At 41.6% G+C, this 60,948-nt stretch overlaps 4 protein-coding genes across 4 annotated transcripts in view; 2 read left to right on the top strand and 2 right to left on the bottom strand.

The window, feature by feature from the left end:
• Window positions 1–1,316: 1,316 nt before the first annotated feature.
• On the bottom strand, window positions 1,317–14,927 carry LOC126398834 (jun dimerization protein 2-like). Its single transcript, XM_050058445.1, has 5 exons — window positions 14,784–14,927; window positions 13,393–13,445; window positions 4,301–4,518; window positions 2,510–2,614; window positions 1,317–2,247 (listed from the first exon to the last, which is right to left on the bottom strand). The coding sequence occupies exons 3-5, from the start codon at window positions 4,493–4,495 to the stop codon at window positions 2,056–2,058; spliced, it is 492 nt and encodes a 163-aa protein (XP_049914402.1). The 5' UTR covers window positions 4,496–4,518; window positions 13,393–13,445; window positions 14,784–14,927; the 3' UTR covers window positions 1,317–2,055.
• Window positions 14,928–31,015: 16,088 nt separating this feature from the next.
• Window positions 31,016–34,477, bottom strand: si:ch211-153j24.3 (protein c-Fos). The gene is made up of 4 exons (XM_050058124.1): window positions 34,112–34,477; window positions 33,313–33,531; window positions 32,579–32,686; window positions 31,016–32,373 (listed from the first exon to the last, which is right to left on the bottom strand). Exons 1-4 carry the CDS (start codon window positions 34,238–34,240, stop codon window positions 31,666–31,668), a joined length of 1,164 nt encoding a protein of 387 aa, XP_049914081.1. The 5' UTR covers window positions 34,241–34,477; the 3' UTR covers window positions 31,016–31,665.
• Window positions 34,478–39,274: 4,797 nt separating this feature from the next.
• fosab (v-fos FBJ murine osteosarcoma viral oncogene homolog Ab) lies at window positions 39,275–41,718 on the top strand. Its single transcript, XM_050058125.1, has 4 exons — window positions 39,275–39,555; window positions 39,947–40,165; window positions 40,271–40,378; window positions 40,496–41,718. The coding sequence occupies exons 1-4, from the start codon at window positions 39,424–39,426 to the stop codon at window positions 41,168–41,170; spliced, it is 1,134 nt and encodes a 377-aa protein (XP_049914082.1). The 5' UTR covers window positions 39,275–39,423; the 3' UTR covers window positions 41,171–41,718.
• A 12,240-nt stretch (window positions 41,719–53,958) lies between these two features.
• tmed10 (transmembrane p24 trafficking protein 10) overlaps window positions 53,959–60,948 on the top strand; it is a 7,274-nt gene continuing 284 nt past the window's right edge. The window contains exons 1-5 of the mRNA XM_050058107.1: window positions 53,959–54,204; window positions 55,519–55,639; window positions 56,383–56,456; window positions 58,284–58,410; window positions 59,794–60,948. The exon at window positions 59,794–60,948 is cut by the window's right edge and continues 284 nt beyond it. Of these exons, the coding sequence (XP_049914064.1) occupies window positions 54,028–54,204; window positions 55,519–55,639; window positions 56,383–56,456; window positions 58,284–58,410; window positions 59,794–59,915 (621 nt within the window). The 5' untranslated portion in view covers window positions 53,959–54,027 and the 3' untranslated portion in view covers window positions 59,916–60,948. The remainder of the gene's footprint in view (window positions 54,205–55,518; window positions 55,640–56,382; window positions 56,457–58,283; window positions 58,411–59,793) is intronic.

Genomic DNA, 60,948 nt, shown 5'->3' with positions numbered 1-60,948 from the left:
GTGTTAAGCTAATGTATATTTGGTTGGGTTATTTGAGAGATTATTAACTACTTAAGTTAATGTGTAAGTTAATTATAATTATTTTAAATGGCCAGTGGCAAAAGTAATCAGACAGTCCTACTGGTGAATTGCTTAAAAATGTTTGGTTTTAAAACTGAGCAGATTTCCTATTACATGTTCAAAAAGTTTTGTTTTCCTCTTTTAAGATTATGTTTGTGGGCATTTATGCCTGTATTGATAGGACGGTTTTAGATAGGAAAAGAGGGAGAAAGAGGGGATGATGTGTAGCAAAGGGGCGATAGATGCCCCTGTGCTGCTGCTAAGGACTCAAGCTCAATGGAGTGCACACTCTACCAGGTGCACTAGAGGGCGCCCTGGTTGCTTCATTTTTTTGTAACAATACATGTACCAACCAATCCAGTAATGAGGCTGGTTGGCACAAATGGACAATTTGACTTTAATCATGAATCACCCAATTTTAGAAAACATTTGTGTACATTAAAACATATTTATTTATAGCTGAGATCATAAACTTTGTTTTGCAGCTTGTTGGAATATTATAATAAATTGCGCCACAGAAATAGGGGATAGAGGGAAGTGTGCCAGCCAACCCCAGTCTCCTCTATTGTATAACAGAAACTAAAAACAATGCTACTCAGGGTTCTTTTAAAAAAGTTCTTTAAAGAAATAAAGATTTAAATATGTGAGGGGGTTAAAGAGAGTGAAATCAAAACCCAAGTTATGAGTCAACAATTATTTTAACAACTAGGGTGCATTAAGGTAGTCTTGAATAAACTAGCAAAAGCTTAAAATAAACTGTAATATTTGGTAACCACTGAGGGGCAACAACAATTGGAGCTGTATGTGGTGAAGTTTACAAATGCGGGGCATTTCTCCTGCTGAGCCCTGAACAAAAGGAGCCGTAATAATCATGGCGCATGAACAACTTTTGCTGAGTTTTGAGAATGAAAGTAAAACCCTTATTTTTGGCAATGTGCCTCAGCTAAAAAAACATGATTTCACAACGTCTTGTCACTTGATAGTTGATAGTCATGACCATGAGGAACTGGGAGAAACTTGAGATATTGCACGTCTGATGGAGTTTTTAAAAAAAGTAGGACATGGTCTTTGTTGTAGTTAGAAAATAAAATTTAATCTATTCAGGGTAACAGAGTCATACGTAGCAGATACAGGTCCAGAACAGACATTGAAATACTGCTCAGCTGAAAAAGGTTTCTGCTTGTTTTCACAGCTGTTTGACAGCGCAACATGACAGACGCAGACTGGAAAGATTGAAAAGACAAAATCACATCAAGTGATTGACAAGCATTTCATATATGTTTATGTATACAAAGCAGTATAAAACAAGTACAATAATGGACAGGCAAGTCCAAAAAACGAGGGTGTAAACATTTTGTGTATATGTGCTCTTCATGACGCCAGCGTCACCACAAATCGGATCAACCGGTATCTGCCATCGTCGAGGCAGGGTATAGAAATCAACATTACAAAAACAAAAACAAAAAAAAACCTCTACTCCGTCTGGTGTACTTGTATTGAGTATTGTATTCTAAAAACTCTACACCTGTATATTTCAGCTAGGATACAAAGGAAAACTGCAGAACACTAAGCCTTTGTGGGCGTCTGCATCGAAACAATGCCACACAATCTACTCAGGGCTTTTGTAACAGAGCACCATATTGATATTAGTGTGTTTCCTCAGCGTTGTTTCCAGTCGTACTCTACTGTTTCCATTGGTCCCTTTATGTAGAGATGGTTGAAGTAACAACTAGGCACAGCGGGTGTCAACAACAACACTTAATGCGGAGATGAATCTGGGTATTTCCAGTCTTCCAATGGACAGAGCCAGCTCATGTAGCAGTACTAAGGAAGCCCTACAACCTCAGGTCTTTGGGCAGAGTCTCCATAAAGTCTTCAGCTTGGAGCTCAAGTGCTTGTTTAGAAATGTATTGGCAGTTGTGTTTTCACTTAAATGGCTGCCATGGTGGTGCTAGTTTGGGCGTCAGGGACTCCACGTCCCTGGTTTCCTGGTTTTCATTTGGCGTCGGTGGACAGCTGCTCCAGCAGGGGGTTGGCCTCGCTCTCGGGTGTTTTGACGCTGTCGGTCCTCACGATGCAGGTGGGCCGGTGGAGATTGAGCATCACCATTAGCTGCTGCCTCTCCAGACGGAGCTCCTCGATCTGGGCCTTCAGGTCTGAGTTCACCATCTCCAGACGCTCCGATTCCTGGACGGAGATGTTGAATTAGATACCACTGGACAGATACATTGTTCAGAGTACTTTAAGTCATTAATCTTGTCAGTTTTTATGACTTCTGAAAACCCTGACTTTAACTTGTGCAGCTGCAGTGATGTATTAGCCTGATTGCGTTGGGGTTGTATGATTTAAATCAGCTGTTCAGGTTGACTGAAGTCAGGCTATTCTTGGCCAACACTCTGAGCTGCTTTGCCTCAGCTCATCAGTATGCAACGCTGTGTCATGAACTCACCCTTTGAAGGAAGTCAGTCCGTTCCTTCTTTTTGTTTCGGCATCTGGCTGCTGCTACCTTGTTTTTCTCTCGTCTCCGTTTCCTCCTTTCCTCGTCTTCATCCATCTGCAAACACAATGAGGTGTTAATATGAGGAACAGGAATTGTATGGGTTTACTTTATATGAAAAAAGGCAAGATAGTTACTTTCAAAATTACATAAATCTACAACCAACAGAGTGCTGCTGGAGTCCTTAAGCATGGACATGAGTTAGCGTTTTGCATGTGTGGTTTCCTCATCTTGAAGTCAGGGTTTTTTAATGGGTTTTTGGTTTGATGCCTTAAATAAGGTCTGTCGTTAACACAAGCTTACGAGACTTTCACGGTTTGTCCTGCGACGTAAAATACGCCAGTAAATACCCTAATGTGACTTTTGAAGCTTTTAGCCTACTTAAGAAAGGCAGCTGCTAACCAGTGGCTCACTGAGACTTAAGAATGTCATTACAACAAACAAGGCTTTACAGCCTCTCTTTATGGTGGCGACATTAAGACATGCAACTTAAGTGTTGGTTGTTTAGAGCCTAATGTTAGCTTTTTACTTCTGGCAATTGCATTTAGGATTTAAGAATGATAAAAGTGCTGTTAATTTGTGAACATTATCTTGCTGAACAAACATGTAAGTATCATAAACTTGTTTGCCACTGAGCTTTATCCTGCAGTAATCAAGAATCCAATGGAAAAATGCCACTGGCGTTTTGTCGAAGGAATCAGGGCAATGTTATCAAAGAAAATGTCACCCCTGCAGCACTCTGTAGTAGTGATTCCCTAGATGAGGAAAAAACTACGTTGTGCAACCTCTACAGTAATTCTTGCTGTAAGCACTAGAGGGGGCAAAAGTCAACTCAAGTATTATCAATTTCATTCCCTTATACTGTATACACTATGACTTTATTCTACTTTTTACATTCACGTAGAATAATTTCATTGCTCAATCCTAAAATTTAAAATCACAGGGCCCCATAACCAACCACAACCACATTCATGATTTATAGTTGGAGAGATAGTATTTTATATCATCAAGCTTTATGTCAGGACACTTAAATGTAATTTTCATTGTGAAAACACTGTTACAGAGCAACTGGCACCAGAATATGAAATCATTTTTAGTAATCTAAACAGCTTCATTTCTTTTCTTTCCATCACTTGAGGTTAAGAACATAAATCAGAATGCAGTGCGTGTGATACTGAAGTGAATCATTTGGTTCTTTACTGACAAACGTTAGCTGGAGACTGATGTCATTTTTAAAGAAAATGTTAAAGACCTGCCTTGATATAAGTAGGGCTGGGTATTATAACAGTATTATATTATATATTGATATGAGACTAGATATCGGCTTAGAATTTGGATATTGTAATGTAGTAAGTGTTGTCTTTTCTTGGATTTAAAGGCTGAATTACAGTAAAGTGATGTAACTGCATGAATTTACCAGACTGTTCCAGCTGTTTCATTGTTTGCTTTTCCGCACTTAGTCATTATATCCACATTACTGATGACTGTTCAAATGTTTCATTGTGTAAATACTTTATGAAAGCATCAAAAGTCAAGCCTACAATTTTGTTGCAATATTAATATCAAAGTATAAGGTCAAAAAAATGGTGATATCTGATTTTCTCCGAATCGCCCAGCCCTACATAGAAAGCTTAGAAACATCCTGAATCTAACACCCTTCTTCTTGTTTCTGCCCTCTGACTCCATGTAAATCAATCTCACACCCTCCTCCAACACTGTTTCCTCTTTTCTCTTCCTCCTCACCTCTGTCTTGATGGCCAGCGGCCTCTTCCCCAGCCTCCCCAGGAAATGCAGCGGGGACAGCATAGTACCCAGCTGGCGGAAGTCGGCCAGCTTGAGCTGGTCAGTGAGTGTGGTGGCCGAGATGCCCGCCAGCGGGCCCAGGCAGGGCAGGGAGCCTGCCGCCAGCGAAGGGTCAGGTATCTGTCCCGGCATCATGTCCGACACGGCCACCACCGCCGCTGTGGGGAGAGAGAAAAGAGGAAGGGGACGATTAGGACAGGAGAATTGAACCTAAAATGAACTCGCTGACAATGACTATTAAAAGCATCTTCTTTAGTACATACAGTGGAAAGAGAAGTGTGCACATGGCTTTTACATTTCCTATCTCTTATTGCACATAGTTCATAGTATAGATCATTCTTTTCTGCATTCTGGGGGGATCTTTGAAGGGATTTTCTTTTTCATTCTCCAGTTGTAACATAAGCCATACTTTAATACCCTTCTTCCATTGTTGTATTGCAGCCTTCTGACAGTATCTTTTATCCTTATTGTGATCTTATAGCGCTGGCATTCCATCCACAAAAAGATTAATTTACCGTCTTCTGTCCTTGTCATCAAACATTTATCTAAATACGGGTTGCTGTTTCCAAGAATGCGTTCAGACGTTGACAGCTTTGACAGCTGTGTTATCTTCTTAGTCAGCAGCCGGTGAAAAAACAAACTTCACACTGTCAGCAGCTACATACTCATCTTTGTAGTTTCACATGCGATGGGAAGCCATGAAACCCCTCCGGCATGATCACATAAATCCAGGGCCATCTCCTACATGTACGCTTCTGATAATTTACTGTGGTTTTCGTCTTGAACGTTCACTCGGTTTTCGTACAGGGGATTCAAAGGATATCAAAAGCAGTCATGTCAAAACAGAGCGGGTAACGCTCATGCATTCCACTGCCACCCTCTTTCAACAATTTTGGGTCGTTTGGAGGGATTGACCGCAGCACTTTTTAATGTAATCAGCGAGGAATGAGGGACAGAGGGGAGAAAAAAGGAGAACTTGTGCAGGCCTAAAGGAAGTGGCTGAAGAATTAAGACGTCTCTCTAATTACTGTAAGAACCGAGACTTGGAAAACTTCTGATGGCCAAATAAAAAACAAATGTTACAGATGGGAACAGTGAAACATGAGCCGACTGTACCCTGCCCATCCCTGCAATCTCCGAGGAGAAGCAGAGCGAGACCACTGGATTCAGAAAAGTCTGACAAGAAATTGTTTCTCCTCATGTTCAGTGTTTCTGTAGAAATGCAAATAAATTTGAAAACTGAATCACTGATACTTCAATAACTTTGGCCCTCTGACAAAATGTCCACAAGGATTAAACCCATAGCTACTTGATGATATCAGAGTGAGTTCTACATTAACAGCTTAAGTCACATTTGCCTCCTGAGTATTGGGCCGCAGCTGAACCGCCACAGGTTGGGCACAAACCGAACAAAGCCCCTCTCATATGGAACCAACAAAGACGAGTATTGTGAGGCACTGTGGAAACAGCTGACTTTACTGGTGGGTGACTAGCTGACAGGCCGACTGTATTGTAAGTTAAACCAAACCAAGTTTTTCTTTCTTTGGGGGCTGAAAGACTTGCTCTATTACAAAAGTCATAGAGGAGGTGATTGAAAAAAAAACAAGGTTATGTAACTCTATTCTAATGTACTCCACCCTGCTTATGGGCTGGTCTTCAAGTGTTTTTACAGTCAGACTGGAGTTTACTGTCGAGCACGGTGGAAACCAAATCAGCCCACTTTTAGCAAGAGGGAATTCTGAGGCGCAATATGACGCTTCTCTGCTAAGCAGTGAAGACTGAGATAGGAAATCTGTCACATAGTCCTTCAAATTTGTTTATCCTACTCTCGTTTAAACTTCTGGGTTGAGCAATCAGGGGCAGAATGTTGCATGTAACATATAAAATTCAAATATTAATCAAGTAAAGGTTGTCTGCAGGTAAAAATAAGTTATATTTAAGATATTTTAGGACATTTTAATACAACTTTAAATGGAATTTAAATGGATAGATCAGAGTTTTTGAAGTGGGATTGTATGGGAAACTTATCCATAGTCAATGTATTGCATACAGTGGATGTCAGTCAGCATGCCCCCAGTTTTGGAGAAGCAGACTTAAGTCTGACACTAAAGCTCAGCAATGTACTGCTGTGGATGGGGGTAACCAACAAAATACACTATATTAAAAGAGTATTTTCACTGCTTTACCTTGACACAGACAGCCTGTTCTGACAGGGGAGTTATTAGCGGCTTCAGTCCTCGATCCACGCTCTCGTCAAAACCTCCAGACTCCATTGACAAAAACGGTAATTCTAGCTCCCTGAACACAGGAGTTGGTGATCTACGGCTGCCTCGATCAGTTAGTCTGTTTTGTTGTGTGACTTTAGTGAATCTGAACCAACCCTTTTCAATGCCAAAGTCACACAACTACACAAACTGCTCCATTTTCCCGCCATAAATCGCTGTCTATCGTCAAGGTAAAGAAGTGAAAATATTCTAAATATAGCGTATACTTAAACTGATCTCATTTTTTTTTTTAGGAGGGACTTTTTTAGGTGGCTAAAAGTAATTTTGTTGCTGACCCCTCCACAGCAGGTTGTTTAGCTTCCATGTCTAGCTTCAGCCTGCTTCTCCAAACTAGGGGGCGTGCCATCTGACATCTACTGTACTGTATGTAATACACTGTCTATGGATAAGTACCCCATACAGCCCAACTTCAAAAACTCTGAACTATCCCTAACTTGCGATGGAAATACACGCCAAAAATAAAAATATACTCTTTCCAGCTCTTTCCTGTTGATAGGCTACTCTATGTGCTTACACAGAAGCAATAAACTACAAATGTGGTGTTAGTTTTAACTATGCAGACTGATTGCGATATCTTAATACGTAGGAGTGAAAATAGGAGTACTGCGTGCATACAGGTGTTGTGTCAAAGTCTGTTCTCATGTTGAACAGCGTTTCCCTCCTGTTAAAATGATGTTTCCCACAGCGCCAACACCAGAGATTCTTGCGGTGACATGACTAAAAAACATTAAGACCCACTCAATCTGACTTTAAGTCAATTTAATACTTTTTAAGGCCTTTTATTCGCAAATGTGAATTTAAGACATTGAAAGAGCTTCTAAGGACCCGCGGCCACCCTGCTAGTATTACAGTACATTAACTGTCAAGAGTCTGTCATATCTCCACATTACTTTTGACCTGTTCCTTACCACCTCCAGTCTGCATGATTTATTCGCTCCAAGGACAAGTTGCTGTGTGGAGCCAGTGTCCAATGAGGCATTTTATTATTTAAATCTCAACTGCCCCCCCCCCCCTCTTTCTCTCCCTCCCTCCCTCTTTCCCACTGTATGTATACTCCCATTTACACTGCACTTGGCAGCAGCCTGTTGTTTTTGCTGGAGAGGAAAAGAACAAGACAGCCCTGGTAAAAATCTCTCTCAGACAAAATTCCCTCTCTCTCAAACTCCCAGGAGAGGTGGAGGACTAGAAGGTGCCAAGGCCTTCTCTTTCTGCAGAAAGGCTGTCTAAGAACAAGGGAAACCATATGGCAGCTAATCCAGGGTGAATGAGAGCGAGAGAGCTCTCGAATAATAGCCAGACAATAGTATAAATTGCTGGGCTGAAGTGACTAAGCCACTACGTTTACTATAAAATCTTTAGACTATTAGATTAAGCTCCAAGTTTCACATCAGACCTGATGACTTGTGACAAAAGAGTAGGCCATGGTTTCTTTTCCTTTCATTGCTCATTGCTGACCAACAACTGCTGGAATTCAAAAGATGCGATGTGAACTAACTCACAGGCTGAGAGAACAGCCACAGGAACTGAAGCGCCCATTAGGAATGACTGAGCAAATCGCTTTCAGAGCCAAAATGGAGTCCAATATCCTAGTTGGCCAGACACTCGGGACCGGTTTACAGACTCAGATTAGGCCCGTCGTGGACAAACACATTTTTTCAGTGGAAATTGACACTAGAAAAATAAGTCAGTTCAGGAGTAATCATATTTTATGTCTATCAGACGGGCTTCTACGCTGTGCACTGTAATGCAAGCCTGATCAGTCAGACGTATTGCAAGGAAAGCCCCCATTCCATCAGGCATGTTGAAGCATGCAGCTGAGACTAGACCTCCACACACACACACACACATAGGTGCAGAAATACTTCTGTATATAAACATACATAAACCTCATATTTGTCTGCATGACATCAGATCGCACAAATCAAAAGAACCCACAGAGGTAGTTTTGCCAGAGGGCCTCCAAAACAAATGTGAAATGATGTCTGAAGCAAGACACCTTCAATTATGACACATAAAAGTGAGTTACACGCCATTCCAGACGATTAATAGTACGCTTGTAAACTCCGAGACACAGCAGACTCTCGACGCGCCTCACTTTTGAGTTCAACATGACTTTTAAGTTGAGTACAAGTTTATGTTTAAGCTCCTCCGTCTCTTTCAACCTGCCACACAAGTGTCTCGAAATCCCCCTCGCAAACTCAACAGCCCGTCAAGCCTCGAGACACGAAACCCTACAGAAGTCTCATCTGTACAGCACAGGGAAAGTTTGCTGATGCATGCCTCGCACTGCGTAATTATACCCAAAAGCATGAGTCAAAGTGATTTTTACATTTTCAAAAGAGGGGTATTTTTTTCTTCTTTTTTTTCTGTCAGCAGCAGCAGCAGCCTGCAGCCAAGGATTAGTGGTCAGCGTTTGATGATGCAACGCCGTCACTGTGCTTTTGCAGTCGAGCAGAACAGCCAGTGCCACAGCTTTTAGGCCCACACTAGTCTCAAACAAAGACACCTACACAGCCCGGCTCCGCTGCCTCTCAGGGCAAACGGAGAGGAGACGAGCCGAAGCCAAGGGCGGGGAGCGGAAATGTCATGTATTAGTTATGAAATATACAGGACCGTACTCGACACATTCTGGCTTCGGTCCAAAACTAATCTGACTGCATGTGAGCCGTAGATAGCTGGAGGTGTGTGTGAAGGGTGCGTGTGCATGTGAGGTTCCTATATGTAATGTGCAGGCATTCAGTGTGTCCTACACATATATATATATATATATCTACAATACGCTGGTTTCTTTGCTCACACACTCTATCTGTCTTCAGCTCGACCAAATGTGTCCATTTCCTGAGTCATTCCTGAGAGCAATTAGCAGTACGGAGGAATTCAGCCCCTTACCAATAGCCAGCAGCACGACTGGAGGCCCTATTATCCTCATCCCCTATAGAGACGGTGAAGGAGAGGGGTGGGGGGTTACAAGGTTTTTTTTAAAGTCTACTCATTACCTTTATATACTGCTTCTTTTTTAAAAAGGAGCTAACCTTTACCAGCGCAATCATTTTGGTGATTGACAGCCAGAATCAAAAGTATTTGCTAATTTCTCTTTGCCGGAGACACAAGTTACATCTCTGTGCTGCCAGACTACTTAACTTTAAATCACCGGATCATGGTGTTACGGGAAAGACGTGCACACTTTCCAAGATGCTATTTGACCACTTTTTGTCAGCGCACTTTATTAAAAGTCTAATTTTGGACTAATACGGCCTTGCATGGCCCACACACCAGCATCTTGCAAAACTCTTGCAAACAGCCTCTTCGGCTCTAACTCCACACGAGCGCTGAAAAATGAACAATGAGCGCAAAGGCTCGGGCCAAGGCATGCTCTCTCAATCGCTGGCCAAGGTCTCGGCGATCATCATTACCGTCTGCACTCAGTCAGGCTGTGTGTGTTGAGTTACAGCCTTTCGCAATCCTCTGAGGAAACCAGGGAATTTGGCACTGGCTCTTTCTCGAGGACGGGACAGTCCAAATATACAGTATAAACATTCCTCCAACCCCTCATTATATTATCATTGGAGGGACAAGACACAGGCACGAGAAGGGGAAGAGACTCCCTAATAATGTCTGTTGTTCTGATCATGCTGCGGTCATCTCTGGCCATTAAACTCAGGGGTGATAGTGTGTGGGAGTGGAAGTGATTATCGCAACAGAAAATAGGATCTCTTTTCATTTCGGTTTTCATTTCTCTTTTGGCTGTTCTTATAGGCCAAACAGCTGCCGCAGATAGAGGGAACCTTTCAAAATCACTCTTGCGAAGATGACTAAACCTTCCCAAAGCAATTTGATGCAATTATGAACATTTAACCTTGCAATATTGTCAATGATGATGAGACCCTCAGCTGCAGCGGTAATGAGCGAGCTTAATTTCCCCCTCACAATTACAGATTGGATGCCTCAGCAGTGAGCAATCTGGAGTCCAGTGCATGCAGAGGTTATCAATGAAATTACACAGGAGAGCAGGTAGTTTAAAGGTCCAGTGTGGAGGATTTAGATGGGATATGTTGGCAGAAATTGAATTTAATATTAGCATTTAATATAATAAGTATGTAATATTAAGTGTATAATCACCTGAAAATAAGAATTGTTGTGTTTTGTTACCATCGAATGAGCTGTTTATATCTACATAGGGAGCAGGTCCTCATTAAAGGAGTCCGCCATGTTGCACCACCATGTTTCTACAGTAGCCCAGACCGGACAAACCAAACTAGCTCTAGATAGGGCCAAGTTTTTGCATTGACCACCATAGTTAGCTGTTCCAAGACGAGGCGAACAGATTTTTAATGTGAAACCGCTTTATTCTGTGTTTTGCGTCTTTAAATCACAGGGTCTGTTTGTTTTGGACAGGGGGAGACCTCCGTGGATAATTTGGCTCCTGGTAAAGACCTCCTGAACGTCTGGATCTTAAGTTATCAGAGAAGAAAGGTGAGCAGATATTAGCAAGAGCTGGGCTAAAAAGCCTTTCAGAAACTGATTTGTATCGTGAAACTGTTTTATTCTGTGTCTCACCGAGTCTATTTATTTTAAGAGAAAGATACCTCTGCAGATAATTTTGCTCCTGCTAAAAAAAACAACTCCTGAACCGTGAACACTGCAGGAATCCTAACCGGGAGTTCACATTTGTCACACAGGAGAAGTTTCAGCTGGTTGCAATCTCCAGTCCTCAACGCTAGATGCTGCTAAATCCTACACACTGCTCCTTTAACTCTATTTTATCGTAGACTTCAGCCTAAGAATGAAACATTTTTCAGGGCAAATTGAAACACAAAGCACCTGCAGATATGCACAAGGCATGAGGACTGTGGCTGCCTTCATTCAAACATTACTGTGTGATCATTGGCTGGATTCCTGCTTGGCCTGCTCCAGCCATTCAAACAGTCACACATCTATATTCTGCATCTGGGTGGTCCTGGTTGAATTATTATATTGTTACTATTTTTCTCCACGTTGTAAGTCAGGATTAGACTTTGCATGGCTCTGAGCTTTGGTTTGGCTCAGACACGGATTAAATGAATCAAAATACAAAATGCAGACAAAAGCCATTTCAAACGTATGGACTTTACGTCTGTGACAAATCCAAGGCAAGTTATGTGCAATCCCTGACAATAAGATATTGGCCAACCAAGTCCAGAAAATCAGATTTAATGCCGCCTGTTGAAGCAATCACTGTTATGTAACGTGTGGTTGTCACTTTAATGCCGTTTCATACTTTGTCCTCTGATATTTCCTCATCTGCCCCACGTCAAGCATACGCTTGCTCTGACTAAACAAGCCTCACTGTCTGCACCGTGCTGTGTTCAAATCCTTTTGTTCATCTCAAAGGCTGTTAAGGCTGTTGTCAATATTTAGGTCAACATTTAGTGACAAGACTGTTTCTTTTGCAAACAGAGAAAACTGGCTTCAAGTCCAAAAGAAATTCAGGAAATCTGGAAACCATAACTACGTGAAGGAGCTTTTACTGAGCTCTTTTTCTAAGAAAAAAGCACTGGCTTTAATGTCTCTTCTCTCGGTTACACCTTTGGACGTTTGGGTGTTTGCTTCCACAGTGCACATCCAGTCTGTCCTGACACACTGTTTTCACAAACCATGTGGAAAGGCTTATGGAGACTACAATGTGATACTGATAATGTGATACGCACAGCAGCGAATAGCTGCTCCCCCAGCATTAGTATTAGTATCATTGAGCCTAGCTGTTGCATAGTTGGCTCGCTCGCCTGCAATGCGTCTGCTGTCTATTCAGTGTACTGGGGTGCAGCTTGGCAATTCCAGCTCTCCAGAGATGCACTGGAAGGCATTTCTACTTAAAATAAACCCTGTGCGCCCACGTCCAGCCTCACAGCCCTGTCGGCCCTGCGCTGCTTGTCGGCTCGCCAGCCCTTCCCCATTAATCCACTGCAGCGTTCCATTTATGCAGAAACCATCCTACGGATGTGCCTGGGCAGGCGCTGGGGCATTTAAACCCTCCGCGACACACGCTCGTTCACTTAGACGCACGCAAACACAGATAAAGACACAAAGGCAAACGCATATATAAAGAACACAAATAGTTTCCCCTGCATGGCACGTAGTTGCACTGCACCAGCTGAGGAGCATGCACTCGCTATATAGGAAAACAGTGAACCTATGAACTTGCAAGTCACAAGCCCACTCACATGCACATGATCCACCCCTGCCCATCATATTTCCCATTCCATGATTGGCCTTTAACCTTCAGGCCAACAAGGGCAGATAACTGAAGCTACCTCTGGCCTACATAGAGTTTCTGTTACACAGCAAAGTGTAAATCAAAGGCCCCGATGTGCACAAAAGTATGATATAAGCAGCAGCACAGGGAGAACAAAGAACCGCTGTGGTGATCAGGAAGAAGTGTAATATTGGAGTCTGTTTCTAGTATGCAAATTCACTTGTGAGGCCTGCACGCACAGACACACACACACACAGAGTTTCCTTTATCCAGAGCTGTTACAGAGCATGTGCACCGTGATGGGCCAAAGCAAAGATTACAAATCTGAGCGCACATTCTTTGCTGTACTCTCATGCTGCCAAATAAACTTCACACTTCATTTACATCACTTATGTTTCAAGGTGAAGCAGCTATGCCAAAAAAAGTTGTTTTTTTTTCATGCAGCTGAAGGAAATACTCCAGAGAGCATCCCTGATTAATACAATGCTTAGTTGTTTTAAATGTGCAGTACTTACTCAGAGGAAACTTGTCAGTCGTCTTCTGTCAATGATGCAACTGTGTTTGGACGCTGTAGAAAGGAAATATGATAGGTATTACTATTTGTAGTATAAGTATTTGCATGAGAGCTGAAATGAGCAGTTTTAATAGTCACATATTAGCGTGCAAAAGTAGCAAACACTATCTGCAGGAGCTTCGGTTTTGTTTCAAGTTAGGAGGAGGGAGCATATGAGCAGTTAAAGCATCAAACAATTAATTCCTGCATTCTGGAGAGGTTTTCTGCACCAATTTGTGCTTTTTCTGCATCCATTTATGGTGCAAATGTCTGTCTGATACTGATACTTTCAAGTTTTTCTTAGGGTGGACCAAGCAGATAGTGAGGGGCATGTGTCCCCTGCGCCCCCCTCCCAATCTACACCTGTGATTCTCTGTTTCCTGTTTGTCAAATGTGAGTATTTTCTTCATTTTTCCTATCTCATGCCATTGAAATCTAATATATTTGTGGTTATTGTGACAAACAAACTATCTGAGGATATCACCTTGGGCTCTGGAAAATTGTGATGGGTATAGATCAATTAATTGATAATAGAAATAATGATGTGTGCAGCCCTGATTATTATTTCTCCATCCACAACAACAGAGACACACTGCTATCTCAACTGGTATTATTAGCTTGCTGTGTGTCATGCAAAGAGTTAACTCTCAAGTGAAGTGTTATAAAAAGGTAAATGGACTGGTAGAGGTAGCCGAATTTAACGTTACAACGGTCTTAATAAATGACATGACTGTACAGGATGGACAATGTTTATTCATGTATTTATTTAATGTTAAAGTTAAAAAACGTTATTTACTCAGTGCAGTTTGGTGCACCAGACTAGCTTAGCTTGCAGTTACGTAGAAACCCCCCAGTGCGCGGCGTGTGTAGCGTTACATAATGTCTTCACAGGGCTAACCGACACTTCTCCTGTTTAGCAACACTGAAATTAAGACTCCCGAGATGAAAATACCTCCAGTCCGACACTAGCTGCTGTGTAATTTAGCTAACGGCTCTGTAAATAACGAGCTGTGAGGCGACAGTTGCTACAACAGTTGTAACAACATCGTTTTTAACGGTTGTGGCAACAAACTGACTCCTGCGGTGGGAGCTCGGAAAACTTTAAAACTATTAAAACCTCTGACTTTTTCACAGCAATTAAATAAAGAATACATCCTTATGTTTTAATATAAAGTGATACAAATACTGACAAACAAACCCCAGCGTGTTGGGTCTCTACGACGTGGTGTGAAAAAGTGCAGAAAATATGCAAATACATGAAGCTCGCACCAACATTAAGCTAACTACTAGCACAAAAGCAAAGAGAGGATAAAACAATGGCAGCCTAGCTCGACGGATCACACACAGTCTTACCTGTTGTGCGTCCAAAAATCCGCAGTAATAGTGGTGACGGTGCGGGAGTGAGGAGTCGGATGTAGGTTTTGGGACTAAGTGAAGCCGTTGCATCAGCCCGTTTAAGTACTGGTCTTGTCTGTGAGGGCTCAGGAATGCGGAACTGCTGTCCCAGACGTAAGCATGGATGAAAATAATGTAAGAGGAGGGCTGAAGACACAGAGGTTTGTTTGCTCCACCCCTAGCAACCAAATAACATACACACACTGCTGGAGGATAGGAAAGTTTCAGCTGAAGAGGAGAGACATGGAAGTAAATACACGCCCGCGGCCATAAATGGGTCAATAAATAAAGTTATGGCTATAAACACACACACTTGACTTAGCTGCAGGTGTTTTATGTGACAGGGGGTGGGGGTGGGAAAATTCATTGCTTTATAAGTATATCAGTCTAATTGGTGACTTATTTAGACTGTAACATGTTATATGTATGTATAATCATCATGACATCTGTTTTGAGAAGTCAATACATCTATTGGTATCAGTATTCAGATCCTTAAGGAAAAGTAGTGAAGTTCCAAAGTGTCAAAAAACTCAGTTTCATGTAAAAATCCTGCATGACAATGTTACTAAAGTAAAAATACAGAATTAAATGTCCTTATAGTGTCAAAAATAATGCAAAAACTCTTCCTTTAGAGTGTTATATTATTAATAATACATAATATCATCAAATATTATTACTTAATGTTGTATGTTGTCAATGTGCAGCCAATTTTAGATACTTAAAGCGCTGCTGGTGAGTTTAATAATAAGGCACTGCATCATAATTTACAAGTTCATCATGTGTTTTACTTGTTAAATCTTATAGATATATTGTGTCTAAGTATATAAATATTTCTCTCTGAAATGGACGTATAAAGTATAGCATAAAATAGAAATACTCAATTAAAGTTTATGTATCTTAAAATTGTACTGAAGTGCAGTACTTTAGTAAATGCATGTAGTTGCTTTGCACCACTGCCTTTAATACAGTATTGTAATGGAAGTCGAATACAAATAGTGGATCAAACTTCGATAAAATACCTTAAAAATATATCAATATTCAATACCATTTTGATACCCCGGGGGAAAAAATTACATTTAGGGCATATAGTTTAATATTTCTTTATCAAAAGATAAATAAAACAACGCTATAACATGACAAAGACGACTTTTATTTTCTTGGGTAGTAGCAGATAACAGCACAATGACTGCACTGAAAACTGAGAGGCAGAGAAAATGCAGCTGTGACAAGTATCAGTACTTTTGAAAAAAATTAGTTCAGAATAGATACGCATCAATAAATCAACATTTATGACAACACAAAATCCATGTGTGACATCTGTTGTTGTTTTTTACTTGTAATAAAGGTATTAATTCCATTTGGTGCAAGAAATCTGAGTGCACTTGGAGGACTTAGTGTGCCACTGCTCCCAACGTTTTTTGCTTGTGACCCCCTAAACAAATCAGTATCGACTTGTAACTCCTCACAATATATGGCCCAAGAGTAATTTTACCTTCTCAGATTGTTTCACTTGAAGGACTGTTGTAATATCAGGTATTTTTCAAGAAATTAGCAAAAAATCATATAGTGACCCGTCATTTATCTTGTAATGTCCAGGGGTGTGAGGACCTCCAGGTCAGCACATACCATTATTAGTTGTTTTGGCATTTAAATCCATGAGAACAGACTATTTGTGATTATTTAAGTACGGGGAGGGATGTGGCTGTGAGCCTTGTTACTTTCAGTGATGTTTAATATGTTGAATAATTGCAGAACCCAAGAATAAGGAAACTGGCCACTCAGGCTCTTACAGGGATTTTATCAACAGCCCACAACAGCTCCTGAAAACTATTTTTTATTTTCCAATGAAGAGAGGAGTCATCACTTCCTGTTTAATCTCCTGGCTTTCAACTTGCAAAACAGAGTATAACTTTGATTTTTGTTGCAAAGGCAAAAACTTAAGGACAGAACTGAAAAAAGTTGTTATGCCAAAATATGTATCACTTCATTTTTTTTATCCTGTACCCAAAGGTCACTTGGCCCTCAAAGCTGCATTAAGGTATTTGTGCAGATTTATTTTAATTGTGGCTCTTACACAGAATTGCAAGACTTAAGGAGCCACCCACCCTTACTTTCCTCAGACAAATTCTCAAAGAGCTAAAATCTTATTATTTCAGGTGGCAGGGGGAGTTTAATGCCTGAGTAATGCAGTAAATCTTTCAGGTTATTTGCACATGTAGCTTTGGCTGCTGTGAAATCCAATTTTATTTTATGTAATCTCTCCTTAATAAAGCTGTTACTTTATTCATAACACATAATAACTAAAGCTAAAGTAAAACACACATGGATATAATCATTTGTTTCTGGTTCTAGAAAGTTCCAGAAACTGCCTGTGTCTTCCTGCTGCTTCCCTCTAGTGTGGGCAGGGGTAACTACATCCCACTTGTTTAGGCTTACAAAACAAATTGTCTGTTTAAAGCACATTACGTGGACATGAGGTCGTTCAAATTAACACGTGTCGACCAGGAGGAGACTCAAAATGATTAGAAAAAAAAACATAAAACTACAATAAAGAGATGTTAAACAGCTACAAAGAGACACAAACAAACTTAAAGGGGACAACAGAATCTACAAAGAGACTCAAAAAGACCACAAAGAGGCACTTAACAACTGCCAAGACACAAAGTGACTACATAGGAACATAAAACTACAACAAAGATGCAAAGCTGTAAAGAGACATAAAGAGATTCACAACAACTAAATAAGGGGCAAAACAACCAAATAGAGACACAAACTGACCACTAAGATGTGCAAAGCATTTACAAAGAGAGCCAAAATGACTATAGACCAATTCAAAATTATTACAAGGAGGCACTAAACAACTACAAAGAGAAGCAAAACATCTACAAACAGATTCAAAACGACAACAGAGACTCAAAATGAGCACAAAAAGAAACAAAACATCTACAAACAGTTGCAAATCAGCTACATAAAGGGGGGCAAAACAACCACAAAGAGAAACAAAATCACTGCAAAAAGACAGAATGCATTGACAAACACACTCAAAATGACCATAAAGAGATGCCAAACAACCACAAAGAGACACAGAATGACAAAGAGACAGAAAGCATCTACAAAGGCACTCGAAATGTTTACAAAAAGACTCAGAATGACCACAAAGAGACACTTAACAACTACAAAGAGATGCAAATGACTACAGAAGGCTAGCAAAACAATCATAAAAAGACACAAAATGACTACAAAGAGACAGAAAGCATCTACGAAGACATTTAAAATGTTTACAAAGACATTCAGAATGATCACAAAGAGACACCAAACAACTACAAGGAGATGCAAAACAACTACAAAAAGCAGCAAAACAATCACAAAGACACAAAATGATCACCAAGAAACTCAAAACAACTACCTAAAGGGGAAAAACAACCACGAAGAGACACAAAATCATGGCAAAGAGACAGAATACATTGACAAAAGACAATCAGAACAATCACAAAGAGACACAAAATGACTACAAAGAGGCAGAAAGCATCGACAAAGACATTCAAAATATTTACAGAGAGACTCAGAATGACCACAAAGAGACACCAAACAACTACGAAGCAGTGCAAAACAACCACAAACAGACACAAAATGATCTCCAAGAAACTCAAAACAACTACCTAAAGGGGAAAAACAACCACAAAGAGACACAAAATCATGGCAAAGAGACAGAAAACATTGACAAAAGACAATCAAAATGACCACAAAGAGACACTTAACAACTACAAAGATGTGCAAAACAACTACCAAGAGATGCAAAACAACTACAAAGAGACACAAAATGACCATAAAGAGATGCAAAGCATCTACAAAGAGACTAAAAACGACTGCAAAGAGACACTAAACAACTACACATAGATACAAAACTGCAACATAAAAACAGCAAAACAACTGCAGAGACACAAAACAACCACAAAGAGACACAACATGACCACAAATAGATGCAAAACTGCTACAAAGAGACTCAAAATGGCCACAAAAGACACTAAACAACTACAGAAAGATGTAAAACAGCTACAAAAAGTAGCAAAACAGCCACAAAGAGACACAACATGACCGCAGAGAGATGCAAAGCTTCTACAAAGAGACTCAAAATGGCCACAAAGATTCACTAAACAACTACAAAGAGATGTAAAACAACCATAAAAAGTGGTGAAACAACTACAAAGAGACACAAAACTGACTGTAAAGAGACACAAACAACTACAAATAGATACAAAACTGCTACAAAAAAGTAGTAAAACAACTGCAAAGAGACACAACATGACCACAAAGAGATGCAAAGCTGCTACAAAGACACAAAATGACCACTCTGTTCCTGCTACAAAAAGCAGTAAAACAACTGCAAAGAGACACAACATGACCACAAAGAGATGCAAAGCTGCTCCAAAAATTAGCAAAACAACCACAAAGAGACACAAAATGACAATAAAGGGCTGCAAAGCTTCTACAAAGAGACACAGAATGACCCTAGAGACACCAAACCACAAAGAGATGCATAACTTCTACAAAGAGACATAAAATAAAAAAGGCTGAAATGTCTGTGTATCTTGTATCTGTGTAGGAGAGATGGTGGGGCCTTCTGCATGTTTGTGCCCAGGGCCTCATTGTCTCGTATCCCGCCCGAAGTTTTAGTATCATTTTAATAAATAATCCTCCAGAGCACTTTTTATTACATATCAGGTTTTATCATAACCATTATCTGAGGCTCAGTTGGGTTTTACACGATGCCATCTCAACTGTTCCACCTCGAACACGCAGCTGAGTTACTGGAGGCTCACCAAAATACCCCACTCTGTTCCTTTTTTTAGATTCTAATTTGGTTCTGCTGTGATTTATGTCTCGCATCTGAGGGGAGGTCGCGGGGGGGGGGGACTGTGCGTCACAGTCGCTCTGAACACAGATGACAAATTTTAAGGGGAGGCATTTAGGTTAATAAAGCAGAACTGAGCCAACAAGCAGACAGATTTCATAAAACAGGAGGGCCCTGGACATCTCGGAGGTTTTCCCCTTGCAGGTGTAGACTTTCAGCTGAATTCCTCTGTGCCTGCAGGACAGCAGCCAGAGATGTCACTCAGTACATGAACACACATGGTGCGGGCCCATTTGGCACTTTAAGCCTTTAAGAGGGAATTGTCCCTGCCAAGAACAATAAGCTTTGATAATGACACTGTGAAAAAATATACCAGTCTGGATATGCAGACCAAGAATGCAGAGTATGTTAATTTGTTCAACAAGAAGGTTTTTTTTAGGATTATCTTTAAAGAAACAAGTTGTGAATGTTTGAGAATGCACTGAAATGACCAGTGTGTTTGAAAGTTAACAATCACATCTCAGCATGTGTATCAAGATCTTTATTTTTGTCTGCTCCAAGCGTCCAGAAAGTCTTTGCATTAACACACACTCTTCTGTGCACTCTCCATCAGCTGCCCGAATGATGAATGGAGACTGAGAGCAGTTTGTGGTTTTGCAGCTGAGCCAAACTTCTTGCTGTGTGGGCGTCAGAAGTCAAGGTAAAAACAATGAAACAGCTTTTTGCACAACTATGCTTTTCTGTTTCTTGATTTATTCATTTTTAGACGAACAATTACCCATGTATGTGTAATAATACTTAATGCAAAAACACCTTCACACTTTACATTCCTCATGACTAGTTAAACAAGATGCAAACAAGTCAGTCATATTTTCTATTTTTCTTCAATCTGATTAAAATCTGGAGGTGAAGGTAAAGTCTTTTGTCATATATTTATCCAATACTACATCTTTGGGAAATACCCACAAAACCAGACACCTCCAGACACAATCCTGACTCATCGTCCGCCTCTGCGCAGACAGTATGGACAAACTTTATTTTTATCGCCGCTCCATTGAATTTTCTTCCTTCCTTCCTTTTTTTCTTCTTTCAAAATAAACTCAGACACTCGTAGAGGACGTCAAAATATGTCTAGTAACGTGTAAAGATGCAGGTTATTTAAAACTGTGCGACAGATGTCCTACACTTTGCTGTTTTGAGAATGAAATGTGGAAATGGTGGAGTACTACGGGACGATGTTTCCCCTTTTTCTGACTAGCGGAGCGGATCTGATTTTGTCATAGTTTATTAGTCAGTCTTGTTAATAGTAGTGTGCATAAAATACTGTACATGATGGATACAATCAGTGTCTGAACTGAAACATACAGTATATATTTTCAATATAAAACATTTTTCTTTCCAGTCATGTACACAAACATGACTCCTGACACTCCTGTGTATCGATCACATGCACACGTAAATCACACTTCCTCCTGAAAGCTGTGGTATGCAATTTTATTTTTGCGTCATTGGGCAGAAATGACCAGAATAAACTTTGCACATATTGTAATTCAAGCGGTTGGAGTGAACACTAGACATCTGCACCTCCCTTTGGCTCTGTTTTCAGGCTTTAGAAGATCTAGCTTGTGATGGAAGACTTTGGCCAATGACATTCCTATCGGCTGTTTTACAGATGCAGATGCTCATGCACATTCTTTCAGTTAAAGCCTGATTCAATGGCGGAGAGTCCTGCAGTGAAAGTTGCTATTCCAGCATTGGTAACAACTGCCTACACTGCAAAGCAACCCACAAAAGGAAGACGGACGTGTCAGTATTGGCAAAGCATTGTGGAGATGTAGAGAAAATGTTGCTGATAGTTGAGCTTTCCGCTAACCAGAGCCAACTTAATGGTGCCTAGAGTAGAGTCGCTCCTCCTTGGTGTCAAAATGGGCCAGTTGAGGTGGTTTGGGAATCTGATCAGGATGCCTCACGGGTGCCTCTCATTAAGGTGTTAGAGGGCTTGTCCAACCGGTAGGAACCCCCTAAGGCAGACCCAGAACACACTAGGGGAATTATATGTCTCATCTGGCCTGGAGACGCCTTAGGGTCCCCCAAGAAAAGCTGGAAAACATTGCTGGGGTGAGAAACATCTGGAATACCTTGCTCAGTCTGCTTTCCCACCCATTCCATGATTGTACCTTTTCATACAGAACAGCGGGGCAGAATAGCCGCGAGAAATTCCCGCCTTGAATAGGCAGTTACAAAGAGGCTTCAGTGTCTCCTCCGCGTCACTCCCCACCGCAGGCAGCAGCTCCAGAGACAGACCCTCAGTCAGCAGCTGCAGCAACCCGAATCTAGCCAGCACAAACCCCAGCTTAGCGGAAATGAACAGGCCCGACTACCCATTGGATCAGCAAACTTTCTGTTGCTGCTGTTACACAGGTTAGCTGCCACTGGCCACCAGTGGTGAGGGAGGCATAGGGACTGTTGGGTGGCTAGCTCATTCTTGTCTCGTTTGTGGTGTGATAAACAGAGAGAGAGCTCTACAATGATAAAAGAATAAACAAATCAATGTATGGAAAACACTGGGTTACTCTATCACAGTGGTTGCGGTCCAAAGGCGGGTCGCAGGGTCCTTTCTGAATGGACAGAAAGTGACTTGTGAACATGTCAAGTTTGTAAAAAAAACTGCTTTATTTTCAAGTTAAGTGAATTTCTGGCACAGAGCTTTTATTTTGAAGTGCTGTTTCTTAGTCAGCTGTCCCTTAGTCTGTGACTAGTCTGTGACTAAGGGACAGCTACTGGACAGAGACAGCAAACTAGCTGGACAACATGGCCAAATGCAAGTATGACGCTAAATATATTAAATTGTGTGGACCTTGGACAAATGAATAAGGAGAAATCTGGACTCGTGGCTGGACCAGTTGGGAACCACTGCTCTATAATACGTGTGCATATGTCTGTGGTTGTCTGGTGGGAGGGGCTTAGGAGAACTATAGGAGGAAGGTGTATTTTCCCCTTTTTTCATATTTCTGCCTACCCCAGCTTTCATGGACTGAATTGTGATGCTATAGCAGACTCCCATCGACATTCACAGATATTAAATCAATCACTCAGCAAACCAATTGCAGGCTGGCGCTTACTTTAAACCCTCTTCATCTTCATCTTCCTCTGACAACGACAGTCTTGCAGTTTTCATGCCCCCCACTGTTCCTGTTTCCATTTTATTAAAAGCTCCCAGCATAATAATTACTGCTCTGAGATATGGATTCACCAGTATCATGCAGCACCAAAGTCTCTAAAAATACATTCTTTGTACAAAGAAATGGAATATTTGCAGTTTTATAATTGTCATTCATTTAATAGTACGGCAGTCCTAAAAAACATGTGAGTCATTTCAAAATAAAGAAGCAAATCTGCACGAGATCTTCTTCTTCCTATTATATCACTGAAGATGCCATCTCCAGCTGGAACAACACAGTATTGTTTGACTTCATGTTCGTATCACCGCCATCTCTGGCACTGTTACAGCGCTGCTCCATCACAGCGTTACTCATGTCAGGTGACCCAGTCTTCCCAAACCCGTATGACATTGATTTATTCCTGTAAATATAGCACTTCCTTGGGAATATCACAGCAAGCAGGAAACTGAGTGGTCAGGAGGTGTATGAGGATGAGATAACAGGGGTGGAAACAGTGAGCGCACAACAAATAATAGCAAGATAGAGATCTGTCGCCAGGCAATGTGAGACATATTACAGAGTGCTGATGTTGGTGGCAGTAATCACACCGTGAAACATCACTGCAGTAAGCAAACATTTTGTATCTTGGTAATTAGTCAGGTAAATGCTTTACAACACACAAGTCATGTTTTGTCAAGGTGCTTCACATAGAAAAAACACTGTTAGTACACAAGACGAAACAGAAAGGCTCAGACTGAGCTCCACCAAATGGAAAAAACTACTAAGCTTACAGCCGTGCAGTCAGACCGTACTGATAAGCATGTGATAGTGTAGATTTTGGAGTACATCATCATTTTACTATTAATAAAGAAACCATTACAGGCTGTTTCCTTATGTCAGACGCTGTTCAGATCTAATTTAAAGACATTTTGACATAGTGGGAAAAGCACAGGTTTAAATGACAAAACTACTGCTGGCTGAATTTAGTTTAGCTGCTTCAGTTTCAGGTGGCACGGTGACGTAGTTTGCATGTTCTCCCCGTGTCAGCGTGGGTTTTCTCTGGGTACTCCGGCTTCCTCCCACAGTCCAAAGACATGCAGGTTAATTGGTGACCCTAAATTGTCTGTAGGTGTGAATGTGAGTGTGAATGGTTGTCTGTCTCTATGTGTCAGCCCTGTGATAGTCTCGTGACCTGTCCAGGGTGTATAGAAAATGAACGAATGAATTAACTCGATGGAACCAGTACTGTGGAAAGAACCAGTACGCCCATCACTTCATTAGCAAAACCTGTGCTTTCCCTACTCTGACGAGTCAAAATGTTTCTCTGCTTCAGGACCTGTGCACCCACACAGGTGTTTTCTGATAATCTCACCAATTCAAGTTAAGACACCAGTTATAACTGGAATGATATAAGCTCACCACAGCTATGTGAAAACATAACTTCTAAAAGAAAAAGTGAAAGTTGTCCCATCTCTACAGGTGCAACTAGTGTAACAGGAGAGTGAGCAAGATGTCAGTCGAGCAGTCTGAACACCAAACACGCCCTCACAACCCTGAAAAGAGCTTTAGTCAGCCAAAGTAATGGAAAACACCTGAGTGGGTGTAACATGAGTGTGTCGGGTCTTTAAGGACAATTTTCTTGTACTTTACTTGAGTATGGCCATTTTTATAAAATAACATCACATGTCAGAGTGAAATATTGTACATTTTATTTCACTACATTTAATATAACAACTATAGTTACTATGCTATTACTGAATATGTTTATGAAATACTATTTACCCATCATATAGATTAACTAAAATAGATCGTCAACCAGTTACAATACTGAATAGAAGCTTAGACATAATTATTCAACAATATTGTAATATAACATTCCACTGCCTACAGATTACCTTTACTTTCTACACTTTAAGTGCATTTTGCTGTAAAGTCTTAACTTTTAACTGACTACAATTCTGAATGTATGATACAGATTTACACTGAGTCACACTCCTGGGCAGCTACATGTACCAAAGTACTGCATTAAAGTACAAGTGTGAGCTACTTTGTTTTATGTCACTTTGTACTTCTCTTTCAGATTTTAGGAAGAACAGATTTTTTTTCATCAAATTTAACTGACAGCTACAGTAAGCTATAGAAGAATTTATTATAGAATAATCTAAAATGGAAGAAGTGCTCAGATCTTTTACTGCAGTAAAAGTAACAATACTTATACAACAGTGTAGAAATACTGTGTAACTACAAAAGTAGTTACATAAAAATAACTCATGCTGAACAGACCATTTCAGAAAATTGTATGTAATTAAATTAGGATTATTGATGCATTCATGTGAACATCACTTTAATGTTACTTTATTAATCCTGAGGGAAAGTTAAGTGGAGCATTTTACAACATGTGCTTATTTGGAGCGTGTATAATTCACAAAGGGATCAATAAAATATTTTCTTTATCCATTATAATACATCAAACTTTATTTTTTGATCATTCAATTCCAATTTATTTGTGTAGCACCATATCATACAAAAGCAGCTGAGAGAGCTTTGAATGATTATCATATTACAAAATACAAATAAATAAATAACACAGCAAAAAATGAGCAAAAAAAGAACATGAGATTAGCTATTCATGGGTCTAATGAAATTTTAGTAAGTAAGGCAGCTTTTTATCACATGCTTGGTTAACCTGTTAATATCTTCTGTCAGATCAGTGAAAAATTAGACTTTGTAAACAAGACTAATGTTCATGTTTGTTTTATTTTGTCATTTTTTATTCTACATTTATGCATTTTTTAATTTTTTTTTCTCCTTTTGCAGACATGAGTATAGTGATTATCATATAATCATATTACAAAAATAAATCAATAAAACAGCAAAAAATGTGCAAAAAAAACAAAACAAAAAACAAAGACATTAATGCATGCCCACATGTACTGTAACTAATTAAAGGAACCAAATGTACCGGATGTTTGAGAATGATGATTATCTTATTACAACAAATTAAAAACACCAAAAAATGTGCAAAATAAGTAAAAAACTGTATTTAAGTTGAGTACTCAAGTAAATGTAGCCTTCTTACTTTCCACCACTGAATACAGTAACACTGACAGGACAGGAGCTCTGCTGCATATACAACTTTAACTTTTCATACCTTTTTGGATGGCCAACACTTTACTGATAATACATTTAAAAGTGGCACTACTTCACTTCAAAGTTACAAAGATGTATATTTTTTACATTTTTTTTCTCAGTCAAATTGAGAGAAATAAACTCTTCCTGCAGCACTGAGGGTGACAGCAGGCCAGACATGAGAATAAAAACCCATCGCCCTCAGCTCACACAGTCAGGCTGTGGCTTGATGCTTGGTTGTGAACAGCTCTATCCATGTGATATTTTACAACTCTGAAACAGGCTGTGGAGCTCCTCACACTGCAGGACACACACTCTGACGGAACAAGTGGACAGAGAGTGAGTCAGTAGACATCAGAGCTGCTGACAGGCCCATCCATCAGCTCTCTAAAATAGCCGTGCACCAGGACATCACGCACACATGCGGCTGGTAGGAAGACGGTGCTGTACACTGCTCACACTGTAGCTCCCCCTACTGATGAGAAACAACGCCTGCACCTCTCACACACACCAACAGCATGGAAACATGTTGTAAACCCTTCAACAAAGGCTTCCTGGCATGCGCGCATGGATCAAATGTGCTCGTTTGGGCTGAATGCGGTCACATTAAGTGCATCCACTGTGGTGTTATTGCTGCCGTGAAACATTATTTGCTCGCTGAGGATTGAACCCAAACAGCCCGAGGTCATTAAATGGCCTGTTTGCTGTTCCGAGAAAAGGCTCTGGCATCGTTAAATTACTTACCAAGGCACTTATCATCACGCACGTGCTTCCCGCGCTGTAATTGATGAGAAAGTTTCGTCCTGCTCGCTCCTGCTTCGTCTTTTTCCGGTAACATCTTCCACAGCCCCCCTCCTCTCTCCTCGAAATATGACACCCGTCGCCATGGAAACAAAACAACTGCATTTACCCAAATATGGTGAAACGGATGTGAGACGAAGACGGCAATCGCGCGTTGACGTCACGCGCGGCACGCACTGCGCCGCGCTGCTGTAGAGTCGGATTCCCTTGACCGTGACAACAGTGGAGCCGAGAACGAGCTATGAATAAATAATTAACCTGCTGTTTCTGCTGTTCCCACTCATTTTAAACACGGCTCAGTCCCCGGTGGTTGTACTTTATGTAATCCTCAGCCCAAAAATAGACTCTCTGACATCTTTATGGTCTCTGCACAGCTGAAAATATTAATATTCCCCTCTTTTTCATGCTATTAAGTAAGTTTTTTAAAGGCATGTTACATTGTCTTTATTCTGGGCTCTTTTTGTCTGTGTTTGCTTTAAAGCTGAGGTTCAAATTTCAATCTGAAACATGTTAAATTTGGGAAAACAAGCCTCCCCCTCATTACTAAAACACTGGATGAGGGATACTTTGAGGTCCTTGAACTTAGAGAAGATAAGATTTGCTATTCGTGGGTGTAATGACATGACATGTTCTTTAAAGTAGGGCAGCTTTTTATCACATGCATGGTTAACCAGTTGTTAATATCTTCTGTCAAGCTCTTTTTAATTTGAATTTATGTAATTTTTGTTATTTATTTTATCCTTTTTTCTCTCATACAAATATGAGTATAGTAATTATAAAGGTGTCATATTACAAAAATGAATAAATTAATAAAACAGCGAACAATGTGCAAAAAAAAGACACCCATGTAGTGTTTATCTTATTTTCTTTTGTAATTTTTATTTAGAATTTCTGTATTTTTATTATTTATTTTATATTTTTTCTCTCTCCTTTTGCAAACATTAGTATGGTGAATATCTTTTTATCTTATTACAGAAAACTGAAAATAAAACGGCAAAAAACAAAACAAAGACATCCATGCATACCCAAACATACCAATTGGAGTCTACAATGTAAGTCATTAAAGGACCCAAATAAATGTAATTGAGTAAAAAGTGCAATATGATTCCTATACTAGTATACAGTAGCAGAAAATGGGAATAGAAAAGTACAAGTATCTAAGTTGAGTACTTAAGTAAATGTAGCCTTCACTGACAGGACAGGGGCTCTGCTGCATACAGAACTTTACCTTTTCATACCTTTTAAATGGCCAACAGTTTACTGCTAATACATAGCCTATGTACATTCCTATGTACATTCCCACTTATCCACAGAGTACAATACATTCTCACATAGAATCAGATCCCATCTAGTCCAGCATAACATTTCTAATGTTTTGTTCAGCCACGCCTGCTGTATTTCCTCTCTAGAGCCTAAAATCAACTAATATTGAAACCAAAACTGCAGTAGCAGGTATCAAGTAAAAGTGGAAGGTCTGAGCTCCCAAACAACCCACCGAACCACTTTGCCTCTCCTCCAAGATGACACAGTCCAGGGTAAACAATTTCCCCCCGGGGATTAATAAAGTATTCTGAATCTGAATTCTGAATCTGAATAGGAAACAAGCGCAGTTTTCAATAATCAAAACAAATAAATGGTCCTATGGTTTCTGTTTTCTTTCCTCCCTTTACTTCATTGCTTTTTGAAGTTGTTTCTGGGAAATACCTCGAGTAGGTGGGAAATCTCAGCAGAAAATGCTTGACTGTATACATAAATACAAAACTTTGACAACATAAAAGATGAACAGAGCCTGTGGGAGTAAGCGAGTCCAAATTTTTGTTGTTTTTTTTTCTTTTTTTTGACATCTTTTTTTTGTCTTTTTGCAAACATGAGTATGGTGATTACCATATTACTGATAGTTTTTTGAAAACCAGCTAAATATTTTGTTCAAAAAACAACATTTAGTTCTCAAGCTCAGAAAACAACACATTCTCACTCCGACCTCGTCACATATCGACGTTTGGTCATGGAGATAGGATGTGAAAGGTACCCTGGGTGTGTTGGTTGTTGATGTTCTGGGACGCCGTGTCAAGTTCTGCCTGTTACATGCATTGTCTTCTTTCAAAATACACTTCCATTTTCACAGGAAATTCAACGTTTACTCGCAGTCTCTTTCAAAATAAAAGCACTATGTCAGTACAACACTGCAAATTGACGTTTTTGTTCTTCAACAACCAAAGCACATGGTTAGGTTTAGGAAAGAAGAACAGGATTTGGCTTTAGAATCTTGTGGGACGCTAACACCAAAGATACTGGATTACTACAGGATGACCCACCTACAATATACTCCCATTGTATGAAATGGTATACATTTCCGGTCTCCTAAGTAGGTGTTGTCCCCCGTACTCCAATCAAAGACGATGGAGAACCACCAATCAAAGACGAGTATCCCCAACCTCGCTTCTGTCAACATGTGTGTACCCTTACTGGCCGTAAGCTAAATAAACGGTCCGTGAAAAAAATATTTTTTCCAGCGGATGTCTTAATTACAACATGATTGAGCTAACTGGAGTAGTTTCATGTCGTATCCGACAACGGGAGGCTTTTAACAGATGACGTCCTGATGTTAGCTTTGCTGCTGCTGTTAGCTGTCCCTGTCAGCTGCAGCCACTGATGCTTTCTAGACATCGTAATTTCCCAAAACTGAATAAATACCACACATAGCAACACAAAACTGCTTTGCTAGCTCAATAATGTTGTAACTAAGATATCCGCTGGAAAAAATATTTTTTTAATCCAGTATCTTTGGTGAAACTGCACTGATTTCAGCACCAGAGAGGACATATCTGTTGCCAGATCTCGCGAGTGTGTGTTGTTGTGACAGGTCTTGAACAAAGTAAATTTTCTCCTGATTTGTCCGTCTGAAATTTTCCATTTTGGTGTCGGAATGTTCTGAAGATATGTGGCTTGTGATAAATGGGTCCAATATTTGCTTCCGTGACTATGGGGCGGAAGAAGCGGCCATAATCTGTAATCACGTTCATTTCTCCCACTGAAGTCAATGGACTCAGGACCTGCTGTTAGTCTCCTAAAGGGGCGTGGTGGTCGCGAACCCCACGTGACACTGATACAGGAAACTGACTCGTAGTGGACCGTCTTGGTTTATCCACCGTCTTTGCTAACACCGCTCTCTCTAGTGAAAGTCAGTGTTTGTTAGACCCATTCACCACCCCTTTCGCAGCCTTAATTTTTGTCATTGTCCCACTGCGTTTCCTCCTGACGCCGCCGGGCACTGTTCAACTATAATGGCAACCGGCTTCGTATCATGCCGACGTTAAAGGACGCCTTTTTTTGTTGGTTTCTGACACTGCAAGTCACTGCCCAAGCGCCGGATTCCGATGACTTCAGAGTGAGACCGAGCTCCAGAAAACACAGTTCACAAACACATGGTCCATTTAGTAACTGTTTCTGGAGCTTTCAGTCATATTCCATGATCTTCCTCAGCAGATAAACATAATAATTGGTGATCAGTTGAGACATTTGAAAGACCTTTAAAGTGCTTAGAAAATAAATTAATTTGAGCATCTGCAATACTTTAACTACTGAGCAAACTCCATCTGCTGATGAAGATCATGTGATATCATAGAAAGCTCCAGAGCAGCTGCTAAATGAACCCTGTGATGGGCAGTGGTGGAGGAAGTATACAGCTCCATGACTTGAGTCAAGGTATAGATATTACTCCAATACAAGTGAAAGTTAAAGTACTGGAGTACTTGCTTTTAAAAATACTTAGACTACCTTCAAGATATATTTTCCTTCAGCACATTGTCATATCTTACCCACAATGCATTTGCTGACTCTGAAACAACCTATTGAATGCACTGACTTGCTTGTGGAATATAAAGCTTGTATTATATGCTACAGAGCCTGTGGAAATGCCTACAGAATCACAATTAAATCGACAAAAGGAGAGCCATTGTCATATTTATTTTTTTAATTTAATGCCTGGTAGCAAGCACTTTGAACTTGACTGACAGGGGTAGAAGTATTAGTATTAGGTCAGCGTATCTCCTGTCACATTTTAGAAAAGAAAATTAATCCACTGACTTTAAATCTATGCTTCAAAGTAACAAGAACCTTTATTTTATAGAAATGTAGTGGAGTCAAAGGTACAGTATTTGTCTTTTAAATGTAGTGAAGCAAAAGTCATAAGTTTCCCAAAAAGAAGAATACCCAAGTAAAGTATAGATACTCAAAAAATGTACTCCATTACTGTCCGCCCCCTGATGGTGAGACTTTTTATTCAAATTAATATTTCGGACTGAATGAACAAGACATTGTTTGTGGTTGTCTTATTTTATTTCCAGCGTTATACAATTTTTGCATCTGATCATTTTTGATAAGTAAAAAAATAAACTATGTCATAAAATACATCTTGATAAAATACATGACATGATAATTTGTTCATGGAAAAAACTTTAAAGGAAATGTCATGTTAGGGGACACCTTACAGCAAGATGTGACACCTATACACTACACATTAGTAACCCTGCTAGTTTCACTTGTTATACAACACAACTTTGTCAACAGTATTACACATACATACAGCTATTGATCTAGCGTCACATCACATTTAGAAACACAAGATACCACCTCTTCTTGGATTACAGATGACTCGTATTTGCATGCATTTTTGTCGCCTGCGCCTAGTCTCGACTCGGAGACCTGCACCAGCAGTATGGAAGAAGTCAACCCTGTTACAGCCACAGAAAACATGTCATGTACACAACCTTTGATGTTTCGATTTACACAACATCAAAACTCACACTACAAAACATTGTTTTTGAGAAAGAGAGATATCGTAGCTTGCTGGCTGGTTTGAATACAATTACAGTATCATTGCATAACTCCTTTGCATTCACAAGGCCAGAAGTGTTGGAGAGTTAAGACTATCTTTCATTAACTCAGACGCACCAAGGCTGCCTTTGAGGCTCTCGAAGCCCTCAGCCAAGGAATCAATCTCGGAGTAATTAAAGGAAAACACTGTGCGGTAATTGCTACAAGTGGGACTGGAAGACATGACGGGTGTGCTCAAAGATTCAAGGTCGTTCGCCACAGACTTGTACAGGGTTTCCCAGTCTGAGAGGCAGAAGGGGCCGCTCAGGTCTATGTCGGGGACGGACGCAGCCATCTCTGGAGTCACTGCCATCTCCAGGCTGGGCACCAGGTCGTCCAGGTCATCTCCTTTCAAGTCCTCCAGAGCCTCCTCTTCAGCGCTTGAGCACAGGAGGATGTTGGAGTTCCCCAAAATGGCTGCAGCAGGGATGCAGGGGTCACTGTCCATGTCTTGACCAATTGGGGCTTCTCCAATGGTTGTGTTGCTCTCTGGGGTTTTTCCATTCTCTAAGATGGACAGCAGCTGTGGGGAGGCCGGAGGATCCTGCAGCATTGTGTTAACATCATCTTCATTATCCTCATCATCATCATCATCACCGTCGTCATTTGCAGGGAGTTTGCAGGATGGTTCGTGGGAGACTAAGATCTGCTCCAGCCTCTCCTTCTCCTTCAGCAGGTCGGCTATCTCTGTCTGGAGGGCAGACTTCTCATCTTCAAGCTTGTCCGTTTCCTGAGGTGAGGAAGGAGGAAATCAGAAGAGTTAGGGAAGGCATGAAAACACTGCTGCCCTATGGTGCTGTGCAGCCATCCCTGCTGTGCTCCTGTGATCTTTAATGATAGTGACATGTCACACAGTGCTGTATGTCCTCAGCTTCAGAGGCGTGTACGTGCTGTGTGGATGTTCTCTACAGGATTTCATATAACAGCATACTTACAGCTTGCAGAGTGTCTATCAGCTCCCTCCGTCTGTTGCGACACTTCGCTGCAGCAATCTTGTTCCTCTCCCTCCTGATCCTCCTCCTCTCCTCCTCCTCTTTGGAAGGCTGCAAAAAAAATCAATCAGAAATTGCCAATTTAAATGCGCATCCTGCTGAGTTTCGCCATATCAGCAGTTGGCTCCTCGGCACCATTTCACATGCCAAAAAAAGAGGAGAAGGAGAAGAAAAAAATCTCCATTGCAGTGTATGCTGGGAATACTGATCTGGTCGGTGCAGACTCTCTTTCAGTTCAGGCGTTAAAATGCTGCACCACTGGCACGGTCTGGTCGACCACGTGAACGCGCGCTTGCGATGCAATTTCCCGTCCCATTCATAAACAGTGATGCGCTCGTTACTCCTCAAGTAATTACTCGCTGCACCAATTAGACATGATCCAATCACCTGATGTGCTGTTGCCTGCAGCCATTTATTTGCTCTGCTCGCTACGTTAATTTTCTCTTAACAGTAAAAACAAGTGCATCCTCTTTTGCGTCCTGCTGAAAATATCGCGATAACTACATGTTTTGTATTAACCTCTATCAGTGGCAATGGGTCGTGGAGAGAGATATGTGGGTGTTATTAAGGAACAATATGTACTCATTGATCGATTGATTAATTGATTGATCGGCTACCTGTCAGGTTATATATGAGACATTTCCTTGCCCCCCTCCCCACCTTGTTTCCTTGCATACCTTGTCTTTCAGCCCCTTCCTGTTGGAGGGCTTTGCCTTGGTTGCACCTGCCGGGGGGGAAGGCGACTGGCTCGAGCCGTGAGTTCTGGTCTTTGCACGGCCGGCAGACGGAGAGACAGATGTGATGACTGTCGGCTGCACCATCCACCTTAGATCCGGCGAGGTTGAGATTGCAGTCACAGTCGGAACAAAGGAGTCTGCTGCACCGGTCTCAGTATCCTGGAGAAACCCACATCACAGAGACATGCATATGCATGCAGTTAAACACGTAATTTGGTCTATCTGATGAGTGAGGGAGCACGTTAGTGTCTGACCTTTAGATGTGCTTAAATGGTACATCAATCATTTGGCTGAGGAATGGCAACAACAACAAAAAAAAAAGCAAAATCAATACTGCCTACGGATCTATCACAATCAGATGCTTTATCATTACGTCCTCGTCAATCATTTGCATCATCATCATCATCATCACTCTGAAATGAAAGGTCACGACCAAGACACGACTATGTAAAGTACATTACAAACAATTTCCCTGAAAGAGCATTCTTGCGTTGTCTTGATTTCCTGCAGATACATTATCAGACTATGTGTTTGTGCAGAATTATCTTCAGCACGGGACCGTGTTCCTCTTACAGAACATGCTGTCTATGAAATGTTCTTGGATATGTATGAACATGATGTACCCACAGTCGCCTCGTGCGACCAATATAAGCCATATGCATGAATGATCCTGCAACAAGACAGACACATTTTTGAGGGTTATTATATTTTGTGTGTGGATGATCAGATCCGCTTGTACCTTGGCGCTGTCCACTGATGATGAAAGCGAGTCAGGAGGATGCTGGCTGCACCCAGGGGTGTCCCCGCCAGGCGATGCTGTGCTACAGCTGGACGATGAGTCGAACTCAGTGCTGGAGTCTGGATGCATGTTGTCGACTAAAAAAAAATCACTGCATAAGAAAAGATAGAGTAGCCTATCTTAATCTAAGACTGACGCCTAAACAAGCCCCTACTTATATTCCATTTGCCGGGTTCATAAATGGTAACTGTGCAGATAGTGGAGAGGCCCGCCTTTTATAGTGAGCTGGAATTTTATGAATGAAATCTGTGTGGTGAGACCGAACCATCGCACAGAGGGAGAGGTAAGGGAGGAAAAAAAGCGAGCAGATGTTTTCCAATTTAACAATTAAATATGTGGAATGTGTGAAAACCAATATGAGCAGCCTTTTTTATTTTTACTCATTTTATTTAGTCAATTATGATTAGAATAGCGAGCATATATAAAGTGACACCCCCGCCTGTATGAGGTGCCCATCGCCATGAATGAACTACGTCATATCATGTATGCAGCATCTGCATCATATACATTAGGCTATGTTCCCTATACGTCCACATATGTTCACGAGACATGTTGGCGCATTAATGGAGACAGGCATAAGAAGGGGGATGATGTTAATGCCACATATTAATAAAGAGATTAAAACAGTGAGCAGCCCGGATCAGAACCCTGCTCTATAAAAGCCAATGCAATAAAACATCTGCCCCAACTTATCATTGGGACCAATATTGTTAAAACCCCCGCGTGATTTAATGAATGCACCCAGCTTCCAGCGCACCGGCTCATTATTTATGAGCTGCTAAATGAAGTGTCATCCATATATCACACTGCCTTTTTCACCTGTCTCTGCATATGAATAGAGCTCCAGCAACAGAATTGTCGCTGTAGTAAAGCAGCCAATCGCCGAATGGACCGACCGAGCCATATATGGCGCTTCCGGCGAGCAGGGGGCGCGCTGTGGCGCACGGGGAGCGCGCAGACGGACGGACGTGTGGCTGTGTGTGGCCCACTCACTCACAGTCACAAAAGAAAGTGAAACATGCGCTAAAAGGATCGTCATGCATTGCAGGCTACCTGAGAACGGCGTCATTCGGCTACTTTTAGAACAAGACGAGGGCAAACCTCTGCACTTGACCCGCGTCTACACGAATACGCTGCGTCTTTACGCACATGTGGACATGTAAATGCATTTGTACATCACACCAACATCACACTGATGTGTTACTGCAGAGAATAAAACCTATTCGACCTCCTCTTTCCTAAAAGTGTTGCCTGACTTTTTTTTCCTCATGATCTCATCACTCTGTTATTCTCTCACACACCAATGATGCAGTTTATTATTCCCAATTATGTAAACGTTATTCCCTCACACACCCTAATCCAGCCCCCATAACAAAAGGGATTATATAGGCTGGAGTTGCTATATTTAGGTTTCAGATGACCTCACATACCCACTGGAGAGAAAGGGATAGTTTGGTGAATGGAGAGGGGGGGCCTCTCCCCGCTCAGAGGGGCTGCGCTCCCGGCTGCTTCCCGGCAGTCACGGCCCCCTCTGGCATTATTTACCGGCACATCATTAGGTGGTCGCCCGAGCCCATTCAGGAACCGGCGGCTCGAGAGCTAGGGGTTCAAAGGTCGGACATAACCGCAGACACCCCTGACTACAGCTCAAAGACTTGTTTTCTTCAGAGCAACTTGAGCGTGAATGCGCAGAGAGCGGCGGAGTTTATTTTTAGACGCGGTGACATCAGCGTTCAAAGTTCATGTAAATTAGTGCGATAGATATTTAACTGTGATCTCGTGAATAGCACCGATGATGCTATGTATTGACACTTGAGATCGAATTAAAATTTAAAGATGCAGGCTAAAAATAAAAGAAATAAGCATAGAGTATGGGAATTTAGAGTGTGCGTGTAACTCTGTGATTTACATTTGATTTCAAAATGTCGTCTCATCCATAGGTGTAGATATCTGGGGGGACAAAGGGTCTACATCCCCCTCAATATTTAGAAAATGTGGGTTTGTTTCCCTTATAATAAAAACGTAAGTAGCAGAAGACTTTTATTTTGACAAAATTAAAGACATTTACACATTAAATTGATGCAGAAAATGAACTAATTCGTGCGTAATTATTCACCGAAATGCAAGACATTGTTTGATGCTCATACTTTTCTGGTGGAGGACCCCCATTTTAGTTTCATATGTGTCCCCCTGATGTTGAAACACAACCTACACCCTTGATTTCATCCATTAACCCTCATCTGTGCTGCTGCAAGCTAATTATTGTTGTTTTTCCAAATTATTGTCATTATTATGGTCACCAGTTGTGTTTATCAGGTGGCCTACGTGCTAATTATTAACCCAGCTTTTATTTCTAGAACAAGATCTACCCCTAAAGAACTCGAACATTGTGATAAACAAATAATCCCAGGACAGCACTGCTGCTTTGGAAGCTGCTGTTCCTGCCAACCAGTCAAACAAAAAAAGGGCCTATTCAAACAATCCACAAGGTAAACGGGTTGTTTGGTGTCCTGTGTCATTCCGCTGCTCCACAGACACCGCGGACACACACAGCTGCTGTCTGAGACACAGACACAGACAGAACTCTCACTCCGACACGGTTTCCCGGAACTGGTGGCGTCATGACGTCATGTGCTGGGTGTCTTCGCACGCAACGCCGCAAGGGCCAGTTTTTGTTTTTCTTTGTTGAGTGATCCGTCTCGACAATACAGACGATCCCTGTTGCTATGCAAAGCGAGGACGTCACTGACGCGAAGGGGTGGAGTGTTGCTATGGCGACCAGGAATGTTGAACAAAACACAGCGCCTTTAACCTACATGGATGCACTTTGACACAATAACAATATTATACAAGTAAATTATATATTATCAGCACTTTGTATCTTTATTAATGTCATGTTAAGGTGTGTACCACCTCCTGTATTTTTTATTACAGCCCTGCCTGGAGCTTGTGCACTGTTTAGGGGGCTGTTTAGTAAAAAGAAACATCCCTTATGAACCCTTTAAATGCAAAGAAAATCAGGAAAACGTCACCAAACTGTTGTGTAAATTCACATAACTATTATATCTAGAATTTATATCATTAACCCATTTATAACTCCTTTTTAATGAATGCTAAATCATCAAAAACCACCAGCAAAAAGATGCTGACACACTAAATCTGACCTGTGATGTTAGACTTGTGTGGTAAAGGCCCTTTTCTCTTTAAAGGACCAATTATCAGCACTTTATGGGAATTAAAATACATTGTAAAGCAGTATACTAATTAAGTTAAACACTTAATGTTAAGAGCACTATAAAGTCTAAATATTGACCCAGTGCCAGACCTGCATTTCATGATTCATGCAGCTCGTTATGCTAATCATGAGGATTCCCTCTGTCAGGGGAAGACCTTCACGACTGAGCCTGGACATCCCTGAGAAAGTCGTGGAAAAGTACACAAAACAAACCGGTTATCAGCTCGCTCTGCAACTGAAACACACCCTCGCTTGGATTGTGCACAGAAAGGTACAAGCACTGCCTGCGGGCAGAATACACATGTAATCACCTCTGCTCTGACATGTGTTTATGGTGTTTGGATTTCAAACAGCCTACGCACGCTGCTTTGATCCCATTCCAATGAACCCATTTCTTTGAGACTCAGGTGACGCTAGAAAGATAGTCTCATTATGTTCACATGCATATTTCTTTTTAAATTTTCTTGCACATTATAGCCTAAAAAGTCCCACCACCTTTGGGGTTTCATTAACGTCACATATCAAGACATTAAAAAAGATATGAGAGGTGAAAGTAGGGTCAACAAGCTATAGTTTGAAGAAAATATGAGTTAAACTTCTGTAATAATTGCTTCCCTGTTACAATGTTTGCAGTGTAGTGTTTTCAGTGTAATGAAAGTGTGTTTTAAAAGTTTTCAAAGATTCAAATCTGCTCTTTCACGTTTGCATTCAGGGATTCCTGACCTATTTAAACTCCAAGTAGAGCTATGCGTCAGTTAAAGGGCTTTGACTATGTACTACAGCCTGTTACATTTGCCTTCACCTTCCTCACGTTGATGCTGAGTGCTAGTATTTGCTGGCACTGCTGGCAAACTGCTTGTTCAGACAGGAAGATGTGGTCTATGTTAGGGAACAGTAGGAGTCTGGACGTGTCCGCCTGGTCGATGTGCTCAGCTGTGATGTCCAGGGAATGGGAATGACGCCGGGGAGTTGCAAAGTGGTCATGGTGAGAGCAGTTGGAGTCGGAGGAGGTAGTGAGTTGGTGGAGCTCTGCCTGATAGTTGTGCTTTATTAAAATGGATCAGTGTTAAACAGACTGGTGGAGGACAGAGAATGTGTCAGCAGCCACCCTTTGTTTCACTGCTCATACTGTATGAGACACAATAGCACAGTACCTTGATTGAACCCTGCAAGTTTCTCAACCCACAGCTTGATGAACTGGTTTTCTATAGTTATGCCTCCATAAAAATCCATTAAATGCTGCCTTAGTAAGAGAGGTGAAGTATAGTCATAGTCTTGATACAGATAATAACAATTTGATGAGTTATTCAGTGTTAAAACAGCCCATTACTGCATGTTTCATTGCGTCTGTTTGATATTCTCAGATCAGAACAGACAAATCCCGGTGTTCATATTTATCTTTGCTGTCCTCTGCTGTGTAGGCTGTACTTTAGATGACCATTATCCCAGTTCTTCAGTTTTCACAACAGCCGCTGTGTTTGTTGTCTTACATAACGTCATGTCGCTGTAAGCCAATCTCAGATGGTGTTTCCCATAAGGCCGCGCCCCTTTACAGGATGAACCCACCATATTTGGAAAATTACGTATCGGGGATCCCGTTCCTGGAATATTCCATTTCTCGAGGGTGAGTTCATAAAACATTATTAAATGTGACTTTTTGTGTTCAAACACTATATATAAGGGTTGTATATGTGTATTTAAGTGTATTTAAAGAGTGTATAAGTGATGGTTGGTTTTATCGCTGCGTTGTTATGTGAGTGTTTTGGTGTTTTTTTCCTCGCGGTGTCGGGTGAAGAGCGCTCCCCCTTTGCCGACGTCATTCGGCCGGTCCTTCTCAGGCTATATAAGAGGCCCGATCTCTCAGAGTTAGCATTCAAACTTTCAGTAGCAGAACAACGACAAGAGAGAATATAACGAGAGCGGCGATTTAAAGAGTCTTTCCCAAACCTCACAGAAGGATTTCCTCATCTCAAGTTTACATTTGTTTGGATCTTCCTGCTTGGTTTTTTGGGGAACGATGATGTTTACCTCTTTCAACACGGAGTGCGATTCCTCCCGCTGCAGCACCGCTTCCCCGTCCGGGGACAATGTGGGATACTTTCCGTCACCAGCCGGATCTTACTCCAGCATGGGATCCCCCCAGTCTCAGGTATGTCCAGTCACATATTATTCAACTTTTATTACAATGTATAAGATCTTTACATGTGTTTAATTGCATGCAACTTGGAGAAATAAAGCTCAGTGTAGCTTTCACTATTCTCATAAAGTTTAAATCATAACTAGAAGCTGACTGATTAATATTAATTGTCAATGTTAAGTTGTGCTTGAAATAGCCTATTGACCTGCGCTGCACACAGTGCAAGGCGCGCTTCATTCATCCACCTGGAAACCCCATAGAGAGACTGTAACGTCACATCTGACATCATATGGATATTTTTAAACCACCCGGCTTTTTATAGCTCATCTTGCAATGCTGCATCCCCCCCTTCCTCAAAGTATACCAAAATGTACTCATGATCCTCTTCCTTCATTGCCCACAGGATTTCACCGACCTGACAGCATCAAGTGCCTCCTTCATCCCCACTGTCACAGCCATTTCAACAAGCCCGGATCTGCAGTGGATGGTCCAGCCTTTGATCTCCTCAGTGGCCCCCTCTCACAGACCTCACCCCTACAGCCCCAGCCCAGCATACACCAGACCAGGCATGAGGTCTGCATCCAAGGCTCATAACTCTGCCAAGAGGGGCAGAGCAGAACAGGTAATTATCTCGCCATGCACTTCAAGTGTTACATAATAAATAGTGACTTCAGTGTTACAGAGTGTGAGTTATCATGGAGCTAACTTTTTCTTGTCTTATGTGCAGTGTTCACCTGAGGAGGAGGAGAAGAAGAGAGTTCGCAGAGAGAGGAACAAGCAGGCAGCAGCCAAATGCCGCAACAGGAGGAGAGAGCTTACAGACAGTCTGCAAGCTGTAAGTATGCCACAGATTTACTATCAGTCATCAAAATGCATTCCTCGCCACAGCTACTAGAAGTGTTATCCAACAGCTAAGCTCATGCCACTTCCTCTTTTTCTCTCCCCCGTGCAGGAAACTGATCAGCTGGAGGATGAGAAGTCCAATCTGCAGAATGATATTGCTAATCTGTTGAAGGAGAAGGAAAGGCTTGAGTTCATTCTGGCTGCCCATCAGCCCATCTGCAAAATCCCCTCAGAGCTGGACAGTGACTTCTCTGTGGTCTCCCTTTCTCCCGCCCACCCCTGCCTGTCCACCGCCGTGTCCTCCCAGTCAGAGACCACCATCCCAAAGGCAACCACTATCGCTTCCAGCCAGCCAACCTACACCTCAACCTCCAACTCCCTCTTCTCCACTACAAGCTCCGTCCTCTCCACCGCCACCATCTCCAGCAGCGCCGTCAAGATGGCAGACCTGGAGTCCTCCGTCCTGGAGGAGTCTCTGGACCTGCTGGCAAAGACGGAGATGGAGTCAGCGCGGTCAGTCCCAGAGGTCGACCTGTCCAACTCCCTGTACACAACTCAGGACTGGGAGCCCCTTCACGCCACAGCCAATAACGGTGACTTTGAACCCCTGTGCACGCCTGTGGTGACCTGCACGCCAGCCTGCACCACCTACACGTCTTCGTTTGTGTTTACCTTCCCAGAGGCTGAGACCTTCCCCACCTGTGGCATCGCCCACAGGAGAGGAAGCAACAGCAACGACCAGTCCTCCGACTCCCTCAGCTCCCCTACCCTGCTGGCCCTTTAAAGACTCTTCCACAAAAACAATAATACTTCCTATCAAGCACATTTTCTTGGTGTATGAGATAGATGTGCAGATCACAGGGCTATGGAATGGACTTAAACCAGGAAGCAAATTATTTATGATTTTATTCGCCTTTATCTTATACTTGCCTATAACACCGATGTAGCAAGTTACAAAAAGCATGTTTCAACTAATACCACCTAGTCGTATTATGAGTTCATATATGATTTTATGGTGCTAGATAACAAAAAACTTTGTTGTAGTGTTGATGTGTGTTCAGAGCAATAGTTATTATTGATCCAGTTTGTTTTCTGGTTGATGGAATGTGAGAGTAATTGTGAAACGTTTGTGGAAAAAAAAGAAAAAAAACCTTAAAAACTGACGTGCTTTGTCTTAACCATGATGGTCTGAGTGGTCTATCTTAGTATGAAGTTTTCTGTGAAAACATACGTGGTTTTAATTTATGAGATTTATTTTTTTACACAGAGTAAAAAAAAGATGAATGTTGTTTGTAAAATATGTAAATAAAAGATAGTGATATTTAAATTCAATTATCTGTCTTGCACTTTTCTCATTACATGCACTCATGAACATGTTTTCTGTGCTGAGATGTGACAGCAGCTCCATTTTTATGCAACAGACAATTAAAATAATGTCTAAAATTAGCCTCCATATGGGATAGCAGTATTTTTCCTGCACCTCCACTGGCTCTATTTATTGTTCCGTCTGTTGCCAAGGTTAACTATACGTCAGGGCTCCAACGTCAGTGCGTTCTTTCCATTTTTTTTAAATCTGCAAGCATAGCGCGATGACGTCGTACCCTACTTCCGTGCCCAAATATAGAACGCTGCGAAGACGCTGCTGCTGCTGTTTGCCAGCAGAATGCAGACGGGCTTTTTCCACTAAAACACATAGATCGAAGTTACTTGTCTCGGGCTTTTTCTCCACACAGATGATCAAATTTGAGTATTTGGAATATAGGAGAGAGAGGAAAGAACGTGATGCATCGCTTCCCTAAGCGAAACAATATGTTTTGGGTCGTTGCAAGACAACCGCTGCACACATACGGTTATACAAGACAATCGCAAGAGGATCCGAAAGCAGCGTCTTAACCACCGTCTGCGTCGGTTTAATGTATTCTGTTCCCTCGGAAGGTCGCAAAAAATATCACCCCCACTGTGAAAGACGCACATGTGAGTTACAGCACAATGCAAGACAAGAGTCCTCAGAAATAATTCATGAGAACACAGGCAGCAGTTTGACTTCTGTGGGTCGTGCAGACAGCTGGACACGAAGCTGTCTGCAAAGCGTTTTCATTCAGACTGATCTAACTCCTCATTCCCAAAAGTAAAACACCTCCTCTGGAAGCACAGCTGAAAAAATGAATACTAATGTGCCATGCATAATGAATAGGACACAAGCAAATAGCTAATTAGGAAGATGGTGATTGAGAAATTGACAGATAGTCTAGAACATTGTCCTTTTCCCCATTGGTGTTAATGTAACATAGTGATAGAAAGACACATTGTATAACAGCAGACTCAAGATGTGCATTTAGACCTACCCAGATCCTTTTTACGTTTTTTTTTTTTTTACTTTCTTTAAGGGACATTTCTTCCCCCATTAAAAGGTTTTTTGGGGGGAGTTTTCCTTATCGGCTGTGAGGGTCCAAAGGACAGAGGGATGTCGTATGCTGTAAAGCCCTCTGAGGCTTGATTTTGATGTGTGATATTGGGCTTTATCAATAAAATTGAATTGGATTCACTGCAAAAAAACAAAATATATACTTTTCCTCCTACCTGAGGTGCTCAATCTACATCAGTGGTGTCAAACATACAGCCCATGGGCCAGAACTGGCCCGCCAGAGAGTCCAATCCGGCCCCCTAGATGATTATACTAAAGGTGCCGACACACCAAACGGACATCAAAGAACTACGACGAAAGCCAACTGTTGCGTCATCTACGTCGCCTCACGTCGCCCTGTGTCAGTTGCATTTGAACACACTACAAAGACTACATCTGACTGCCAAGTAGCACGTACGTTCTGCACCTGCATGAGAGGAAATAACGCAATAAGGGAAACCAGAAGTCCAAGGAATGCATGAGATAAAGTAGCGGAGTGAGAGAGTGGTACATCCTGTCAGCCGAGGGGTTTCCTATCTGTGCAGCCGAGCTCCGCAGCACCTCCACAGACTATTACATCCAGATGGTCCCGGTGTTTCCTCCACAGGCTCCACTTCACTCAGCTGCCTGACAAACCTGCTGCTTCTTTCCACTTTAACCTGAATAACAAACCAGGGCTCGGTGCTCCGGTTGGATCCTGAATAACAAACCAGGGCTCGGTGCTCCGGTTGGATCCAAACAGAGACCCAGGGCTAGCTGGCAAGCTAGCGGAGGCTAACTGGCTGCTTCCCTCCGGTCATGCTGCGGCTAACACTCCGCTAGCCTCATAACTAGCGCCGGTTTGTTATTCAGGTTAAAGCGGGAAGAAGCAGCGGGTGTGTCGGGCAGCTGAGTGAAGTGGAGCCTGAGGAGGAAGCACTGGTCTAGCCCCGGTTTCACTACAGGCAGATTCACTCGCTCCAGGAGCGAGAAAATAAAACCTGAACAGCCAGACAGAGTGATCTCTCTCAACGACATGCTCCGCCGGCGATTCAACATGCTCAATCGGCCGAAAAGCCGCCGATGCCGAAGTGCCGACGGTGCGGGACACACCGCAAAGACTAGGGCGACAGACGCTCACCGACGGCCTGACTTTGACCAACGGCCAACCGTCAGCTTGGTGTGTCGGGGCCTTAAGAGGTGCCAGGTTTCAGGAGCAAGTTAAACAACGTGTTGCAGACTTCATGTAAAAATCTGCTGCAGAGGCAAAATACAGTCCTCTGATATAACAATGACTTACTGTGATCATCTTAAAAGATACTGAAAATTGGGAAAACTATCGTCAATGGGCAGCTTCTCTTCAAAAGAATCCGTATCAGGAAATGTCAAGGTAAATGCAGATGTAGACTAATGACAGTAAGAAGTAGACTGACTGAATGTGGAAAAGCTGAGACATCCTGTTGAAATTGCACTTATATTTTTTAAGACATCTCGGGTTGTTCATCTGTTTTGTAAAAGGATGAACGTCTACAGAATGTAATGTAATTCTTTACACAAAAAAAGGGGAAATATTAAAGCTGCTGGCACTTAGAGGTTATTGTGCAATGGGTTGACATCCCTGATCTAGATTGTTTTGGTGTGAGTGTAGTGTTTGAGATATCAGCTGTAGAGATGTCTGCCTTCTCTTGAATATAATGGAACTACATGGCACTCAGCTTGTGGTGCTCAAAACGCCAAAAAGTACTTTTGAAAAACTCAACATTTATGTCTCTTTCCAGAAATTATGACCTGATTACTCAAGATAATCCACAGACCTTGTTGTGAGCAGTGTAGCGTAGGAACTATTTTCTTTCTACCATACTGCACCTGCCAATCATATCACTGCACAAAAGGAAGCATGCGTCTACTGATAGCTCACCTAGCACCACTGAGCTAGCTAACGACACAGCTCAGCTGAGAAGGACAGCATTATTGTCTACGTCTCGCGCTGTCACAAGCACGAGCCTCTCGTTCATGAGTAGATGCACCCTTCCTTCTGCGTAATGATGCGTTTGACAATAAGAAAATAGTTCCTACATGAAACTGCTCACAACAGCAATGTTTCTTTCTAGAAATCATGACCTGGTTACTCAAGATAATCCACAGACATTGTTGTGAGCAGTTTCATGTAGGAACTATTTTCTCTCTACGAAACTACATCCACCAACCATATCACTGCGCAGAAGGAAGCGTGCATCTACTCATGGACAAGAGGCTCATGCTGGTGACAGCTTTAGATGTAAATATCAATGGCTTCCTCCTCTGCAGCCCTGTTACGTTAGCTAGTTCAGTGGTGCTAGGTGAGCTAGCAGTAGATGCACACTTCCCTCTGCGCAGTGATACAGTTGCCAGGTGTAGTTTGGTAGAAAGAAAATAGTTCCTACATAAAACTGCTCCCAACAAGGTCTGTGGATTATCTTGAGTAACCAGGTCATGATTTCTGGAAAGAGACATTGCTGTTGAGTTTTTCAGGTGTATCTTTTTGGCGCTTTAAACACCACAAGCCGATTGCCATCTAGTTCCATTATACTGGAGAGAAGGCAGACATCTCTACGGCTGATATGTCCAGCACACGACAACTAACACCAAAACTATCTAGACTGATAAATAGTGTTACAGGTAAAAGGAAAAAATATGTATTTTTGATTTTGGGGTGAACAGTCCCTTCAATTTTTCCTTTTTCCATATAGTTTTTGTTAAATTTGGAACATTTGGACACCTTATTTCATCTTACAGCTGGTCCAGGTGCATGTGAGGTCAGCTGGGGGTTAAATGTGTGTGTAGCTCTGTATCCACTGATTCAATTTTTCCCAGACAGAAAACTGTTTTTCAGAAGGCTAATTTAAAGACGGTAAATTCATTACTAACACAATAGTCAGTGATGAATTTTGTTTCAACTGAAACTAGGCGAGTTATCAACATGACTGTTTTGTGATGCTTTGCTGCTGAGTTTAATCAAGCTTCCTGATGAAGTTTCATCACGATCATATCCGGTGATCTATTGATTTCATGTTATTGTTACACACGTTGTCATCAAACCTTTCCTTCCCCTCCCTTCTACTTGTCAGTCTTCCTCCTCACTTGCTCACTTAACCTTTTATCAATATTTCACCAAGAATTATCGGAAGGCAGATTGCTTAATGGCTTTACACAGGAAATGCGTGGTGTGTGTGCGCGTGAGGGACATGCAGCGTGGAAGACTACTGTCACACAATAACTAACTTACTCTGACGTTTATGCCCTTCCATTGTAGGCACGCCCGTTTTGTGCAACACGGCCAGGATATCAGCAGCTGTTAGTGCACTTCCTGTATGGAGGCAGGCTTGCTCCTCTGAACTGCAACATCAATGGTATAAAGAGAATAAAATATTTGATATAGTTTAGGGAACTCAAGTTGCAGAAGTACAATGCTACTTTCTTGCAGAAGCCTGAAACAGTGCTTTCACCAAGCCTCTTGTTAGCGCTGTGGTGTTGTGTAACATCTGAATTCTGAGTACCTATCTGTTTTCCTTTGCACTTAAGCAGAGCCTCTATGTGCGACCATGCAGCACCTAATAACTCTGTCTATTAATACCTCTTTGCCGGCCCCAGGGAGACGGGGTAGCAGCAGAAATAGCAGGTGCCTATTGCTTCTTTTAACATCAGCATCAACAGCAGTAAAATTAGACCACTATGACGCCAACCTGCGTCGGTGCTGCAACCCAGGGGAGGAATCAGGCAGCGTAAGCCTGATAGAAAGAGAGGAGGAAAGTAAAAGCAAGGCGAGGGCAGGAGGAGGAAAGGAGAAAATGATGAGTATATGAGGATAGCAGGGGAGGGAGGCAGACAGAGATCCCTGCCTGGGTGTAATTGTGAGCACAGTGATGATGATGAAACAGCCGAGTTCGCCTCCATGCCACAACGACAGCAGCCAAGATTGGCTCGGAAACCCATCCCCTGATACCTTGCTTTTGTCGGGAGAGGATATGAAAGCTGCACAAAACCATGAATACTTCAGCGTCTTCCCCTTGCGGCTGAAAGTCTGTCTGAGTGACGGAGTGATACACTTACTCAGTAGGGCATTTACAATGACACCCAATTACACTTTCACTGAAGCAAATGACATCTGTTCCTGACATGTTCCTGTCTTTGTTTTTACTCATAGGCAACCCCAGAAAATTTTGATAGGATTAGTCAGATGGGGCTACTGAAATCTTGGGATGGCACACCAAAATTAAAAGCCATTACTGAATGTCGGGAATTCGTTAATGCTGTTAGTCAAAGGTTACACCTGCACTTCGGTTTCTTATTTTACAGCTAATATTACCAATTATCTGATGTGCATTTAGACTAATTCTGGTACACTTATGTTGTGAGTTCGGCAACAATCCTTTTTTCAATAGGCGATTCATTGGTCTTCAAATAGCCTGGTTGTCCTTTTCCTTAAAAAGACAAATATGTGGCTTTAATTTGAAGTAGTACATCGATTGTAAGGGTCAATACAAACCCTCTCAAGTTTACGGGAGACTCGTGGGTACCTGTACAACCCATTTTTATCAGATATCTTGAGGTGAGAATTCAAAATCACCATGCCAGTTTTCCGCCTACATTTAGCCCCCTTCCCAGTAAGCTAGCATGACGTTGGTTAGTACCATTGGATGTCACAGTTTGTCTAGTTTCACAAGAAACCACTATCTTTGCTCCATCTTAAAGAATGAGCGCGCCACAGCCTCTTAAAAACAGTGAAGTTTGCCTCTAATTTTTTTCACCAAGGGTGCAGCAATTGTATCACAGTGGCCGTGCCTTCCCCCCCCCCCAACCTTCCCTTGGGCGCGCCACTGCTTTTACTGACACAATGCAGATATTCATTAAGTTTCTATGACACGGTCTGTGTGTTCATCTGTGACACTGTATGACAAACCAGATGTAGGTTTGAACTCAGTCTGGATTCTGTGCTGTTATCAGTGTGTGGTCTGATTTTTGTTTGTACTACTTTCATCATCCACAGATGATTAGAATGACGGCAATTAATTGGAGGGTGTGTATAGAGACTTGCGTCAGCATGCATGCTGATTTAAGGAAGTATTCCACTCTGCAAAGCTGGACTTTCATAATGACATGCAATGCTGAATCAGTGCCCAGAGGTCATAAAAGGGTTAGTCAATCAATAGTAAGATTATTGTAGTATCTTTCCAGGTGACCTAGACTGCATCTCACCCTTAGACATACTTAGTGAACGTTGCTCATAATGTACTCGAGGACAGGAGATCACCGGGAGTTCAGTAAACTATGTAAAAATGTGGATCTGTCATAGGTACATGAAAGTTTTGTGAATTTCATTTCTCGCCCAAAATCTCCCTAGCATGGAGGAGTGTACAACTTGCTATTCTTAGCGGCTGTTTGACGCACTAAGCTACAATGCTGGAGGGATTTCTCTATCCAATAATTACTGTTCACTTAGTGCCAGACTCCCCACACAGCAGCGTGTCCTCGTCTCGTCTCGTGGGATCAGTAACAAGGATGTTTCCCTGGAAACTGGACAGCTCTATCATATGTAATTGGGTAATCCCTGAGCTGCTGACAGAAAAATAATAGCTTTTGGGATTTTCAAAATACCCCAGCCAACACTGTGCATGATATGTCTGTTTCGTAACCAGGATTTACCATTATCATATACAGGGTGGACTATTATGCAATTACTGTAATATTAAAGACATATTTGAGTGAATATTGATCAAGTATCAATAAGATGATTGTGAATACTTGGAAGACTAGCACAGTAGAATGAAAACAGATGGTTTCTAATCTTATAACTGCAGTATTAACAATATACAATAATAAAAATATACCAATCATTGCTCATCCAGCTAAAGTACATCTCTACTGTCCTTCAGAATTTATATTGTATGACACAGGATCACATTTTTATTCTCATGACAGAGACCAATCACGACTTTATCTCACGTTGAGTACAGTACAGTACTACCAGTACTACCACAGCAGACCCTGACTGGTGTCAAGGGCCTGCAAAGAGGTATTTGTGTATTCATCTCGATTTGAAAAACATCCAGTGCCACAAACTGTTATCTAAGATTGCTGTTTTTTCTTCTCTAATAAAATGAAAGCGCCTGATTTATCTGCTGTGGATTTCACTACCTTGAACTCACATGTTAGTACGTGTCTTTCCACACTCTGCCTCCCTCATTATTAGGCTCAGGAATGTGGCCGTTTTGACCCACTAGGGGGACCCAGGTTTAAAATGTGCTGCAGTCTGGTACTAGAAAGTCATTTACTAAACTGAGTTTTGTGTTTGTAGTGATGTTGTTGTTGTTTTAAACCAGGGCTTCTATCTGTTAGAGTGTCTAAACTGTATTGACACAAGAGACTGTCGTTGCTCCCAGGCCTATTTGCTTTCTGGGCAGTTCAGGTTTTATCAGGAACCCTGCCCGTTCTGCACAAAGCTTAAAACACATCCACTGTATTTTCACTCTAATAAGTGAGCCCACCACTATGTTATGATATATTGCTCCATTGCATTCCTGGGCCCTTTGTACTGTGTGCTGTACTGCTTGAGTGCACATGGTGATGGGGCATATTTGTAGTTTACTGTCTATTGTATTTTTTGTACTGTCCTCTTTCAGGAAATATGAGATCAGGTTGTCCCTATCTGAAGTTTGCAATTAGAAATACACCTGGTGCATAGAATGTATCAAAGTAATGTAAACTCAAAGGTTGATTCACTAGCTTTCAGAGCTTTAAACTGCATTTCACTGTATTCTTCAGCAAATCAAGCTAGCTCAGGTGTTATCTTATGACGAGATTGTAAACCCTGTCTCTGTTCTCTTAGGTGTTCAATGTGAATATATGTACTGGTAAGGCCCGCCTGAAAGAAGTAGATGACCCGGGCCTGTACTGTGAGCCAGGATTTGAAGTTAGTGAGGTAACTTTGGGGTTTACTCACGGTTTTCAGTACTACTAAGCTGGTTCTCTTTTTACCGGCAACTGATGCTGAACAGCTAACCTGCTCTGAAGCAGGTTAACTTCAGGGTATCGGATCCTAGTCTGTCAACACCCTGACGTCTGACCAATCAGATCACTGAGGAAAAAAGCATCCATGGACAAAAGTCTGGCGTGACAGGTAAAAAAGAGGAGCCTATATGCTGTTATTGGTCAGTGGAATCATTTCATTGTTCCAGGGCTCTGTTTCCACTGGTTTGAGTACAGAGCTTTTAACAAATGGAGAGATTGTTTACACACTAAACACAGGATTTTAGCAGGATTTGAAATCAAGCAAAGTTTATTTTTGTCCATAGTGACAGTGTTGCTACTTTTATACTCTGATTCCATCACTGCAGCTCAAAATAAGACAGATAATATTTTATTAGTAAAATAATCCATACACTGTTAATTTGCTCCCGTTATTATTATAAATGCCACATTTCGGTCAGATAGACCTCATCAGTCATCAACTACTTTCCCACCATTTACTTCAGCAACAGAAACAGTCTGGTGTTACTTTAAAGTGTTTTATGTGACATATTCATCATCATCCAACTAAACAGCAAAAAGTACTCTATACTAATGTCACATATGCCCATAGCTCAGTGATACCTGCACGTTATTTAAGTCTTGGATGACAGTGAATTTTTTAAAAGTATTTTCAGTGTTTCCAGTATCATTTACATCCCACGCTACTGACATTTTACTGTCTCATAGTCGGGGACACTATCAGTACCGTTTCATCACATATGATATGAAGCAGCCTACGTCTTTCGTGGTGCTGATGACGACGCTCGCAATTAACACCCCCGCCTCTTTCACATGAACGCGCTCGTAGCTGGATAGGAAAACCCAGATTTGACTGAACTAGTTGATAACCAGCTTTATAGTGCCGGTTATCCAGACGGACAATGTTAGGGTTAGTCAAGCCAGATAACAAGAAGATATCCTGGGTAAGTTGAACTGGCTTCGTAGTAAGGGCCTCTGACCTCCTGGTTTTAGGTCAACAACCTACTCCTGAACATCAGCAAAACTAAGGAGGTGATCATAGACTTGAGGAAGAAGCAGCGAAAGAACTACGGAGAGAGTGGACAGCTCGAGTACCTTGGTGTCCACATCACTGAGGGCTTGACCTGGGCGTTGTATACTGACTCAGTGACTCAGTACAGCAAACTGTAAATGATCTTGAATTACTGTGAAACTCAGATAAAACCAAATGCATCTTGTTCTCTGGAAAACTGACAAATAGTTCGACTGATGTGAATAGTACTTGCCTTAATGGGACACCATTTGAAAGAGTATTCTATTACAGATACCTTGGGTTCTGGCTTGATGACATCTGTTTTAATAAACATTAATGAACTGACTAAGTACTTACAAGCAAACTGACATTTTTCTGTAGAAATAAGACATGACTCAGGACTGTAGAAAGCAAATACTTAAATCAATAAACCTCTCAATGCAGTCGATCATTCCACCCTTAGGTTTATAAGTGTAGAGGGCTTTAGAACGCATCATTGTTTGTTGTATGAGAAGGTTGGGTTGCAGTAATTGGCAGTGAGATGACAACAACACTGCTATTTATTTACAAAGCACCTTTGCAAACTACCTGAGTATCTTTCATGCCTTTTAATCCATAGAACAAATTCCCTCTGTACTTGCTCCCAAGAGTATTTGGTTCTCGAAAATCGTCATGTTAATACTGACACCAGGAAACTGGCTCTTAAATACTGCGTACCACACAAGTGGAACAATCTGCAGAAGCTTGTAAAATTAGACAAGCTAATCCCTTTTAATCAATTCAAATCCCTTTTGACTGACGTAAAACAGCGTGAATGCGTGTTTTCTGTCAACTGATGTTGTCCTCTATGCTGAGGTCCTTGTCCTTACATACTGTAACCTTTGGATTCTTTTATTGTTTTATAACTTGTTTGTGTATACTGTCACTTCTGTGTGCCTCTGTTGTTGTATATTTACTGTAATCAGGGCGTCCTTGTAAAAGAGAGCTCGCTCTCAACGGCCTTCCCTGTTTAAATAAAGGTTGTAATAGTAATAATAGTGGTGAGAGAGGCAAAGCAAAGACAGTTTCATCTCAGACACTTGAGGAAATTCCAAGTGTCTCCTCACTTACTGAGGAATTTCTACTCCTGCACCATCAAGAGCGTCCTGACGGGTAACATTACTGGCTGGTATGGAAACAGCCCCCAACAAGACTGGTTTGTTCCTCTGAATACACCATAGGTGCTGGTCTACTCTGCCTTAAGGACCAGGCAGTGCAAGAATAAGGTTTGGAGAATCATAAAGGATCCAAATCGCCTGGTTAACAGCCTTCGCTCCCTGTTGAGGGCAGGAAGACGTTACACCAGGCCGGCATTGAGAGGCTCAGGAGGAGCTTCTACCCTCATGCCACGAGATCCTACATGAAACACTGCCTAAGACTGCCCAATCTTAAATTCACCATTACAGTACTTTTTAAATGCACACTTGAAGGAACTGACAGGATTACATGTCATTAGAATTGTATTTTATATAATTTAATGTAACAAATAAATTGATTGATTGATTTATTGATTGTCCTCCTTGATCTTTCTCCAGCCATCTATTAACTCCTGGACAAAGACTTTGAGCCCTTTCCCATCAGTGCTGTAATTTACAGATAACTAATGTTCTGGCGTTCATTCAGACTCTTGTCCAGGGTCTTTGCCTTTGCAATGATGTAGTGTTCCCTACAGCTGTTGCATGTCTCAAGCTCCACTTAAGTTTTCCTCTCTGGGTTCTGTCTTCAGGGAGAAGCAGTAGAGATCTTAAGATGTTGGATGGTGTGCTAAGAGAATTGTGACTTGAAGACTTTGGCTAGATGTTTCAGTAGCCTGGGACTCCCACTGGGATGCTTCTGGTGAGTCAGTCTGTCCTAAACTTACAGTGTAGTGGTATTTTCATCTTTGTCCATTAACCATTGGCCCTGAGCGCCATCTGGACCTGCTGCACCTTCCTTCTAAAAACTAGAGTGTTAAAATTCAAAGTTGCGATGCATCACGTACATTAAAATCAAACGGCGCTGAGTAGACATTGCCTCAATTAGTTCGTTTAGCCCACCTAAGAAAAATCAATATTCTTTAAGTGTTAGCTATATTTAGAATATTTTCACCACTTTACCTTGCTGTCAGACCATCTTTTCCAACGACTAAATGAAGCCATTACATCAAAGCCGCCGGACTCCACTGACAAAAACGGTCATTTTACTTCACAGAACACTGAGTTGCTGGTCTACTGCTGCCTCGATTGGTTAGTAAGTAAGGTAAAGCGGAGCAAATATTCAAATTTAGCCTACAGTAACTCAGATATTGATTTTTTTTAGGTGGCCAAAATATATTTTGCTGTTACCCTGTCCTCAGCAGTATAGTTTAGCTTCCACGCCGGTAGATATGGTTTATCAAGCATGATAACAAAGCAAAAAAGTACATAAAATAACCACAGCAGAAATGTCAGATAGGTCGGACCACTGCGTTTAACTATATATATATTTATACATTGTAGTTATGGCTGAAAATGACAACAGAAATCAAATGGTTTGCCAATTTTACATAGTCACAATTTTAATCAATTGACAGTTTTCTACCCGGAAGTGATTGTTGTTAGCGTGATGCACAGTAATCCTGTTTATATGGGTGCATTTTCTGATTCAAAGCTGAGGACACCACACCAGAACAAAGCTCATTTGGCTATAAAAAAGAAAAACATTCTGTTCCAATTATGGTTTATGGCAGCTCCAGACTTTATATCCTATGACATCATAAGTTTGATAATAACTTTCCTGGTTTCTGGCTTTGACAGAGAGTAGCTCATGTTCACAAATGTTGTAAACTTTCCTAGGACATGGAAATGAAATATTGTAATTTTTAATTTAGGTGGTGTTCCCCTTTGATGACAGGTTGTTCTTCCCTGTACATGTTCCAGATATTGAGGGGAATATGTCCCCTGTGTTTCCCCCGAAATCTACACCTATGGGGCAGCTGCCCAAACATCCAGGGGACCCAACTGATTTTTTTTATCCAGTCATACCCACGCAGGTTGAACTCACTTTAACCTCACGGGAGGGAGTGTCACTGGTTGAATCGTACTTCTCCCTCCAGGTCAGCGGCGGCGCTGGAGGGCCCAGTCAGGCCGGTTGTGTGAGCTGGAACTCGGTGTTAAGCTGGTTGGCTGGCACGGTCTGGTTGGTCGGTTGGTTGAGGGTAGCCATGGCTCGACTCGCTGCGCTACTGTTGATACCGGTTCTTATTGAATCTGTATTTTCTATTTCCTTCTTTTTACCGGTCAACTCAAGAAAGTGTTTACGAGAGGAGATCCACAAAGACGTCCTGGTCACGGGGGAGTATGAAATAACCGAACAGGCGAACACCAAAACTAATCTGAAGGTGAGCACAGACCTGCGGCTAGCTTACTGTCAACGTTACCAGATGGTGCTGAGGCCGAAATGGCTTCAGTCTGTTAACGTCCATATTCAAGAACACCAGCCGTTACAAGCTAATATTCTAGCTCGTGTTAAAATAGTCCCAACTGATGGTGACGTGCGGCTGAAATATGTGACAACTGTTGTTAGCATCGTAGCTAACCTAGGCCTCAAGAAAGACGTCTTCCTGGTTTTAGTTGCTAATTAGCTAGATAACGTCAGTGCCTGCTAACATTATCGTTAAGAATTAATTCTGTCATAAACTCAAATTACTCTGACGCTAATGAAAACACATTTTATTCCACACTGTGGGTGTTTATGTCACAATTAGTGTGTGTTATATCATGTGGAATAATCCCGTCACTGCCAACGGCTGGGCTCTGCTGCTGTTACACGTCAGTCTTACCGGCCGTTTAGCTAACAGTCACAAGCTAGGGACGTTAGCACGTTAGCCTCCTAAGCTACTGTCAACGACAGCTTGTATGCAACACTAGTGTTATTCAAATGAATGAGGTCCTCCTTACTTTAATCAAAGATATCTGTCCATTACATCCTCTTAAAAATCCTGTCAGTGCTCTTTAAATCAGTCGCCATCTTGTAACAGCTGCCAAATAAAAATCAACATTACTGGGCGGCTGTATTTAATGACTTAATTATATTTCCTGATTAATAATTTACACACATTTTAATGCAGCCAGTTGGGGCTGTAAGTAACCCTTAGCTTTATTATATGGTTTAATCAGTTGAGTATTTTTTCCATGACTATTTTAGCATACAAAAAGGACTCAGATTTTAAAAATGTCAAATGCATTGCAGAGCCCAAGCTGAAATCCTTTAAATGTCTGTTTTATGCAACCAATTCCACCATAAAATCAATTATATTAAACTGAGCACGCAGCATATCTTCACATTTGAGATGCTGGAACCAATGACAGTTATTGGCAACCGATTAATTTAATCGATTAATTTAAGTTTTATACGGTACTTGGAAAAATATCAAGTTTTGATACATTATTGTTAATTAAAAGATCACTATAGCCAGGCTGTAACCTGACAACTATGACTTTTCTTGTCTTGGTTAGTAGCAGAGAACAGCAGTATGACTATTGTAAACATTCACAATAAGAGATGGCGAGAAAGCACATCTGCCACCTGTGTATTAGTACTGCAGAAATGAGTGATGAAAGACTTTCAAATCGATATTGATAAAGCAATATTTTAACAACATTAGCAGCAGTACAGTTGACATTTATTGCATTATTTTCCTCTTACCTTGTAGATCACAGATTCCTCCAGCCACACTCTTTATTCCAAGGAAGATGCAACAAAAGGAAAGTTTGCATTCACCACAGAGGACTATGACATGTTTGAGGTGTGCTTTGAGAGCAAATCACCCATGGGTAAGTGTGTTAACCCCCCAAAACCAAGCACAGGCACAAATTAAAATTCATTACAGACCTATCAAAGTCAGTGTCATTATTTTAGTTTCACTAACAGATATCCAAAAGTCTACAGCCATTATCAACACACACAATTAGTTTGTCTTTATCATTGAGCAGGAGCAACCATCTGAGTGTCGGAGTTTATGATTAACATTTTCTCAACTTTGTTTAGAAATATAATGGTGGGGCACCCAGTACAGTACCCAGCGGGTGCCCCATGTACAAAGGCTGTGTCCTTTGCTTCTCATCATCTCCCTCTTTCCCCCTGACATGCTACAGCTGTCCTATCGAATGAAGGCAAAAGCCTGAAAAATAATATTTTAGAAGAAAAGAAAAAGGAAATGGGCAATGATATATAACTCTTCGGTCATGTTCTTGTTGATGTGATATGAATATATGGTCATGACATTAAAGATGGGAGTTTATGGAAATAAACCATGTTTGATGTTTTATGTAATGATTATCAAGAGCACAGTAGTTGTTTAAGTAAGGCAAAAAGACTTTGCATTCTTGTTAATGTGGAAGGAATGAGTGTAAACTAATGATTCATACTGATAAATGAAAAAACAGTGAAATTAATATAGTAAATAAAGGCTTTTGTAGTTCTGGAACTAGACTAGGTTTACATGGCACAGTGAGTGAACACAATTTTAAAATGTTCCTTTTGCTTATTATGGAAAAAATCTCTCCTCTTTAATCAGGGACTGGAAGAGTGCCTGACCAGCTGGTCAATCTGGACATGAAGCATGGTGTGGAGGCCAAAAACTATGAAGAGGTAACCATTTTATTATTTTGTAGAATCATACAGACACTGCGGATGAAGCCAGTCTGTCTGCAGCTTGTAGACTAGGTCAGTAGATGTGGGACATTGGTCTTGCGGCAGAGGTTTCACTACATATATACACTATTCTGGTTTGGAAAACTAGTAAGCTGCAGGGCCGTTTTCATCAATTGCCAGCATTCCTTAGACTGATGAAAGTGTTAGAGGGCATTCAAATGTCCTGAATACAAAAATTGCAGATTGACCCACTTGGTGACTTCAGATTCAAGAAACACACAAATCTTTCCCTGCAACTGTTACGCTGAAACGAAGTAAGCAATGACGTCACGAGATTAATAAATCATGTTGCGCTGTGGAAACAAGAATGTCCTGCTCCAGTACTTCATGTGCATTTATGCCAGATTAAGTACTTGTTCATGATGGCAGCAATGTGGATGCCTTGTGCTGTTTTATCTGCATTGCCAAGTGTCCTTTGTCTAAACATGATATTGACGTTGAGGCGTACCGGTGTAGAAAACAGGGACATTGGTGGAGGAGGTTCTTTTCCTCCACAATGTTCAATAATTCCTAAATAGGGACACATCGTCGTGCATCATCACTTGAATGGGTAGCACTTGGCACTGTGGCTGCCTCAGGCAACACTTTATAAGAAGTACAGATTACAGAAGTGACAAAGCCCTGTGAGCTGAGAATCGCCCCCCCTTCCCACACATGCTGCACGAACATGACGCTCTTCTCTACTGAGGGAGTGTGTAGGTGGATGCTCAAGAAGAGCTCAAGTGGGCTTGCCTGTCTGTAGGCAGGAGGGTGGAGCTGAAATTGTATTCACCTACGTAGATGGGTGTGTTGCTTAGGATGAATTTGCAGACTGTTCAGTACATAATGTATTGGTATTTTTAAAAATATGCTGGAACGAGTCCCTTTTTTGTTACACAATGGTTGAGAATGTGTTCTTGGCAGATGCTGCATGCTGCATCTCAGACAGATTTTACAGTGCAGCTTCCTAATTGGCAGATGTCCATGTCTGGGCCTGTTGCACAATTTAAGACAATGGTTTGATTCATTTGGTCCCAGCAAAGAATGATGGTGACATTGTTTAGTTTTTGTCCATTTAGTGTTCACACAGACTTCCTAAAAACTAACGTTAAGTTCAAAAGTCACAAACATAACTCACATGGATTGACAGGTAACAGATTCACTGGGCAGGTGTCATGACCTGACCTACATCATCAACACTACACCACAGAGTTCATTCTTGTGGCTGACAGGAAGTCGTGCTAAAAGAGCACATGCAGAAATAGTTGTGAGCTTCATAAGCCAAGACTGAAACTGGACTGTAAATAAAATAAATACATAAAGTGACGAACAGGAAGTCTCCTGCACCACAACATGAGGGGAAGTAGTCGCCATAATCAGCAGATAAATCTCGTTATCAGTTCACCTCAGCAGTTAAATTTGTACACGTCACGCATTGATATCACATAATCCTGTGGTTGGTCCATTTCTTGCTCCACCTTCTCAGGCGGTGCAGCTGCTCAGTTCACACCACACATCAAAAGGCAGCTGTCTCACCAGCCTGAATGAACAGGAGTAAATGGCCAACCACAGTTTGTTCAAACACACAAGGTGTGTACGCTGCCTTGAGGCACATTTGTGATTTGTGGTGCTGGACTTGACTTGACTGACTACAGGCTTAGAGTGACACCTGCTGGACAAAGTGTATAAAGGCACTCTTTTAAGGAGCAGTTCCATCTTTTCAACCGTCTGTTTCTCAGGGATCACTGTTGCTGTGGTTTAATAGCTTCTGTTTTGTCCCCCCAGATCGCCAAGGTGGAGAAGCTGAAGCCTCTCGAGGTCGAGCTGAGGCGACTGGAGGACCTGTCGGAGTCCATCGTCAATGACTTTGCTTACATGAAGAAGAGAGAGGAGGAGATGAGGGACACCAATGGTAAGAAAACAACACAATTAGTCATTTTGCTGAACGGCACATGAATGTATGAATAACAGTGTGCATCCTTGTTGTCTCGAACTGGGCAGACACGATGGATTAAGCTCAAGTGTAACCCAAATTGGTCGGTCATAACTAGTTTTACAATCAGGCCAAATTTCTGCCACACTGGTTGTTGTTTGATGTGCAGTGTTAGGAGGGTCACAGCTCCTGATTAATTAACAGTTGGTTAAGCAGATGGATTTCTGGCATGTCAGAAATTCTGCTCGACTGTCTTGCAGTTTGAGCTGTTCCACCATCCATTTTCCCACACTGCTACAGTCAGAAGAGCCATTACAAACAGTGGTGAGCTTATTTCAGTATAATTTGAGTAGTATTATTTTACATGTTGTGGCTAAAATTGAAGTGTTGTATGAAAACGAACTTTGCTGCGGAGGAAAAAACAGACCATATTGTTTGCACCGTCCAGTCATCTGCTGCTCCATATTTTTTCTTTTCAGTTTTAGTTAAAGTTCATAGCACAGTTGCGAGGAGTAGGTAACAATGCCTTTCTTTCTTTTCATCAACATTTGGGATGCACACATTGTGCACGTGTCATGTCTGATGAAGGGCCGGTGCCCGACACGTCACATGTGGTGATACGATTCAAATTTCCAAAAGGAGCCGTTCTGGTGTGCGGACCTCTTTTTGTATTTTTGTATTTGTTCTTCTGTCCAGCACCCAGTATTTATCGATTTTGGATGTGCGTGCTGTTCTTGAGTCTTCGCTTTTAGTTGCGACCACTGGCTGCTAACAGCTAACGTTAACTAGCTCCTCTTCTGCCGATTTGGACATAGATTTGTTGTTCACAATGTCGCTTTATTAGGGAAAAACGGTGTGTGTCACCTGATGCTTGATAGTGAGTTTACTGCATCCTTATGTCGCAAAGACATCTCAGCCAAGATCTCTGTCCTGTCCTGGGACGATGGGACACCATTAGTCTTGAGCCCTGCTTTTGAGTGTGCACAAAACTGATGCAACATGACAAAATCCTCAACCACTGCCAACGGTGAATGTCATCGTATTTGCCAATGGGCCAATGGCAACCAACAGGGTGAAGATCGGTTAATACCAGTGTTGGGCCGATAAATGGGTGCATTCCTAGAATTGTCTGTGGACAAAACTTGGCCTGGGAGTCTGTGTTAATGTTCGGTGCGAGCAGAAAACATCTAGTGTGCATTAACACACGTACAAGGTTGATAAAATCACAGTGTCTGTCCAGCTTCAAGAATTCTCAGGGTTTTTTTTTTTTTAACCTAATTTTCTGTTTAAGTCATTGTATAAACAAAAAGTGTGAGTCACTGACCACTAACACGCCTACTTCTTTCTCCCACCCCTCTCCAGAGTCCACCAACACACGTGTGCTGTACTTCAGCATATTCTCCATGTGCTGTCTCATTGGGCTGGCCACATGGCAGGTCTTCTACTTGCGGCGCTTCTTCAAGGCAAAGAAGCTGATCGAGTAGAGCGGCCCCTAGCTCCTTACCTCGGGGGAAAGCTGCCCGCCGGTCAGCCAACACATCCCAACATCCACCCTCCTTGGACTAGCTTCAGCAAACAACAGCAAGTGGGGTTGAGGGGCTCAATTTCTAGTTTTCACAGCTGTAAGAGAGAGTACCAAGGTTGTCCTCTGAAAAAAAAATGATTCACCTGCTTATTTAGTGGTTTGAAACATGAAAAGCGCTGTAGGGAGAAATGCACTGTGAGACATGTATGTCACTGCGTTAGTGAGATACATCCGTCTCATGGTGCTTCATGCTTCTGTCTGCACTGTTTTGAATGTTGCAGCTTACTGAATAAGAACTTGTTCCTTCAACCAGTTGAACAGTGATGTTTGATTTTGAGCTCAGTTTGAATGGATGTGCCATGAGCGAATGTCTTTTTGCCCTTCTGTTGATGTTCACATTCTTTGCCATGCCAAGCAAACTAGATCCTTGGTGCCCTTTTATCAAGTGAAGGCTCTTTGAAAAAGTGGTGTGTTGTTACTTCCATGAGAAAATTGGCAACCACTGAACTTCTGTGTTATGTCACTTAATTTGCATACATGTTTGGTAGCTAAATTTAACCGTGTCTTTAGTTTGTTTTCATATTGTAAATGCTACTTAGTTGCTTCTACAGGTATATTTTTGGGGGGTTGTGAGTTGTCAGAGTAAATATTCTCTTGGTTATAAATTAGGTCACTTCTATGAACTCTTGCACGTTCTAGTTTTGTTTTTGAAACACCTGAATATTAATTTGTCACAAATTAAAAGTAGCCAGAAACCAAAAACCTTGTCCTTAGGAAGGAGTTTGCAGCGTCGTATTGTTCGTATATGGCTGTGAGTCATTTAACCACACGACTTCTTCAATAATATTCATATATACTCAAGCAAGTTTCTAATGTCAGAGTGCAGTGGGTGGAGGTTTTGACAGGAAATGTAAAATAGGCAGTGCAAACACTTTCTGAAATTTCCTTTCAGTCACGTGCCCCTTTTCCTCACACACTGGTAAATTTAATTA

Source organism: Epinephelus moara, chromosome 12, assembly GCF_006386435.1.
Source record: "Epinephelus moara isolate mb chromosome 12, YSFRI_EMoa_1.0, whole genome shotgun sequence".
Lineage (NCBI taxonomy): Eukaryota > Metazoa > Chordata > Actinopteri > Perciformes > Serranidae > Epinephelus > Epinephelus moara.
The sequence above is the reverse complement of the archived record's forward strand: the minus strand, read 5'-3'. Positions and strand labels throughout refer to the sequence as shown.

What these genes read in the sequence shown, in the direction of transcription:
- LOC126398834 (XM_050058445.1), bottom strand. Translation starts at nt 4,495, where the DNA reads ATGATGCCGGGACAGATACCTGACCCTTCGCTGGCGGCAGGCTCCCTG. An exon ending in CGCTGGCCATCAAGACAGAG is followed by an intron (nt 2,615 to 4,300) that starts GTGAGGAGGAAG and finishes TTGTGTTTGCAG; the next exon opens with ATGGATGAAGACGAGGAAAG. An exon ending in GGACTGACTTCCTTCAAAGG is followed by an intron (nt 2,248 to 2,509) that starts GTGAGTTCATGA and finishes ATCTCCGTCCAG; the next exon opens with GAATCGGAGCGTCTGGAGAT.
- si:ch211-153j24.3 (XM_050058124.1), bottom strand. Translation starts at nt 34,240, where the DNA reads ATGCATCCAGACTCCAGCACTGAGTTCGACTCATCGTCCAGCTGTAGC. An exon ending in GGAAGGGGCTGAAAGACAAG is followed by an intron (nt 32,687 to 33,312) that starts GTATGCAAGGAA and finishes TTTTTTTTGCAG; the next exon opens with CCTTCCAAAGAGGAGGAGGA. An exon ending in TGATAGACACTCTGCAAGCT is followed by an intron (nt 32,374 to 32,578) that starts GTAAGTATGCTG and finishes TCCTCACCTCAG; the next exon opens with GAAACGGACAAGCTTGAAGA.
- fosab (XM_050058125.1), top strand. Translation starts at nt 39,424, where the DNA reads ATGATGTTTACCTCTTTCAACACGGAGTGCGATTCCTCCCGCTGCAGC. An exon ending in AGAGGGGCAGAGCAGAACAG is followed by an intron (nt 40,166 to 40,270) that starts GTAATTATCTCG and finishes TCTTATGTGCAG; the next exon opens with TGTTCACCTGAGGAGGAGGA. An exon ending in TTACAGACAGTCTGCAAGCT is followed by an intron (nt 40,379 to 40,495) that starts GTAAGTATGCCA and finishes TCCCCCGTGCAG; the next exon opens with GAAACTGATCAGCTGGAGGA.